Below are 72,089 nucleotides of genomic sequence, written 5' to 3' on the forward strand. Positions count from 1 at the left end.
TACTTGTGTAGTTTTGTGTGACTAAAAAAAAAGTTTATCTTCTTTGAACTCTTGAGTTATTGTTTGTATCTGATTCATTATTCAATTAATGTATCTTACTCATCATCGTTGAAAAACGTATAAAAACGATATTTTTATGCATCTAAAAAAACAATATTTGCATACCGTGTACAAAAAATATCAAGCCAAATCGCTTCAGAATAACGAACATGAGTACAATCAGCATAGGGGCAGAGACCTGTCAAGACGTTTAATTCTGCTGCCTGTAAATATCGTTGTACAAATATAAGAAAAATTACAGTCCGAGTTATTTTTTCTATAAAAGGAAGCATTCATACAATATAAGAGCTTTTATTTTTTTTACACACACACCAAAAAAAAATCAGGATTAAGAGCGTTGTTCTACCGATTAACTTCAAGATCATACGTTTCTGGTTACATTTTAAGTACAGAAGCAATGATTAATTTAGTCGATGGCGGCGCCTTTGTGAAAATAAACCATGTTAAATTTAAACATGATTTTTCTTTTAGTTTTGGCATGATTTTACCTCATCGATTCATCTGCTTCTACCACAGCGTGCCACAGTGAATCTTTGTTAGGGACATTTCAAGTCTCTGATTAATTGTTTCTCATTCTTTTATGTATAAATTAAGTAATTTGTAGCAAATTCGCAAACATAAACATCCACTAAACCCCCATACTAAACTACATGTTCTCTCTAAGTATCTTTAAAAATATCTGACCCTCTGACCCCGTTTACCTTAGCGACAGAGACGCGTCACGAGTGGATTAATCCATTTCATGAATGAATGTTAAACGCAGCATACGAAAAGTTTAATCAAAACATACACATTTTATTATAAAATATTCTCATGGGTAATATAAAATTTGGGAAAAGGTGTACAACTCATATAATATTGGTGCAATATATTGTAATCCCTACAATACTGCAATGGTCTTTCCCCAGTTTTAGCTTGCGGTAAATATGGCGTCTGGTTGCTTAGCGCTGTTCCGTTTAATCCTGACTTGATGATACTATTTGTTTCATAAACGTTACATTGTTGTTGTTTTGTTTATAAAGTGCAGTCTTTATTAAACATCATGTCGGATTCGGAAGAAGACAGTCAAGACCGACAGCTGAAAATTGTGATTATAGGAGACGGAGCCTCTGGAAAGGTGAGAGATTTTCAGATTTACATGATCTACTGTAGTATTGCAGCATCAACATGTTTCGGATTTAAAACGATTGTGATTTATCCAGTCATTGCTTCAGCTTGGGAGCCGGTGTTTCTCGAAGACAAATGTAGAAATACAAAATAAAGCAGGTTTCTTGTTGTGCCCTTGAATTTACACTTTTGGAAATTATATTCAAAACAATATTTACTAGTTGCATTTTAGTCGGGGATGGATTAGACTAGTCGCAGGAAATTTTATGTGCCATCGCTTAATGTGCATTCAATTTGATACGATTTATAAAGACAGCTTTTCTTAATGATATGAAGATTAACGTAATTTTTATCGAGCAACAGTTGGATCCCAGTACTGGCGAAATTCTTGCATTTCCATTACATAGGTCTAAAAACCGAGTAGGATTTCGTCTGCTGTGACTTTTTCTTTTTTCCTTCTCGAAAACAGACATACAGTACATTTTTTTACCCTCAAGACTTCATATATTGGTACATTTGCCTGCAAACAGAGTATTGCCTTTCCAAAACCAATTAGAAACTCCAAATTCATTTCCCTTTATAGACTGTGGTGTGAATAAACGGATTAAATGAAATTGCTCCTATTTGTTGTGGAGCAACAGATGATATTTTATGATATTTTGAGATGCTGCGCTTTGCTTTATGCAAGGCAGCAAGTAGCATCATCGGTATGTGACCCTTCCAGGTAATATAAACATCTCATAAGAGGAAAGTGCTGATACTGCAAACCTAAGGTTTTTAATGCCAAGAAAGTAGCCTTAATAACACCTGAATCGCTCAGTTCTACAAGAAGGGTGTGCTTGTTAAGATTAATTATCAATTCCGAAGTTTAATGTCTTAAATTGGAGACATTTTACATTTTAATGTATTTTTAAAAATATGTCCTTGTGATGGTCTGGGAAAATATTTGTCAGAGCAACTCTGATTCAGTCAAAAGCTTAATGTTGATAATCATCCTGTCCTCACAATGTCTAGTTCGGGGACAGTACATCACAAAGAGATAATATAACACTGCGTTTTAAATTCTTGGGTACTGGATATAAACAGTCATTACGTTGGGCAAAAACGGGAGGAGACACAGGGAGGTCTACATTTTTACCTTCTCGTATCTGTTTCATAGGATTAAGTCAAAATATTGTACGCCATAAACACATGAGATGGGCCGAATGGCTTCTTCTGGTTTGTAACCTTTCTACACATCTTCACGTGTGCGTTCAGCTCGCTTAGCCTTTTTTTCCCACGCAGCTGGTCCTTTAAACAACTTATTTTTCGCTCTTTCTCTCCTGTCAACAGTGTACCACGGATATTGAAAACGTAAATCAACCGTAACTAAATTGTAATACTGTACAATAGGGTTATATTGCTTAATTAAGGAAATTGCTTAAACTACATGTATTATTTCTATTACGTAATGCATTAAAGATTATGCTGTGCACCGGTAGATTAAATGACGTTCCAGACCAGATATTTCTGAGTTCGAATAGCGTGTTCTCCAATTTACGTTTTCCGTTTTCCGTCTTTAAATATTTTTTTATTTAATTTTTCAATACAAATGGGATTCAAGACTTGAAGAATTCAGGACAAGATTTCGGAATTTAAGACGTGGTTTGATACTTCATCATTGTTTACATGTACAGTGACCTCATCAGTCGGTCAAGCCTCAGAGTTTCGACTAACATCTCTCGGAAAGTGGTAGTTATTAGGTTCTTCAACACCCTTGCAAGCATTCTGTAACTTTCTGGAGGGTGGGAGGCGGTCACGATATTGAGATGGTATAATGATTGTGTTTTAAGCTACTCTAATCAGGCGTACACACACAAAAAAAGACTTGTGTAAAAAACGGAAGACCATATGGGGCCACGCGCTATACTACACAGACGACGCATTACGCAAGTTCCGCTCCTGCCGACGTAAATTGCAGGAGTGATAATAACGGGCGCGTGACAGGAGCACGCCTGTTTTTGCTTGAGTACAAAGTGATGTGAGTAAAAAAACGTGTAAAACGCGACAACTGTAGAACAAACTTCAGATTTTATGTACTTAGAAAAGCAGTTTTCACCCAGCAGCTACATTTTCTTCATTAGAGTTTATGGATTTTGTTCCTCTTGTATTATTTTTATTTTGTCAATTAAAATTTCAGAAATTAAACATAATACCATGTCAAGTTAACTTTGTCACTGAAAGATCCTGTTGTGATTTGAAACCATTTCTAGGGTAGAATTCTTTTAAAAAAATCCACCCTCTAATTTAATACATTTACAGTGTTCGAGATTAAACAGAAGTAATCACCATTCAGTGCATTTCTGCAAAGTAAAACATTTGTACAGAAGCTGCAGTAAATTATATATAAAACCAATATATTTCAACATTCTTTACGTTTTAGTAAAAAAAAAAACTTAATCGCAACCACGGTCTTGAGTTGGTCTCTTTACAATCCTGCCCTTCAAGTGTGATTTTGATTGACTTGTCTTGGTCTCTTAATATTGAAACAGAATAGCCTTATCCCACTGGTACAGAATGTTGTCAAGTTAAATTATCGTCATTTCTGTGTAGAACTTTAGAACTGTGCTGTTGCAGTGCTGTTGTTGGACATTCTATGACTGGATGTGAAATAATATAGATTATATTTAACCCCCTAATGTGTACAATATCAAGTTCTTTCCAAGAAGCTTTTGACAAAGTTTTGACTCGGTTCATTTTTTTCCATTTCTTTCTAAGCAGACAGTAAATTGAAGAAATGTAACGCATGTAGAGTATACAATTTTAGTATGACTGGATTTTCTCATAAATAATTTATCATAATCTCTAAACTGGCTTTCGCATACATAAATAGCACATACATTAATTCTTCCAGGAAAAAAAAAACTTCTCACTGGGTGAGAGATTGTGGGACATACAGATAAATATTTAATACACATTGATACTTGGAAAATATTTAGTGTAAAGTACAGTGTTGAACTGATTTCTGTTGCATGCCTACTCCCCAGTAAACACTGTAGTGTTTTTAGAAGACATTTGTGTCGGACACCATTAATCATTAATATGCTTAATGCTAATCAAACTTAAACAGAAATAAAACGAGAGATGTCATGGAAACTGCAAAATTGTTTTTCGGAATAACGGAATAATGGTATAATACAGGTTGCCTGTACCACATTGTGATGCTTTCTTTGTAAGCATCTGACAAAGCCCATTTGCTTATCATATGGTGTAAAGCCAGACCAATTGAAATTAAAGATGGTAAGAATATTTTTTGCTTAAGAACAGTGTTTATAGCAAAGAAAAGTGGTAGTCATGATAATCTTAAACAGTCTCCTTTTAAATGTATGTCTAAACTTTATATAATTGAGCAGAAATGTAGTCTGGTGAGTTAAAGTGCTTTTGGGGTTATTTAGTTCCTCTTTTTTTTAAACGGAAAAGTGAATTTAAAGTTATTTAGGCTTAAGATGAAATTGAATGGGCTTAGTATGAAGATTCATTTTTTTAAAAGCAAATTAGCAGTTGGATTTCCTTACAGAACATACAAGAGAAGCAGTTTTCACCAGATAAATCTTTGGCAGGGGCTTTTTTAAGTCTTTGGCAGGAGCTTCAGTAAGTTAATGACAATTGTAACACCTTGGAGAATTGCCAGGTGCCAGCTCTCAACTGTCTGCATGATTTACCTGCTTCTAAAAAAGTACACCTCCTGTTTGGATGTGTACTTTGACTGACATTTTGTCTGTGTTTTCTTTCATGAATTACTCACCAATTGCTATTGGATGAGTTTTTCTTGGACTCCTTCTCCTGTAATTCCCCCCTGTGGCTGTCAATTTGTAGACAGTAGGAAATATTTAAAAGTCTTTCCACTACCTGAAGTGGAACCTTTTTTTTTAAAAAAAAGTATCTCCATCTGCCTTTAATATGGATTTATATTTGCTTAGAGGACTAAGGACGATTTTGTGTTCATGATTTGTAGGTCTATCATCATATAGGATACTTCTAATTTATTTCTGCCCTGAAATATATATTTTTAAATTAAAATATGAGTGTAAACACTGGTTATAGGAACTGTAAGCAACTAGGAACAACTACTACACACCTAAACTTAGACATTTGTAAGTGTTATCACAATGTCCTCATTATTTTATATGATGAGTGCAAGAGCACTATATTTGCTATACAATATATTTGAGTACAAAGCCAATTGTGGTTCTAGTAGAATTGTGCACGTATTAAATTAATCTAGGTTATGCTGATTTTGAACAAAGTTGTCTTGTTGATGACATTTCCTTTAATTAAATGGAGTTTAATTTAATATAATACAACTTGTATATTCATAATCGTATAAGATTAATAAAATATGTAATGGAATAATTGTGATTTTTGTTTTTATTGTGATAATTTATTATTCCTGTAGTTATTTCACTTTGTTTGATATTTTGCTGCTAATTATTTGTTCTTTCTTAAAGGAATTGCAGTTATAAACAAAGATTTTAACCCCAAAACCCATGAGCAACGAGCTTTGATAAAAATAATTTTCTCCTTATGTACCCCATTCTTTTATTTATCTTGTTTATAGTATTCACAGATATAAAACACAACTTTCCCTAAATACTGAGAGCGATTTCCAGGATGTGCCATTTGACATCTTCATTGAAGTGTCTCGTGTAATCTTGTATTCTAAAAAATATCTCACGTACTGTCTGGCTTTCTGAAAAGTACCAAATATTTGTTTTGTTTTTTTAAGTTCATATCCAAACACTGAGTAGGATAAGCACAGGGCCCTTTTTAGCTTTAACCTTTTGACTTCTTTAAAAGAAGACCTCTGGATTATACTAGTGCTTCTTTCCAGGCTAGTTCAAATTATATGACAACAAAAGCCAAGCTACTGTAAAGCCAAAAGAGAAATGTCTTGCTTGGTTAAAGTGAGCATGTGGAGATTGCTTTTGCAGTTAGTGATTTTTTGGACTATTAAAGCTGAGTTTTCTATAGCCTGGTTACATTAGCTGTCAGCGGTTTCTCATACCAATGTGCATGCGCACTCTGTATTGATCCTTACACTTTCACTCGGATGGCCATAAGTTAAGTACTATCTTCGCTGATGATTAGACATCATGTCATAACAAGGCAAGTATTATGTGATTTGGTGGTCAACTTGTACCTTTCAAGAAACACAACTCCAAAATTTCTATTCACATACACAACTGTGTGTTTTACAGTACAGATATAATGCTGAGACTAGCACCATGCTATAGTTATGGCTAAATGTAAAAATATGTTTGAGTTTGCTTGCTAATTTATATTTCTGTGAAGATTAAGCTGTAAAGTTAGAATATTTTAGTGTATTATTTTTCTTCCCATTCATTAAATTGAATGACACTTGGCATGCTGAGGCTTTACAGCAATTTTCTAACTACAAAGAGATCTGTCATGGTAAAAATCTGTCCGTGTTTTGTGGCTGTAAATGACTGCATCCATCAAACTTTTTTGTTCTTTAATCTGGTAAATTAGGTGATTTAGGACTTTTGTAAATAATAGTTCAGTGCCTGTAGATTAAATATCACCTTAGAAGTAATTAAAATATCTCCAAATTATACTATATATTAAACAGCAATTTATTTTGTAGTTTTTGTAAAGATAATCTGTTTTGAAATGCACACGCATTTGTTCGTTTAAATAATTAGCTATAATATAATTAGTGAAATGGAAGAGAATTATATTTTCTGCTAGCAATAATCATACCTTCATTGTTTATGGTATATTCCATGTATTATTTAAATTTACACGCACTAGTATATAAAGTTAAGATAAATGTGGTCGTTCAGTACTTTTTTCAGAATATTTTAAATTAACTATCCAGTTTAATTTTATGTATTTTGCTGTGTGCTTCATTCTGTGTTTTAACTAAGAGATGTTATACTATATTCTTAAACAGTGATAGTACTGCAATGATTGGAAAAAAAACACTTGTGGTAATTGAATCTGTCAATTAAATATTAATTTGATGAAAGAAATGAAATAATGTCTAGTCTAGTTGGTCCGAAGGTGCAATTTCTTTTTTCACTAAAAAGATAGTTATTTACCATAGTTAACTAATTTAAGAACTTCAGCATTCTGGGAGAAAATCCTGAGTGTTTTTTAAATAAACTTTTATTATTTTAAGTAGTGTTGGTAAAAACAATTATGAGAATGTAGGACTATTTTAGTGCAATGAAACGACCTTTGTCTTGTATTTATTGTTATTTCTGCTTTTTACTGTGTTCTGGAATATACAAAAGAAATCTTGGGTTGAACTACAGTTCAACAACCGTTAAAATGAATTTTTTTCAACTGTGTGTTGCTGGTTTAGTACTTGAATGGCTTTAGGACTGTGCCACCCATCCATTTTCTTTACCAGCATTATGCAGCTCATGGTTGCAGGGGGAGTCAGAGCAGGGCAGGATATAGCTTGGAAAGGACTCCAGTCCATCGCAGGGCACTCATACACAAACACACACACACACACTCACGCCATACTCAGTTTTTATCGAAACCAATTAACCTACCAGTATGTCTTTGGACTGTGGGAGGAAACAAGAGCACTGAGAGGAAAACCACACGATCACGAGGGGAACCTACAAACACCATGTGTACAGCATTTCAGGAATTGAACCCAGGGCCCCAGCATTGCAAGGAAGCTGCACCACCATGCTGTACACGTATAATGTTATTTATTCCAATTATTCTGCCTACATCTTATAGCATCTTTCTCTGTGCAGATATACTGTAGATATGGTTGAGACAAACTATACTAATCCATCGTAGAGGCACAAATCTAGATTCAACATAAACATAACAACATAAAAAATAGGTTTATTTCTAGACATGTTGACTGTGATGTTCTTCATCATTTGCAAGTGGTCAGTAGTGTTTTTGTGTGTGATAAGCTGTGATATAATCATACTAATGATATGGCATACAGTACACTGGGAGAGATTTTGCACTTAGACCAAAATTCAAGTCAAAATTGAAGCATGAAGTTTTGAGTAATATTTCCCACATACAGTATAGGTGAGCTCTTTTGTGGTGCATAAAATCTTTTCAACATATTTGAAACTTTGTGCAGCAAATAAACACCAGGAATATTAAAAACACTTGAAGTTGACAACAAGGTCCATCCATCATACCATTACATTGCCACCGCTAAAACAATATTTCTTTAATCTGACCTCAGTAAACATTTTATTGTTTCTTCAGTATGAGAAAGAGAACGGGTATTCATCAGAAAATGTAATTTTTTGCCAAGTCCTATCTATATTCATGTGTAAAATGGTCTAATCCATTTAAGTTTACTAATTTTAGTGGTGCTTATATTAAATGCCTGGAGTTTGATGACCATAATCAAACATCTATTTGCATAAGACATCTTGACATGACCCCCAGTTGTGTTAACCACCATAATGAAGTAATTACTGTGTGGGAAACAAGATTCTCAGGTGGCCCCCTTTTGTCAAGGTTTTAAAAATAAGAGGAGGCAGTTTGTCCTTTGTAGCTTGTTTGGTTGCAGGTATCTAATTGATCTGAGAAACACGCCCAAACATTAACAGAAAGAAGCAGTGGAATTGCTATAGACAGCATTGCTGGGTAGCTTATTCTATACTCGCACAACACTTTTTTTATAAAGAAGTGTCTCCTGTTCTTAGTTTTAAAAGCACTTCCCCTTTACTTTACTTTACATTTGTGCTTTTAGTTCATGTTTCACTCGTTTATTCTGAATAGATCCATTGGGTTCACTTTTTTAATGCCTTTGAAAATTCTGAGCCCTTGAAGTGAGCCCCTTTATAGTCCTACTGCTCAAAACTAAAAAAAGACTGAGTTCTTTTAGTCTGTCAGAACAGAACATTCCTTTAAACCCAGAAGTGTAACTAGGCAGATTTAAGAGAAGTAGTGTCTTTTTTTGAATGTGGTGACCAAAATTGTACACAATATTGCAGTTGGGGTCTTATAAGTGCATTCTACAAAATTAATATAACATCTCTTGTTATATTTAACATCACTTCATTAACCCTTTACAATTTCTTGCATTAGGAATAATCTTTTCGCACACCCCAGCTTGCTCTCCATGAGACACACAGACAGAGAGAGAGCCTGGGGTCAGACCGCAGGGTCTGCCATTGTATGGCGCTCCTGGAGCAGTTGGGGTTAAGGGCCTTGCTCAGGAGCCCAACAGAGTAGGATTCCTCTGCCGGCTGTGGGATATTTCTATAGTTATATTAAAATGTTCACTTCTAATTATTTATCCCAAGATTCTGTTTGTGTTTTTATTGCATTTTCTGGAAGACATAGGCCTTAAATGATGTGTCTTGTTCATGAATTGCTTAGTCACACTTTGTTTCCCTTTTACATTTATAGTTTGTTTTTCTTTTTGCATATTTATCTACATTGAATGCCATCAGCCAGCTATTTACCGAATCTTTAATTCTAAATCTTGCTGAATTGCTTTTGCAGGTCCTCCTGTTTGATATCTGAAAACTTGACTAATTTGCTTCCTATACCAGTAGATCTTGATCTTCTGATATTATAAAATCAAACACTGTCTTAAAATCTAAATATGTGATTTTATAGTTTTCATTTGTGTCCGTTACTGCAGATTCTTGTTTAAAGAACTCTGGTAAGTTAGTAAAGCAAGACCTACCTTTTCCAAATCTGTGTTAACTTTTCTCGAATCATGTTACCATGCTGATTCGTAATAGTAGAAAGGGCTATTTGTATTTCCTTGGTTCAGTTTTGTCATCTTTTTTATAGATGGGTGCTACATTAGCAATTTATCAGTCAAAGGGTAATACTCGTGTTTTGAGTTAATATTGGAATCTCTTTTTACCTGAAATACAATGGACCTGTACCTGGAATTTTTTTATCTTAATTGCTTCAAGTAACACTTCTGCCTCTTCTATGCTAATATAATAATACAGATAAGGAACAAGTAATAGGTTTATTCCATGCTGAAAAGAGAAGAAAGAAAACACAATGTTTCGGCTGTAGAGCCTTCTTCGGGTGTAAGCCACCTGAAGTAATAATACAGATATGTGCTTTTCCTAAGACTGGAACTTAGTCAGTGCCGGAAATGAAATGTTCTTTTAAAGCATCAGCCATCTGCCTTTACATTTTCCTACCAGCTTTATCCAGTATAGGATCACAGGAGGAGCTGGAGCCTAAGCCGGCAAGCAGTGGGTGCAAGGCAGGCTGCATCCCGCACAGGAACTACAGTCCAACACAGGGCGCACACAGACAAAAACGCACACTCAGTTTTTACAGAGGTCAGTTAATCTACAAGCTTGTCTTTTGACTGGGAGGAAACAGGAGCACGGGGGGGGGGGGGGGGAAACGTATGCAAGATGGCACCAAACACTGCAAGGAAGGCAATGCTAACCACTCCCCACTGTGCCACCCACCTTTCAATATTTTACAATTAATAAAATTTATTTTGTATAGTGACTTTCACTGTACGTCATCACAAGGTGCTGTACAATAAATCAAACAAAGTAGACAGGTATATACATATTGCACATTATAGTCATTTAAACAGTTATAAACTAGAGTATAAAAATGAGTTTTAAGACGGGATTTGAAAGTAATGATTTTCATGGATGATCAGATATAGGCTGGGAGATGAGTCCGTAGTCCTGGAGTAATAGAACTGTAAGTATGGTCTCCCAGTGTTTGTAAGCTTGTATTGGGAACTAAAACAAGGTCAGAATCTAAAGAGCCCAAATTATATTTAGGTGTGTAGGTAACTGATGTAGTCAAACCATTCAAGCCCTAAAAAGGTGAACAGGGGTATTTGAATTTTGTCCTGAAATCCACAGGAAGGCAATGCAAGAAAGCTAAAATGGGTAATATCTGTTCAGGTATGTTAGTTTTGATTAAAGTTTGGAGAATTTTAAATGTTCAATTTGTTAAGAATGTGTTTGGATATATACCACTACATTATAATATTTAAGCTTCAAAAAGTGTGAATTAGCTTTTCTGCATCAGACTACAAGAGTTGTAGAAGGGAAAGCACAATGTTACAAAGAAGAAAAAAGACACCTTCACAACATGAACGTGAGCACTAAATGCAAGACTCGAGCCTTGCATTTAGTGCTCGAGCCTACCCCACGATTCGAACTACCCCAAGATTCCTCACTTGAGTGCTTGAACTGATTCTAGCAACATCAACAACAACATAATATGACATTGTGATTGAAGTTCATTAAACTTCATTTTCTTTTTTTTGTATTTTTTTTGCAATTTAGTAACCCATTTAAAACACTGTTTCTAGCTGTTTTTATTCACTTATTCTTTGGATTAAAATGGTTGTCTTGCAGATGGATGCATTTCATGTTGTAAAGTATCTACCAGCAATGTAGAAATATTTCCTCTCATTTGCACCGTGCCAATACATCACTGCAGTTACAAATGGTGAACCTGTGTGTTTGGACACTTGTAAACACTTGGACAGCTTAAAGAGGAGCGCAAAAATAGGTGTGGAGCTGTGATTGTTTCTACAGGTATATCACAAACGTATATCATCCTACGTACAGGCTAATCAGGACAGTGAGCATTTTCCTTGTCTTCATCTTTGCTATCTAGAAAATCTTTACTTCTTCAATCTGAAATGTTTTCGGTGAATGTTATAGAATTCAATCATATGTGTTTTTTTTTATTTCAGACGTCTCTGGCCACACGATTTGCACAAGAGGCTTTTGGGAAGCAGTATAAACAAACAATAGGATTGGACTTTTTTCTGAAAAGATTAAACATGCCAGGTGAGAATTCCTAAAAAAATACCTCAAACGTTTATTAGCATAGCATCTGTAATACTTGTGCTGACCAGCAGACAGATATTTTGAGAATTTTACTTAGACGTGTTTCTTGGGAATTCTCTATCTTAGGTTCTTACATACAGAGAAAGATGAAAGATCATTATGGTAGATGCAAAACCATGTGTCCTAGACAACTAGGAATGTAATAAAAAATGCCTATCACAGAGGATATAATAGAAAATGCCTTCATTTAAATGCATATCAAATAAATCTTAATACTTATTTTTACCGACAGTATATAATAACTTATTATTATAAGTTTATAATTTAATATTAGACTCAGAAATATTACTGCCGTAACATTTCTTCAAATATATAATTACCCTTTGTTCATCTTTAGAAGGTTGTTTTGTATCTTCAGATCCAGTCCAGTATTTGCTTGTCTTCTTTCCACTATGCCTCAGGCCTGGCACTGTTTTTCATTCTTTGCTTGTTCGATGAAATGATAAAGTTTGCTTTACTCTTACATCTGGTCATTAAGCTTAGAAACGTGGAAGTCAACAGCATTTGTATTTTCTTTTTTTCCCATTTTTCAAACTGGGTATTGTCACAGACCATGTAGCTGCAACTTCAAGCTTGGCAGTTGTACTGGCATAAATAACCCATTTAATTTACTACCAAAACTGGGTTCCTGCCTCAACCAAGATGAGAGCCTGAATACTGTTTTGATTTGCTCAGTGATGATATGTGACCTGTAGCTCCACTTGTTTATGAATTTGGCAGATGTTATTCAATTGAAATAAATTTTAAAAAAATAATTTGGTATTCTTGCATAAACTTATACAAATTTATACTTATGTCTACCTGTCTACCATTTTGTTTCCACGTTAATGTCAGCTTCTGTTTTGGGTACTACTACATTGAATTGAAATCAGATTTTGTCAAGAACCAAAGTTGCCTGTGATTTGCACCTTTGCAAATAGCCTCCAGTACCATGGGGTCATTAAGAGTTTGGCAAATTTGTTTGGTCAGGTAGCTCGAAACATAGGTATAATTTTAGAGTCTAAGGCTTTTGGGGCATTTTCAGGTGTGCAATTTGCTAGTTAACTGGGACTCAGGCCTTAGGGAAAACTAAAAACTAAAACATATTAGATTGTTGTACCAAATACACATCCTTCATGGGAAAAGGCTTGACATTTTGCACCCTCCCATATGTCTATGGAGTATTAGAATAGTAATAGCGTTGTATGATGTGATTGCCTTTCCAAAAGTGTTAATTAAGATAGCATGATAGCTCAAAATATCTTGTAAACGCAAGATTCAAATCATTTAAATAAAAATAATAAAGAAAACATAACCATGACCCATTTTTGTTTTCAAAATTTTTCAAGACAAAAAAGAAAACCAGTGAGGCTAGTCTGTATGAAAGTTGTAGTGTCACTTCTTTCACAGTTGCTGTCATTTAACTGAATGTTATAACTGACTTCATAATAAATCATTTGTCTGAATGGATGATTTACAAAATTAATAATGTAGATATTTTATCCAAGGAAAATAGTATTAGGTAGAGATTCCTTGCAGACCCTTCATCCAGCTTAGCTATGATGTATAGTCTAGATGTATTCACTGTGAAAATTTCCCTTCCTTTATAAATGTAAGTGAATGTCAAGTTGGTCCTCTTGTTGAATTCACTGTCAATCAGACAGTCTGCTCAGACAGTTTCTTAAGATGTAGTGTAAAATACTTCTTGGAGCCCTTTGGTTAGTGTCCAGTAAATAGTGTTCAGTGTGAAAGGATTTACTTTTTACCTCCTAGTGCATGATGGCCAAATCAATGTTTTTAGTTCTTTCTTGGCTGAACAGCACTTACAGCAAGCTTGTAGCTATGAGCCAAATATACTTTACAGGATCACTGCTGTGTCCCAATGGAGGTTAGAAATCTGACCAATATAAACTACATACTGTGTAGTCTTCTTTTTTTTCCAAAGGAAGAAAATATTTATTTTAATTTGGTTTTGTAGCTCTCCTACAAATTGGGAAGGATTATTTTGTATATAATTATATTTTTTTTAATTCACATTTTTCTTTGAGTTCTGTCTTTGTCAGAATATTGTACGTCACACAGAATATCTGGAATTACCTGTAGAATTTTGGTCGGTGGTTTAAAAGAATTTTAAAATATATGCTATTCTTTATAGCTATAATAAGGTGAGTTTCTTTTTCGTTGTTAGTGCATGTGTGTAGTAACTAATTGTGAATAACTGATAATTCACGCTTTTGGATTGAAAGAGAAGAATAATGTTTTGATTTTTTTTCTGTTGAAAATGTAAGCAAGATAAGATGTAGTATTGTACTTCACTAAATTTAGGATTTACGTAATTAGCCTAACGTGGATCACAGCTCTTTGTGACAGATTAGTTATGTTTTCACCCATACAGGCAAGCCAGTGATGTTTCAATCTCCAGATTTTAGAAGTAAGAGGCAGTGTACAGGATAGCAAGGTGCGGTCCTGAATGTACTGCAGTTATTGCAGAGAAGGCGCTCAAATTACAGTATATTATTAAAATAATTATATTATATTATTATTAAAATGTTAACTGAGTCAAATCAAATGCTTACACAGTTTTTATTTATATACTATGTTTAATATATACTATATACACATTACGGTTTCTTGAAGTATTTTCTAGAGTTGTTGCGGTTTGGTATTTAATTATGAAATTCTTGTGTTTTTAATGTTAGTTTCTTGGGAAATCCAAATATTTTCTGCTCGTAGTGGGCATATGAGGTCTGACAATGTTTTCTTTTTCTAGTTTAATATACTCACCTTAACAACATTACATTAAGAACAAAATAATACATTTGTTTTCCAAAGGTCTTGCAGGGTTTGACTTGATATTGCTTGGTGTTGGTGAAAGTACTGTGTTATGGATTGCTTTTTTCCCCCTCAGGGAACCTAAATGTTACCCTGCAAGTATGGGATATTGGAGGTCAAACAATAGGAGGGAAAATGCTGGACAAATACATCTATGGAGCTCAGGTATTGTAAAAAAACAAAAACAATCATTTTACAAATACAGCTGTATTAAAAATATTTTTAGTTTGTTCTCTTGCCAGTTGTTTTCTAAATCTGCTTTGCTTTGTACTGCTTGTATTTGCATTTTATTTAGATTTACTGTGAAATTAAAATATCTGTCTTCGGGGATTAAATTTCCCTCATTTATTTCCCTCATTTATACAAAATTCCCTCATCAGCTGCCAGGTTTTAATCACAAATATTTATGATAGATGTGTAAGTGCATATATTTTAACCATATCAGGAAGTAAAACAAAACAGGCCATACAAGGAGCTATGATGTAAGATAAGCTGCACATTTGGAGAGCATAGTATCTTGGTGATACATTGTAGTGTATTTTTTCTGATTGATCCAAGTGTTTCTGAATAAGTTTGAATGAATATGTATGAAACAAAACAAATTTAAGATAGCCAAGCTATATGCCAGAAATAATTAGCACCATTGTATAATAAATAATAAGGTGTAACTGGCTTCACATTTTCTGAAACTGTGTTGTGGGTTTTATCTTACCTGAACCATATATTAGCAAGGATACATGTCATCGTTCTGTTAAAGGTTTGCAGCTGGAGGACAGAAGTAGTCGACACTGCTAATAACATCCATTAAGTCTGTGTCCAGTTATTTTAGAGTTGGTCTGAGTATAATAGAAATGATTGTGTGGCTCTGTCTTTGTGCTTGTCCTGCTAAATGACTCAAGTGCTCGTTTGGCTGAATTAGGCTTTTTTAAACACTAGAAGACTGTGATACTGTAGGTAGGTGGCTTTGTGGTTTCATACACTCACAAAACATCTATGCAGATTAGTATTTTAAGGGGATTGCTTACCATAGCTCAAGATGTTCTAACTGATCAGTTTGAGTTTAGCGTGTAGCCCTTTACAAGTCATCAATGGAATACACAGGAATTATTGTGCTTGAAAGCATCCATTTGCATAACGGGCTTGAATAAGAATTTATGTAGCGAAAGAAGGTGAAAGCCTAGACTTTTAGTTTTCCCTTGAAATTTGCTTCTCATGCTACAGGCGCCACCTACTGTATAATCATAAAGTGTTATTTAATGAGCTTTTGGATAAAAACAACACAAAAAATCAGTTCTAGATAAATGGGCTTTTCTTCTATAAATATTATGTGCACATTCATTTTCATCTACACAAGCTATTACTTTTTCTACCCAGTCTGAGATATAAAAATATACAATTTATTGGTATTTTAACTATCTTCAACAGATTTGAGCAGCTGCTGAAAATATTGCTTCATTGTAATTGGTAGATAAGATTAAGATCTTAAGTTATTAGGAATAGAGAATTTTGGGTCATTAACTATAACTACTGACGAAAAAAATGTTCTTAATTTGCAATTGAAGTCATAAGTTGTGTGTGTTATCTCAGCACTTTACACACCTGACATTTACAAATTAATCCATTACTTGCTGGGTTTTCCTTTCCATAGGCCTACTGCAGAGTTCTGCACACTGTATTTTACTTTGTGTAATCCACTTTATTAGGTAAAAACATGTCTTGGGACAAGGAACAGAAAAATTCTGAATATCATTGTAACGAGATTGCAGGGGAATAATTTTTCTTCGTTCTATTATTCATAATAACCTTTCCCTACATTCCTGTTTTAGGCTTTATTGGAGATGTATATTTTTCTGCCGTTTATGCACATTTAATGCTTATGTTTTTAATTTGCAGGTGTGTTGAAATCTTGACATAAACTGAGCCATAATTAAATATCTTTGTTTTTCAGTTTTATTTTCAGTAACACAGTGTATGAGTGTTATATTATTTTTCATTTATTAATAACGTTTATTGAATGTAAATAGTATTGATTTTTTTTATTCACTATAGGGTGTGCTTCTTGTCTATGACATCACAAATTATCAGAGTTTTGAAAATTTGGAAGACTGGTTTGCTGTGGTTAAGAAGGTGAATGAAGAAGCAGAATGTCAGCCTGTAGTTTCTTTGGTGGGAAATAAAAGTAAGTTGGTTATAATTTTTCATGTAAACACATGTAGATTAAAAATAAGTCTTAGACCTAATGAAAAAAGACTAATGGACTTAATGAACCTACAGTACATAGACTGTGTGACCTTAGTGTATCTGCAAGTTCTAAAGACTCGATTGAATCTATGTTGCTGCTAAAAATGATAAAAATAGATACAGCCAATTAAAAGTCTTAATAAATTATAATACAGCTTCTTTAATTTTAACAAATTAAATATTACTTAATAATTATCTGTTATCTATTAGATTTGAATACCAAAATTGATATTCTTAACTTACACAAAACACAGGATGCTGAATTCTTTATAATGTTCTTGGTCTTTTCATTTCCACCTAATCTGATTTTTAAACAGGCTCCTGGAGTGTCAAACCAACATTCTCCTGGGATTTATTGTAAATAGAAATTAACCCAGGTTGCTTGGGAGCTCTGTGCGCTTTGATTTATGATCCTGTAGCAAGTCTCTGGGGCAGTGGTTATCTGTAGCTTCCACAGAGGGATAGGAATTATCAGGCACCAGTGTGCTTTTGATGGATGAATGATTTCTGCTCTGGAGACTCCATGATGTTAACCAGACCCATTTGGAAATAAAGACTAATAACGCTAAATTTTAAACATTCTTCTTGACAGATGGGGAGTTGCAGAAAAGAGTGCATCAGCTGTAATTAAAAATGTTGACTGTATGTTCTTTTTAGCTGTGATTGATTATGAATGGAGTGGTATCTCTGCACAGGAAATTCTGTTCCGTTACTTTGCAGAGTTGAAAGGTTAGGATTTAATGTACATATTAACTTGGATTCCCTGCTCCTGATGGTGATGCATTAGCTTCGCAATTTACAGTGAACTCTTGTACGTTTTGAACAGCAGTCTATATGGAACTACATTTAGAAACTCAGCACTGCTTAACATGCTCTATTCCTCCAAGGACAGAAACCCAAGAAACATTTGTGTGTTTTACTCCTACAGTTTGAAAAATACCACACAAATTGCCCTACAAGGAGTAATCAATTATGAGGTGACACTTTATAAATCCTTGAACCTTCACATAGACTTATTTTTCAGAGGCTATGAAAAGAAGTTAGTCTAGGTATCATATGGGAATTGCGTACACAGACATTTCTATTTTGGTTCCCTTCAGAGGAGTCACAAATGCTTTAATGTATTGAAGTACTTTTTTTTCGATTTAGAGCTTAATGCCTGGACAGGCAAGTAGAATGGAAAATATACAAACTGCCGAGGCTTTAAAAAATACGTCTGAAACTTTTTTAAATTGCAATGTAATTATTTGAATAATTTATATATATATTAACCTTACTGAATTACACCTTTTGATTTATTATTAATAAACTTGCTTCCCTGATTTATACCTGATATTATATTTTAACTAGTTCTTCATTAAGCCAAGTAGTTAATCTAGTTTAAAGAAGTATAACATTGCCATTATATTGTGTAAGCTGTCTTAATTGTCATTTAAAAATGAAATAAAAAGACAGCAAAACTTTTACATTAAAATTAAACTTAATACTCTGTCTTGACCTGTGGAACTGAAAAGGTGAAGCAATCAGTTGAGACAAAAGGATTTTGCAGCATGGGAGGTGGAATTTTAAAAAATAATTCACAGAATAACATTCCACTAGTTAAGAGTGTTTTATTTTAAAGAGTCCGTCCATCTATTTAGCTCATTTTTGGAATATTCGTAAATAGCAGTGGATACATTTAATTGACATTGTTTGTACTCTTATCAGTGACATTACACAGGGAAAGGACACTATATATATATAGTGATAATAGTTATAACACCAGGTCTCTATATTTAAGGTTGCACGACAAATTCATCACAAGCGTAGATGCGTTATAACCAGGGATACAAATTTGATCAAGCAGATGCCAGTGAGTTTATACATTGTGTTCTCAAGGGATATACTGTACATGGATGTTTCCATTGTGATAGAGTAAGTGGATCTTCCATTTAAATATTGTGCATCTTTTGCCAGTAGACAAAGTTAAATTAAATATTAAGTCTATATTAAATGTATATTAAGTCTTAAAGCAGAAAGGATTAAATATTGTAAGTTCACCTAGAGTAAAAAGACAATGGACTTAAGTGAGCTATTTAGCTCATTGATCTTCAACATGTTGAATTCCATTTATTTGGTTGAGGGTTGAGTGGGACTCTTTGGTCTTGAGTAAGTATTGAGTACGTTTTTTTTACTGATAAATGGCATAGACTTGTTAAAGAGGTAGCTTGGCAATGTCATATCACATCTAATATAAGACTTGAAACTACATTATTAGAATAACATAGAAAAGTTTATAAAAGAGAGGAGGTCATTCAGCCCATCTAGTTCATTCAGCTGCCAGTAGTTGAGTGATCCAAGGTTCTCATCCTGCCTTTTATTGAAAGGAGCCAGGACATCAGCTTCAGAAATGTGGTTGGATAAGTCAGACCAGGTCAGGCACAGGACTGCAAAGGGTTAAGAATTCGATGTAATACTGCTTGTAGAGAATACTGTTACCAAGTATGTGATTAAAAGAGAAGGGCTACTGCTTTGCAGCCCTGTGGTTTTTTTTTGCAGCCTTTTAAATTGTTAGATCTGGCATGTGAAACAACACATCTATTCTTTTCATTGAATCATTGGATAAGTGCACTTTTTAAGAAGGCAGGATGCAGTTTTACCATCCACGTGTATTCCAGACACTTCTGTAAAATAATGGCTGCTCTTGTAACAATTTAGAAAGGAAACCAATAAAACATTTTATTCAAACACACAAAACATACCCAGAACACACACATATACAAAAGAAACTTAGACCACACTATATGGAAGTAAAAATAAAAAGTTGTTTATGCAAAAAAATATTTAGATGGTTTTTCTAATCTCTTGACAGTTTCCTTTTGTAAATATAGTATATATGCTCAGGGTTTGTTTTTTAAAGAGTTAAAAACGTATTTATCAAAATGGATTTGAGCATAAACAAAATCTGTACAATAAATGAGCTTACCTCATTGGTCTTGTGACTGGGAATCCTGTCTTGTTTATAAACAGTGATTTCATGTTTTTGATAATGCTTACATTTTTATATTTAACTCCGACAACCAGTCAACTAATGATCTCTCTGTAATAGCTTTGATTTTGAGTTAAATATATATTGGATTATGTGCATAAAAATATTTTTAGTGAAAGTAGCTTTAGAAACGCTCTTTTATGAAGTACAAACATCACCATTACCTTCAATGTATCTGCTCTAATCTAAATGACTAACATCAAAATGTATTTTTTCTGTGCTTATTTCCTGATCATAATTCATTTATTGATTCAAGGAGTATTAGTTCACTTGTTTCAAGAAGAAAAACTTGAACAAAATCTTTTTTTTTTACAGACCTGTCTACAAAGCTAAACTAATCTGTTAAAAAAATAATAAACCCATCTTGCTATTCTGGTTTTTAGTAGTATGAAGAATGAGACTATACCTGATGTCTCCCAGTGACTCGGCATGCACAGAATGACTTGGCAGTTTCTTCAAGGAGCCTATAAGCCTTTGTGTAAAGAAGTTCTTAATTTTCAGTCTTCAAATTCTATCACTTGTCATTTAGACCATATTATACATGTTTGTATAGAGTGAAAACATTTGTGTAAAACCATACTTGATACTCGTGTGGATACAACACATCCAGTTCAGTTAATGTGGTTATCAGGAATATGTGCACTTTACACAAAACTGCTTCTTAATACACCAGTATTCCTAAATCGTGTGTGGATGTTTACCTTCATTACTACTTAATTTGTATTCTCCTACTGAAAGTACTGAAAGTACAGTACATATGTTATTTATCAGATAATTAGATTTAGTAGATAAGTTATTTTTTCACTGATATGTTTTCCCAATATATGCTTTTTTCATTTTTAATAATTATTTACTTGTTTAACAAAAGTCTGCAAGAGTTGTGTAGGTACTTTGAACTGATTTAAAGCAGACTTGTTTAATGTTCTCAACATCTGTTTAATAGTGTGGACAGTCTTAATTTACGTTTAGGCTCCCTCGTCTTGTGTTGAGTTTAAAGTAAAGGTCCCAGCTGACCTTGTCAGCTTTCCTTTAGTATATTATATTCTGAACACCTCAGTGACATTTATGTTTTTTTCAGGACCAAAATGATTTAGTTAATTGTTTTCAGCATCAAAATATCTTTAGCATTTTTTTTCATTAACTGTTATGAAGTTAAAATACTTTTTTATTGGCTAACATCATACTTTATCACACAGATACAAATAATCATACTTAGACTAATCAGTGATTAGTTTCTTCATGAACATAGATGAAAAAAGTTAATTGAAGCTTGAAGGGTACTTCACCTGAGCACAGGTCAGGTGAGCAATTTAGTATGAACTTTTTAAATAATTACATTAAGGTATTTATTCTTGCTAATTAATAACCAGCTGGAAAAACACTGTGTGGTACCCCTAAACATGAAGTACAGATACAGAAGTCTAGATTTACATGCAGGTTAGAAGACCCAAGTTTGTGTGCACACTTCTCATTTCCTGTGCTCATTCCAGTTTCTGTAGTAATGCATTTATAAAGTGCAGAATTTCTATACATCTACATAACTACATGAACTGCACCAATGGATCATTTAGTTTCAAAATTAAACGTCTGTAGCAATATAGATTGTATCAAGTAGTTAGTTTTCAGCTGAATAGCTTATCCTTTGTACATGAATATGGATAGGGTATCTGTTATGCTATATATACAGTAGGTTTCAGTGCTGTATGTGTAATTTGTTTGGAAGTGTGACTGAGAATGATAGAATCTTGTGGAGAATGAGACATCATATGTAGGTAGTGATGTAAGGCAAACCTGTAGAGCTGAATGCATTTCCCATAACGCGCTCTGTAGGTGAAGTGAGTTTACTATGAAAAGGGAAAAACTATTTTGCAGTAACTTAGAAATACAAACATGTATGTCTAGTGATTACATATCTGTTCTACTAGGTGCTCAAGTGTAACATTTAAAGTTATTGGTATGAAAGCAATAAGTGCAAAGTATGTCAGTCTCTTCTAGTAATTACGTGATCCCATATGTGATTAATGAGAGCCAGTCTGTGTTCCTGTTCTCTTCCCCGTGTGTGTATTTAAAGTAGTTTACATACTTTCAGAGATTGTGTTTAATTGATTGCTGATTCATACTCTTATTGATCTTATATGTACACACTCTGATACATTATTTTTTCTAATAAATAAGCTTTGTTTGCCAGGAGTAACAGTAAAAATACTGCATTACAAATGTTTGTGTATTGGTGTGTGAAAAATAGGTGCAAATATTTTTTTTTTATTTCTCTGAGACAACTACATTGAACTCAAGATGCTGACGGGCAATACCTATGTAGCAAGATTAATTTTTATTTCCCTTATAACCCAAGCCATTGTCTTCTAACCAAAATCTGATATCTTGTCCTATTGCTACACTGATTAGCCTTCTTCTGTAAGTGTTGCATGGCTGAATATCCTTTGTTTAACTATTGAACTATTGCAACAATTCTTTGGACCAGTCAGCTTTGAAAACTGTAGTGCATTTCATACTCCATTTTGACTGATCCTGCATTTCACTTAAGCATTTTTAGTCACTGAGGGCCCAAGATTCCTGTCCTTAGTCATTCATCTGCTTCCAAGGATAACTTCTAGTCCTGGCTTCTGCACTGTGTTGGAAATAGTGATTGCTCAGCCCCCCTTAGTTTTCTGAAAACGTTAATCAAACATCTCTAAACCCTTGTTTGGTCTATCCTAAAAGGGTTCAGTTCTCTTAACCTAACCTCATAAGTCACCCCCTTTTGTCGAGAGATTTGTCTTGCTGCTTTTTGTTCTGGATTTGTACCAGTGCTAACCCCTATGTAGAAAAAGACTTTTTGCCAAATATCTGAAGTCAAAATTGCAGACTATTTTTCGTGATCTTTCTTAAAAAAAAAAGTACTTATCCTCCCTTGTTTTACATGGACATGACTGTACAGAAAAAAAATCTATATATGCATTTCTCCTTAATGTGTGAGCTTTATGAAAGACTTTATTTTTAAAATCACTGAAATCTCATAATGTGTTTTGCCACCAACATTGTTCTTAGTGTTTACCCACTTGGCAAAGTTGAGCAGAATATTTAAGGAGCCTTGTAAATTTGCCATAAATCCTGTCTGTTCAGTGTAGGCTGCACATTTCTTAATGGAGAGATGCTAATAATCCAGGGTAAAGCTGAATGTGCTTCTGTTTTTGGTTTAGTTGAAAAATGTTGTTTCTGGCTCTGTCCTTCATACTTAGGTCTTCTTATAACAAACTAAAAGCTTTTAATTGCACCTTTGGGAATAGTTAGGCTACAATAGACATATGGTGGACAAAAGCCGAGTCTAGTAAGAGCAGTACTACTATAAACAGGAGATGTGCACGTCAGCAATGTCGGCAGTGCACAGGGAGATGCTTACCACAGACTATTATGGATAATTGTCTTATCCCACATTGCTGTGTTGTAGAACTCCTTTATTAACAGTTATCAGTGAAAACAAATGTACCAAATGCACCACTGCCCGCAATATGCTTATGTCAATCACATAGAGCTATATACAAACATAAATACATAAAATCAATTTGCATACCCTATATTTTCTTGATACATTTTGAGTTTTTTTTACTCCTGAATCAGCTCATTGTAATAGACATTTGTATGTTATCCTAACTTATTTAAACACACCTTCTTTGGAATATGTACCTTATTTTAGTAATTACTGTAATAACATTTTGGAAGTTAGAAATATGCATTTTGTATTTCTGTGTGTCTTTTTGTCTATATACAGCATTTTGTGTTTTTACACTATCAAAAATACAAAAAGAATTAATTAGAATTATATAATTAGATCTATAATTAGGATTTTGATAAAATTCAAGGTGGAATAAACAACTTAAAGATGACATGCTTTAAGTCAGTTTGGGTTTAATTTTTTATGCTGTTATACTATTAATTGTGATCTGCTTAGGCAAACAATGTCATAATAGCAGGAGGTTTTCTTTCTTTCCTTGTCAAGGACAAAAATGTTTGTCCATGATTTCTTGGTTTTTATTGTTGTACAGATGACAACAAGAAAAACTGGTATAATTTCAGGTTGTGGAAAGGTTTATGTAAAAAAAGCAAAACTGTTTGTGAGGTGATTGCAATGTTCAGATCCATATTGTTATTAAGAACTCATGATTTGTACTCCAGTGCAAGCAGCCCTTGGTTCATTGACATGAGTACTTTCTGTGGCTGATCTTTGTGGTTGACCTAACAAAAGGTTAAGTATTAATACAAAATGTTCGCAGCCAAGTAACAACAAAAACAACATGTTCACAGTACAATTTATTTGATTATGCATTTACTGTAATATTGAATGTCTTCATTCATTTAGCCATCTATAAGACAAATATTATTGCACGTCGTGGATAATGCGTCTTTTTAAGGCTACTTGTGTGGCATGTCACAGATCATTAACTGCCCATAACCACCTGATTTGACGCTGTCTGGAAGCATCCTTGCGGTCATACAGTCTTTTATTCCTCTATCACAACAGAACATTGATGTGCAGGAATGACTTTTCTAAGCTGAAAGAACAAAAAGGTACATACTGTAGGAAGAAGGCTACCTTCATGCTATGGTTTTGAGACAGGATAGGAACGGTGATACATATACTGTACATGTGTTGGTCAGAAACGCAAGACAAAATGAAGAACCGAAGGAAGCGTGCTGCTTGGCTCGTTTTATTTCATTTTGATCCTCGGCTTACCAATTACTTTTAGTTTCATGACATGTAACCATTGCATTTAACATTGCCATTGCTGAGCAGAAATGAATGAAAATAATATAATGTGAATGCGTCTTCATGCGTCTGCATTTTATTGCAAAAAGAAAGGCATGTATGACGCCTGATACATTATGTTAGATTACTTTTCAATAAAATGAGATGAAGGATTAGAGAATGTTGAATTTATGTATTAGGTAATGTTTTTGAAAGATCCTAAATTGTTTTTATTTTGTGTATATTGTTCTAATAACAATTTGCAATGGGAAAGAATATGACTTGCTTAATTAATTATACAGCATCATAATAAAATATAGAAAGAGCCACAATTTACTCTTTGCTTATCTTATATTCAGTAAATGTTTGTTTCTATTCCATATATAAAATTAAACATTATTTCTACAAAATACTAGGCCATTTGAATGGAGGCATATGAGATGAAGCGAAACTCATCATTTGTCATTCATCATTCTTCTCGTGTTAGTAAAACGTTCTAGGAACCATATTTTTAAAACATTTCCAAACAATTAAAACCTTTTCACCTTAAAACAGCACAGATAAGTTTAGAATTAAAACAGCATTCTTCAGTAGACTAATTAAAGAGCTAATAAAACATTTTTTTTAGTTTTGTAGCATTTGGTGTTTGTCAGGTGTCAAAACAGGTGGTCCAGTTAACACAAAGTAAATATTTTATGAATATGCCCTAGATGTTTTATGGAGACCTTTTTGTAAAAACATTGATAATTATATATTGGTACGTTTTTGGACCTTTATATATTTGTTATATTAATACATACTGTACATATATATATACAGTATATATGTTTATAATCACGAATGACTGCTGAACAACAAAATCTTTTAGTCTTTTATTTTATATAAAGGACTAAAGGACTTTATAATATTTAGTTTAATTCCTTGTGGCTTTTGCCTGCTGTATGTTTTACATTAAGGTGGATGTGTTAATTATGACTTCTTAAAATTCATTTCTTCAAATATTTCTCATGTTTCAAATGTATATTCCAGCTCATTCTGGTTATTTTGAAGAGTTTGTTAGAATTAATATCAGAAAATGTTTTTGCAGTGCCATCCCTGAAATTTGTAATCTAACAATGTCAGCTCACTTACACTGTACAGTTCCATCCTTACCCAGCCTGTATTTAACTTTTACAGGAAAAGTCTTGATGCTTTCCAGCATCAAATTATGGTTCTGAATTCTAATGATTCCTTTGTGCATTCAGAATCTAGATTTGTGTCATAGAGCACAATGTAGAACTGGGTGCTGAAAGGATGAGCTATGATCAATGAACTGTTGACAGAACACTTCTGCCTTGAAGAAAACTGAGTCCCTTGACGTTTTTTCCATGTCAGGCCACCCTGTTTCTTCAAAGCACAAAGAAAGCTCTGTAATGATATCTTTGCAGTTGAGAGGCTTCTCTTGCTGCTTATGCCATCAAATCACATCTTATTACTGTCTACATGTACAATGTTGCTAAGAAGTACCTTTAGAAACATATTTTAAGTGATAACTGGTAGTTTAGTAAAATGGAGGCGTACTGATCTGTGCACACTGAGCTTAGAAATGAATATGAAAATAACTGCTTAGTTATGTAATAAAATGGTTCTTCACACATGTGTTATATCTCAGTGTAATATGAAAATGGTGAAACTAGGCCTTTTCTACATTTCTATCAGTGTTCAACTCAAGTTTTATTAAAACAAAACTGTCAGAAATTGTTAGTTTTTTGTAAATAGATTTGCCATGAACGATAGTAGGAGTGAAATGTACTAAAGGAAGTATGAGTTTAGAAGTTACTGGTGCCTTCTAGGTCTGCCGTCTTGAAAGTTTGGTACTCCTGATTTTCTTTACTACACACTCGACGAAGATATGGTTAATGTAAATGTTTTATTTGTATAAATTGTCACATATGTGCAAAAAAAAGTACAATAATTTTAAAAGCCAGAAAACTACTTGTAATCAGCAAGATTAGACACTATTTGATATTACTTCACCCTGTTTGCTCTTGGCCGCTTGTCATAATTGTAGAATACCAAAGCTTTTAAAATTAACCACTTTTAATCCTTAAACTCTAAATGAAAGCATAAATAAAAATATTACTGACCACAAAGTTTTGATGTGTAATAAAACTCAAATGAAATGATGTAATACCTAATGGTTTTGGACTTATTGATATTGTTCACATAGGTATTACTGACTCATATATTTTTTTTTTACCTATTTTATACCAGTGCGATATACAATTAAGGTTTTCTAAGAGAGTTCCCTTAGAAATTAATTGACCCAGGTTAAAAGTTCAAATTTGCCCTGTGTTGTGCACTTTAGCAACATTTTTATCTTTAAAGGAACAAGTAATAGGTTTATTCCATGCTGGGAAAAAAAGAAGAAAGAGAACACAACGTTTCAGCCGTGTAGCCTTCTTCAGGTGTCAATTATATAGTATAATTTGTATCTTTATACTATAGTTTTTTCTTAGCCTAGGTAGATATTTTACAGTGAAAGCTGTGCTGAAGACACAAGAAAACTCTTCCCAGCTAAAGTGCAATTAAAACTCAAATTTCTTGACCTATTTTTAATTAAAAGTAAGAGTGTTTTTAAAATAAATTATATTTAATGCTAAGGTAGTTTTCAATGGTGGTACAATTCCACTACAATATTTTGAGTAGAAATGTATTTCTTTTGGATAAGAGTAGCATTAGTAATCACTCCCAAATATATTAAAAGAAGCAGAAGTAAATTAATGTGTATTTAGCTAAAGTGGCAATTCAGAGATGTTTAAAGATTAATGACAGTAGACAAAGCCTGTTTACAAACATATAATTGTATTGATGTACAGTATAACTGTTCTTAGTAGTGCATTATTTTTCATATTGTGGAATTTCCTAGTTTATCTACTGCAGGTGAAATAAGCGGATCAATGCAGACATTGTTATAAAAAGTAATAATTATCATAATGAACAGAAGGCACCTCGAAACCTGGGTAGATCACCACAGTTTAAAATACTTTTACAAAATTTTAAATTTACCATCTAAATGTTGGGGAAACATTGAAGGTCTGTGTAGTCTAATGCAGACAACATATGCAGCCTTTAGTTACAAATGCTCCATGTTTTGGATAACTGCTATGTAAACACAGCATCTTGATCTATTGAGACTTTTTTGATATTTTGTATGCTAACTTAATGAAATAAATCAAAGCTGAGGTTAGCATCAACAGATATCTCTCAGTACCTATTTATCAAACTACTTTGTTGAGAACTTGTGGTCATATTCTTCTTATTCTTCTGTTATGGATGTGTTCTAGAGATCATATCAGCTATTACTATAATTTGTCCATGTTGTCATCCCAATATTTAAAATTTATTTTTATTTAAATTATTGAAGTATTTTCTAGTGGTATTGCTGTCTGGTATTATATTGTGAAATTTCTGTGTGTAAAATTTAAATACTTAGGGAATACAAATGTTACCTGTTAGTGTTGGGTAAATTAGATTGTTATATTCTAAAGATAACAACGCCGAAGAGAATTTAATTTTAATCTGCAATAAATATCTAAAAACTGCATTAATGGCTAGTATTATTAATATCTATATTATGCTTATTACCCAATATAGATATTATATCTGAAGAGGTTTGAATAGGGAGCAGTGTCAGCATGCAGTCTGCAGTGTAATGTCTGGAAGGACCAATCCACTCTATAAAGAGTAGAAAGAAAAACAATGTTTCTGCTGCAAAACATCAAAGGTGTGAAGGAACAGGAATATCACGCAATAAAGGGTGTTTATGGTGAACAAAAGAAGACAGTATGTAGGAATATGCATGAGTGGTAAAAATTTGTATTCAAAGAAAAGGAAATCTGGGAGTCATAATCCAAGGGAAGTGTGAAAGGCTGTAATCTATAGGAGAAATGTGAGTTTGGGGAAGATGTAAGTCTGTTATAGTGGAACATTTATCCAGGGGTCACCTGGCATGTCTAAACCGCCCAGTGATTTCATGGTTGGCATTATAGTCCCAATGTTCCAGTCTGCTCCCAAATGTTTGATCATATTCATCTAGCCAATAAGTGGCTTGAACCAGAGAATGTAGAAGTCTGTCCAAGTTATGGAAAGACATTTTGTTTTGGATTGCAATTTGTTTAACTTGCCAGCCACACAACAGTGCAGCCAATTGGATCCAAGGATGCTATTGAATGGATGGCAGTTCTGGAAGCACACCACACAACCGAAGACCTTGCTTTTGATGCTAGGAGCAGCTTTGTAGGAAATATGGAATGCTAGGTGGTTTCCCACAGAAGAGAGAAAAAAAATCATAAGAAAGGTAGCAGATGAGAAGAGACCAGTAGTCCTCCTTGTACATAGTTCCTTCTATTCCAGGAATATATCTGTTTCCTCTTCACTGGAATGATCTGAGAACAGCAGTCTCTTTAGTAATATAGAGACCAAAATTGTAGACAGTATGCTAATTGAGGTTATACTTGTGCAAGGTACCTTGCTTTAAGGGGCGGTGCGGAGGCTCTGTGGCTAACGATCTGCGCCTGTGACTGAAAGGTTGCCAGTTTGTATCCCGTGGCTGGCAGAGGAATCCTACTCCATTGGGCCCCTGAGGAAGGCCCTTAACCTAACTGCTCCAGGGACGCCATATAAATGGCTGACCCTCCGCTCTGACCCCAAGCTTCTCTCCCTGTCTGTGTGTCTCATGGAGAGCAAGTTGGGGTATATGCGAAAAGACAAATTCTTAATACAATAAATTGTATGTGGCCAATAAAGTGATCTTATCTTAGCTTATTTTATCTAATCTTATGCTTTTAACTATCATTATGCTTGCCTTCTTTTTGATTCTCCTAATTTTCTAGAAGATGGAAATCATTTTTCTACATAAATATTACTTATTCATAAGTAGTGTCCTCAAGCTTTGTAGTTTCTATCTCCTAAGTGTTCTTTCACAGAAAACACAGCCATGTCTTGCTATAATTTGCATCCATAAGGACCAAGGACAATACCTTAAATCTCTGAACTCATCTTAAGTCTGTCTATTATGTGAAACGTTTTGGGTGGCAGTCATACCTCACCTCCCATCCTTGGCAGGTGGGGTGTAAGACCCTGTTAATGGAGTAATTTAGGCTTAAGGAACCCAAAGCAGTTTCAAAGTACCCAGAGAATGTGGAGCCCCTTATAAAGAATTCTTACAGGACATTATCACAGGGACCAGTTAAAAGACCCACACTGAGACACTGTTGCAATCAGGAGGTAGAGGTGATTAGAGCCCCAGTAGAAGGGTGATGCAGAATTGACTGACAGGGTCTTTGTGATTTAAAAATCTTATATATAAAAAGAATGGAACTTAGACCACCTTAGTTACTCATAAACACAGGATTTCTGGTGTACCCAGCCCATTCTTACTTGCTTTGTGAACATTTAGGAGATGATAAAACACCAGCTAGTTGTTTTTTACCTTGCGTTTGTCTCTGTTTTTGACCCATCATTTACGCCAATATTGTTGCCCTGGGTGTGCATGAGGAGGTCAGGTAATACTGTTTAAATCTAAACCTATGTTTTTGTCCTCCTTGTAACAGAAGTAGTACAGGTGTACTTGATTTTACACCACTTAACACCACTTTACATTTTATACAAACTACCCCAAAACATATTGAACATCACAATAAGATCACTTTATTGACCATATACAATATCTTGTATTAAGAATTTACTTTTTCACATGCCCCAACATGCTCTCCATGAGACAGGGAGAGAAGCTTGGGGTCAGAGCACAGGGTCAGCCATTTATAAGGCACCTCTGGAGCAGTTGGGGTTAAGGGCCTTGCTCAGGGGTCCAACGGAGTAGGATTCCTCTGCCAGCAGCGGGATACGAACCGACAACCTTCCAGCCATAGGTGCAGATCCTTAGCCACAGAGCCACCACACTGCCCATAAGACCCCTCATAATAAGACTCTTGCTGGAATCATTGATCATGTACCTCTGGATGTCCCCTTCCCATGTTCTTATCCCCAAAAGTGATGGAATGTGTTAACTTTGTAATAACTTCTCTAAGTAGAACAAAGTCGGCACAAGAGGCAAGGCTGATCACTTTTTAGGGGGTTGTATCGTGTGTTGACTTTTGGGTTGCTCTGCACTCCTGTGACATTCTAAACATTGATGGACGTGCTGTTAATGACTCATATGGCTTATGCTTCAAACAGAATTAAATAATGTGGTCTTAAGTGCAGATTGGGTCACATATCTGCAGTATTTTCAATGATCAACGATAGCTTCTATTGATCAATGATAGCTTAGCACAAGTGGGACTGCATGTAAGAGTAGACCAGGTTACATTTATGCCACACTGCATGGAATTCACAAAAAATAGATATTACAGATGTCACTACCACAAAATGTACTTCATGTGAGTTTTTACATATATAAACATATGAACTTTACATTTCTTTGTATAGCTTTATATTTGAAAGATACGAACTGCATTACCTTTGAAAAGGGTATTGTGATAGTACAGTATGCACCATTTTAAATTCAGGTTGCAAAAACTGTTAACCTGATGGATCACAACACAGGTCACGTCCATCTAGAAAGTTTAATTATAGTAATTTGTGTAAAAAAACAGAATGTAGTGTGCTGTTTCACGATTGCATCAGTTTCTCTCACAGCATTATGTAATACTTCAAGACTAAAATGTGAATGACTAAAGTAAACTTCTTGGTGGAGTTAAGTCTATGAAAATTTAAGCTGAATTCAAGCTTTTAGTTTTTTATGAGTTCTAACATGAGTGTCATTAGAAAACAACAGATCATAGAATATACTGTATACAATTAAATAACATCTTTAGTTGGTCAATTGACAGTTAATGACAGGCTCTGTAGATGTTCTGTTTTTTTACAGCTGTTTACAATACTTTATATTTGTACTGTATATCTTAATAATTAGTTGCTAGTTACAATGGAGATATACGGTATATGTCGTGATTATGAACATTGTAAAGTTGTAATTAATTTTGAACATGCTTACTAATGGCATTTAAGTTTTTAAAATTGTACTAAGCTTTTTAATAGTCATTTTGGATTTATTTAGGCTGTTGACCTTTAGAGTCCAAACCATTAAAATCATCACACGTTTGTGTTGTAGAATCAGAGGGCAGATCTCTTTTTGCTGGCAGGGTACACTTCCTTTCAAGCTTCCATATAGCTTTTTAGTGCTGCTCTTTTAGTATAAATAAAATATGCCTCTGCAAAATGGCAAATAACAAATGATGTCATCATTTTAGGGAACTGGAGCTACAAAATACAGTACATGACACTCAGTAAAATAAACACATGCTCTGGATCAAATTAATGCATGTCATTTGTCTATAAGTAATAATCTGTCACGCTATCTATCTGTGGATAGGCATAAACAGTTTATTTTGTGTTTAGAGTAACTTCCTGGCGGTAGTTAAAGTGACATACAGTTTGTCTGAAATGAGGGAAAACAGATCAGCCCTTCAGATTTTTTTCCCTGATAACCAAAAAATTACTGCATTAACAAAAAAGTGCTCTGAAAAGGATTACTTCTTCCGTTTTAAACTAACTTCACTAACAGTGTGGCTAGTGACAAGGCCACTAAAATCTGATTAGTCGGGTTTTTAAAATCACTGTTTTACATGTCTTGATTTAGAAAGCTTTTTTTCTGAAGGTTCTGACATTCTAATAAATATTTAATAAATCAACATGCATAGCTGCTGTTGTCAAAAATCTATATTTTGTGGATCACTTTTTATTTTTTAGATTCATATATCAATGTAAAGGTTTTCTGCACATTAGTGAATGAACATCTGACATCTTTGTGTCTTATGGAACAGTGGTTATAACTATGGCTGAAATACATTATTTTCCAAGGCTTTATAAGTGTTAGGTTTTTTGTGTGTACAAAATTAAATGCAAGAACTGTACCCTGGTAATCGTAGAACCCTTTCATTTGTCCATTCTTCCTTGTTATATGTATGATTTAATTGACATTTGGCTATGTATTTTGAGTTTACATTATTTTGAACACTATTTGACGCTTAAATTATCCAGATAATGGCAATAAAGTATATTTTTGCAATGAGTTTTACAGAATACTTTCTTTTTGCTTTGAATGTATAGTAACTAATAGTTTATTTACATTATATTTCAAGAAATGTAATTTCTGTACACTGGTTTACCCTACAGCGCTTGTCAAATATCTCACAGACAAAAAACAGCCTGCCAAGAATTGATATCCATAAACAGATCTTTACAAGAACCCTCAAGACTTAGTGTTCTCAGTAAACATCGTTCATTTCTTTTGTCAGCATTAACAAGGTCTGTAGGGGTCCAACATAAATTCTGGGTTCATAGTTACCTGAAGATCGCATCACATACTACAAATAGTATAATTTACTAGTATTATAATTTACTAGACTGATATCATAACTGAATCAGTGCAGAATGAAAGTCTTAATTTAACATTTTTTGTTGAGCTTAGAACCTCAACACATTGTTTTACTCTATTTTAATTTGATTTGTGGACAGAATGTTTGTTCCATAATGATAATCCGAAACTGCATTTAATTACATTTATATGCAGACATTTGTCTATTGGAAAAATAATATATTTAGTATTTTTGTTTACTTCTTTTTTGTTTAGTTAATATGGATCCAAATGGTAAAACTTTTAAAAAGATATATAGACCTTTTATGTTCAAAGCACTAATTAAAACTTTAACTTTATCCTAACCTGACTTTTTTTCTCATTTTGGATTGTATTTTATATTGTACACAGTTGTTTTTTTTTCTGTTTTATATGATGTATCTAAACAAAAGAAAAGAGAAGGCATACAGTAGAGAATAAGGATTGGGGGCTATTTAATTCCTTTAAAACTCTCCAAAATGTTTGAGTTACTGTCTTTTTTTTATTTCTGCTTTAAATTGTATGGTTTACTTTATTTTACTCAGAGGTTTCAGTGCACATCACAAATCATAAAACAGTGTTAATGCTACAAAATCTTCACATGACAAGTGATTGATAACTCAGACCAAGTGTCCAGGATCTAAAGGATTTGTAAAGTTTACTTATAGTAGCCCACTGGGTACCTCAGCACTTCATTATTGGAATTAATATGGTATTGTCTTGTGGACTTGGTGTTTATAACTAGTGGGGGATGTTTATTTAAAACTGTTCTTTTTTAACTGCCGAGATTATTTTAAAATGAGAAATAGTCCCTTTTTCTTGTTTTTGTTACTAATTACATTTTTTATAAGAACTGGTTATAAAAAAACAGTGTATTGGTTTTTAGGAATTAGCATTTTGAGTTTTATCATTCTTTTCAATTATATGAAGACAATGATCAAAGTCAGTGATTTTAATCAGATGTGCCTCTATGTGGTTAACTGTGAAAAAGTTGTCATTTTATGAGGAATAACTGAAAGTAGAACCAAATTCAAGACTAAAGGTAAGTAAATTTAACATACAAATTTTGAGAGCTTTGACTACAATCTGAATGAAAAAACTACGATGCAGTACAGTAGCAATTAGTATGCTGTAAACTGTTATTTCCATTAGATATAGTGTATGTTAGCTTGAAGAAAAAATAAAAGAGAAACTATAACTCTCTGCCCCCTTTGGGCCCACATGAATCCCAGTGTGAGACTATTTCCTTAGAAGAAAAGGGATATTGAGTGCTTGATACATTACATTGGACTGCACAGTTAAAATTATGAACAGTAATAGACATACTGGATTTTATGTATAAACCAAGAAAGACAGATTTGCTGTGCATGTATACCTATGTACATTTCTTTTGCTGTTTTAATAAAAGGGTCAACAGGGAAAAGATTACGTTTGGATTAGATCTTTTTTATTGGAGGGACATAAGACAATACCTTCCAGACTTAAAATTTCAAAGTAAAATCACCTTTAACGCATAAAAGCAAGAATCCTATGTTTCTCAGTGGTTTAGCACAGCTTCTCTCCCTTTCTTCGAGTGCCACTTGTGTAAAATCTTCAGTGTGCAGTTTGGCAATTTAGATTAAAATAAACCAAGGTCTGAAGCTGAACGATAATGTTGACCCTATTGTATAAACTGCTAAAATGCACTTCATTGTTTTTACAGTTGATTTGGAGCACATGCGAACTGTTAAAGCTGACAAGCACCAACGGTTTTGCCAAGAAAATGGCCTCATCAGTCAGTTTGTCTCTGCCAAGACCGGGGATTCTGTAAGTAAAATATTGAAGACTTTGTTTCCGTCCTTTACTCCTTTGCTCCATCTAGAGTCTCTTTCTGACATGTTATGTTTCCCCCATTTGGCAGTGTGATGTGGTGTTTAGTGCAATGTTTATGAACTTCAGGAGACTTACTTCACCACGTCCAACACTCTTTAACCCAAACACATGATAACAAACTGTAAAAAATGAGATATCCCAGTTTTACAGAGCATTGCCTGCTTTTTAAAATTATTTTCTTAAACATCATCAGAAAACACCATGCAGTGACAAAATTAATGTAAAGTACACTTGAAATAAATTTGAATTTAGACTTAATTAATTTAGAATTCAAGTTATATGCAACTGTCTTTTTTCATGATATGTTGTCACTGTAGATCTTCACCTCGCTGTTTCAGCAGATCACAATCAGCCATTCCCCCCTTGTAGACACTTTTATTTACATTTCCCTCTTTTAAGAATTAGGCGAAAGTGACATATGATGTCGTGAGTATTAATTGTTTTAGCAACTACAGAACTCTGTTCTATTGGCCCCTCTTTAGGTGGTTAAAATATTTACATTGACCCCAAATGTGACGTCTGATATTATGATGGGAACAGTTGGTTTTGCCCCTATAACTTGAATAGCTAGGAACAGAAGAATTGCTGTCATTTCCTTTAGAAAATTCTGCTTAAAAAAGTAGAAACCTGAATACGTGATTTAAAAACTAAAATAAAAAGAACAAAAAAACATTTATGTGAGAACTGATACCCAGTATTTTCTTTTTTCCCTCTCCTATCCCTGTCACTTCGAGGTCTTCCTGTGCTTTCAGCGCCTGGCTGCTGACATTCTCGGTATAAAACTGAATAAAGCAGAAATGGAACAGTCACAGGTGAGAACAAAGTTGGATTAAATGATTTTAGGAAGTATGATGATTTTAAATATAGAAAAGCATTTAAAGATAACGTTCTTTGTATTCCATCACTAAATGATCTAATACTCTCACAAAGCTTTGGTATCCCTTGTATGTCTGATATTTCCTGTGATGCTTATTCTTCATTACAGCTGTGGACACTCATTAATGTAGATCCAAGAAGTTAATGATGTTGAAAAATACAAGAAGTTAATGATATTGAAAAATGTGGAGGCTGTAGCCTTATTCTTTATATTTGAATGCCACAAATGGCCACCTATCAGATATGCAATCTAGAGAGTTGTAGGTCGAAGTGATAAGATTAAGAAAGCTCCTAAAAAGCTATTAATTCTTCCTATGATATGACTCAGTGGAGACACACTGACTGTGGAAAGCGTAGGAGGGGAGGCAAAGGGTAGGCCATCTCCTATGACCCTGTGCAAGTCTTTGGAGGAGTGTTGAATGTAAGGATGACTAATTAACTCATTGTGGTATATAGTTCTGGGGTTGTCAACAAGCAACAATAAATACAGGGATCACTTTTTGGTCTGTCAGAATCAGCTAAGTGCCTTAATCAAAACACCAAAATAAGATTTCTTTCACTGTCTGACCATGGAGAATATCTGAATTTGTGCTTTAAGTGCCTCATACAAACTCATGTAAGAATTATGTTAAAATCTATAAAGTGACCACCGTGTTATTTTGTTCTTTACTAAAGAATACAAATAATCTAAAATTAAAATAAGATGTAATGTATAAAGTTAAATTGTAGCTTTGATGTCAATTAGTTAATTCTGTGCTTTTGGTATTTCTTCTTTTTTTATTTCGCAGTCTTACTGTTGTTGTCCATGGACACTCAGTAAGCCAATACTAAATGTAATCGACAGTAATGTAAAACCAATCAACAAAATTAGGACACTTTGCCAAAATTAATTTAAAAATAAACAGTGGATTTGTGCATCATTCATATATTTAAATCTAAATGTAAAATTTAAAAATTACGTTGTTTACAATAACACAATGTAAAATAGTGTTTAATTAAATGTGAGTAATTGAATATATTTTTAAAATATTCTGATTCATTTGATGTTTTCATAACAAGAAATAGCCATTTATTTGTTATCTGGACTTTCTTACATAGGTTCAGCGACATGTCTAAATGTTCCAACATTTGCCCTAGAGCCATATGTGCACACTCCTCTCATCCCTCAGGACTAAGAATTTAGTAGGTGTTTGAATTGTTTTTTGTTAGTGTTTTCTTCCGTAACAGTTTCTTGGAGCTTTCCACATTCATAATAAGTTAGTGTAAACTTAAAATATGAGTGTTATAAGCCCAAGACAGGCAAAACTGTGTATAATCTAAGCAAGTATATTTTTATTGGTCTACATTGTTTATGCAGTGCAGAGGCCATTCTTTTTAATCACAGCACTTCAGCATACTGACTTCATTATACTTCGCTAAGTGTGACGTGTTTAGCTCATGAGATTTTCAACAAACACTGCGAGAGCAGTTAATTGCCTGCCAGTTGCCAGAAGTCCTTCTTGATCTCTAATGTACAGGGTTGATGGAGAGGCCAAGACCTGGGAGTCCAAATAAGTCTTATTAACACTGGTTGGTTTTGAGAGCTTTACATGGGAGTCAGTGGCCTTTGCATAGATAACATCAGCATGGGAACCCATTTAATCATGCTCTGTGTTTATTAGATAAGATACTCTGAAGTTGATCAATTAGAAACTCAACATAACACATCATCAGCTAATAAATCTCAAAGGCATTTTGTTTTAAGCAGGCTTCGGTCTGAAGGTACACCTGGAGATCCAGTCTAGTTCATGCCGTTGTCTGTCATTCTTTTATACACGAATTGCCACCACGCACATGTTTAAAATGACATCAACCAAGTCAAAGTACAAGTCAGTCAGTCATTTTTTTTGTTACAGTTTAAAAATGCTTAACTCAACTGTTCTTTTTCCCTTTTCATGTATTGTATAAAGCCAATTTCAACCCCTGACACCCCTTATTAATTTGTTATACTGCAGAAAATGAGGAAGTTGTTTATTATCTCAATGTTTTCTGCAAAACTGTATGTGCAGAGGTATGAAAAAGTTAAAAAGGACATTTTCTGTTTGCAGCTATATTTTATCATTTGCTAATTTAGTTCTCAATGGATCCATGTTCAAAAAGAAAAACTAACCATTGCTTTAACTGCTCTTCATGAATGTAAATGGGTGTTGTAGCTCTCTGCTATATTTCAAGGAACTACTTAATTTATAGTAGGCATGTCCTTTTTGCCACGTATCAGGTTTGCATTATAATTAAGCATCTGTGGCACACTGTATTAATTAAATGTCACAGCTGCTCATTTCAAACTAAAGACAGCTTAATTTTAAGATGTATCATAGTTTAATAATTCATAATATTTTCCTCATGTAATGTAAATGATACCTTCATTTTCTTTTTGTTTAAGAACATTTTAATTGTTTTTCCTTTCTCATGACTTATGTTGCTATCATTGTCTTCTATTTTTTTCCATTTAACCTATGTTTGTGGTATTTATTCTTTCCTTGGGCTGGTTTGTTGACAGGGTATTGTGAGGGCAGAGCTGGTGAACTACTCACAGGAGGAGGTCCTAGTTACAAGTTCTGAGAAATGTCAAAGTAAAGTCTGTTCCATACAATAGTTAAAGTAGGTGCTTCATGTGACAAATAGATATATTGTGTTACATATATCTATTGTTGCATAGTTTTGGTAGAAGGTACTGAATGTAGAAGGAAACATAGAGGCCCTTGTCCAAAAGCCCCAAAATGATAACTGTTTTAGACTTTAGGGTATATATTTCCCCATTTTAATTTATGATGTCAATCTAACAAGGTGTATGGGATTTATTTTGGATTTCTCATATTTATTCACACAAATAACACATTGAAATCACAGTGACTTTCATTAATCTTTCTGCTTATACACTTGAAAGGTATTGTTGAATAGCAAACATACAAAACTTATTTTTCAGATTTTAACATTACATTGCGTTGGCAACTTGTCGTGTTTTAAATGAATCATCTTGAAATATTGTTAATTTTTATGCAAAGACTGGTCACTGATACCAAAGTGAAAGAATAAGTGACAGAGTAAGTCTAGACTTTATATTTAGTTAATAGAACAGGATGCTTACAGTTGTCTTTTCTTTGTCCTTTTTTTTATTGTCACCTTTGGCCTAAATATTATACTACTACTTCTCTTTTCCAGTCTACGAAAGAAAAATAGAATTTCTCTAGTCAGGCCCCATTCTACTACTTTTAAACCTTGAATTTCGAAGGTGACGCTTCAATGTCTGAAACTGATTTAATGACTTGGGGTCAGAGCTAAACGATTGGTGGGTGGTTTAGCTGCTCATAGTCATTAATTATGAATGGTGGAAAAGAAGAGTTATTTAAAGGTCCATTGTTATGAAGTCCGAGTTGTTCTACTCAGTTCAGTGCAGAAATTCTTGGTTAATTGAGATCTCTAATACTTACACTAAGTGGACACTTCTTTGGGTAAATGTGGATGCCGGGGGTAAATGTCTTTTCACAAGTGAAAGGCAGCATATGAAAGTTGGGTTAATAGTCAAAAAAAGACTTCATAGGACCTAATTTCCAGCTTCTTCCATTATCACTTTGAACTCAACTGATCTCTTTGGAGAGCTGAAAATATGTGGGCTCTTACACTTTAAGCACCAACCGTTCATTAATGAATTTCAGCAGCATTTTGAACCACCTCGGCCAGCAAGCTGATATCAGTGTCATTTTAGTGACTAACGTTTTTATGAGAACCAGGAATTGTGGAGGAATTGTGGAGGAATAAGCTTTCAAATGAATCTCAAACAACATTTCTATACTTTACTTTACATACCTTATTTTAAGAATTAATTCCCCTATAAATGTCATAGCATAGCACTTATGTAAAAAGTTATAGTAGACAGTGGGATATATGCACTGACAAGCAAATATTTGTTCTTAATAAAAAAAAAAAAGAGTTACATACTAACTTGTTTTTCCTTCTCTCTGAAATCAGCGAGTAGTGAAGGCAGATATTGTGAATTACAGTCAGGAGCCTGTGGCACGGACTGTGAATCCTCCTCGGAGTTCCATGTGTGCAGTGCAGTGAACCAGCCACAACCCCTTCTCCAGCACTGGTGACTCCCCACAGGCCTGTTGTTCTCCAGGAACTCGAACTCCATAGTGATCATATCTGCGGCACAGCAAGAGGTTTCACAAACTGACTACACCAGTGTGCGCTGCAAAGCAGCAGGCAACTTTACTGACTGGCCATGGTCCAGCTCCTGGACCACACATGATAGAAAAAATAAAGAAAAATTCGACCTTACCATTATTTCAAATAGTTGACTTTTTTTCAACAGGCCTTAGACACATACACACCGTTTTCTATATTTCAAAACAGAAAATAATATAAAGAATTTAAATCAGTGTTTCCTTTCACTGTGTTTATGCTTCTCAAAGAGAATGTATGTACATATTTTTATTATTATGTATACAGTCCATAATTTATAAAAGTTCCTATTGGCATATAAAACCAATGGACATCTTGCAGAAACATTGTTCTCATTCCAGTCATATATAATCTTGTTTTCTGAAAAATCACTATTTTCTAGAATGAAATACTGTATTTAGGGTGTTTATCAATAAACAAAAAGCTAATAAATTATTTATTTTATTTTTAACATTTCCTTATTTTATCAACATGACCGTAATGAAATTCTTGCTCTTACTTGAATAGAATAACTCACAGTGAGGAAGAATTTATGAGGAGTCCGAGAAACTATGGCATGTACTGTATGCAACAATTAAAACGATAAATGTGTACAATATAGCGAATCTCAAAACCTTCTTATCCCGTTTTTTGTGAATTTATGATGCTCGCTTTTTTAATGAGTTAACCTTAATAAATTTACATTAACATTTGTGGAATATAAGATACAATAGTAGTTCAGGTGGGTAGCTGCGTCAGCATGCGTAGGCTGCAAAGGAACAAGTAATAGGTTTGTTCCATGCTGAAAAAAAGAAGAAAGAAAACACTTTTCAGCTGTGGAGCCTTCTTCAGGTGTGGAAGGATTTACCTGAAGAAGGCTCCACAGCCAAAATGTTGCGTTTTCTTTCTTCTTTTTTTTCAGCATGGAATAAACCTATTGTTCCTTATAAGATACAATATTCTTTTTGCAAATTCAAAGACTATTCAAATAATTAAGCGGTCTTTAATAATGAATGCTTTAAGATTTTGTAAACAAAGACCTGAACCTCTCTGTATGTTTTGTTATTTTCTGTATATCATGATGTATACGACAGTGTTACCTGTTTTAAATAAAAAAACCCTCACATTTCATTTTATTTTTTATTTGGTTTTTAACCTGTTGGTGAAGTGGAACCTTCAGTTTCACAGACATTACTACCTGAGAAATTTCAGTTCCCAATAAGTTTCAGATAATGTGAAACACCCACAGCTTGTAGCCAAATATTTGAAAATAACGTAAAAATATTGTAAATTGTTATTTATATTTTTAGAGTGGGACAAATGTACCGCTACATCTTCATCTAGAAACGGTAAGATGTCAGAGAAGGAGATGTATAATTTAAAAATACACAGAACATGACACAAGACAAAGGCAATGTAAGTTTTAGTAGAAGACATTTTCTTTTTATTAACAAAGGCACTAATCCATCAGGTGCTTACTAATATGTATTATGTAGAATTTTCTTGTCTTTTTATTTACTAATAATTAAAAACAAGGATATTTTTTAACATGGAATTACACACAGTACCTTGATGAGACCTTTTTGAAAACAATATTCTAAAATTGTTGCTTTTCATTTTATTTTAAAATATATTTCTAGATATTTTTATGATTGGCAAAGAAAACTTAATACTAAAACATCCTTAATATTTACTGTATATTGTGGTTTTATGTTTCATATATATCTTAAGGACCAACAAAATATATTTACACTAAAGGGTATAACGTCATATACTGTATAGACAAGCAATTAACTGTTTGGATTACTTGCTTAATCCACAGTGTTTGCATTATCTCTAAAATATGTTTATATGTAATTTGCTACTGAAAAATTCCCGTGTTGCAATATTGATCCTGTATTTTTTTGATACAACTGAAGTTGAATTTGTGAAATTCAGTACTTTACTTTATGAATCCAATGACTTCCTCCTGTTCAATGTCTACTTGTGTTTTTCAGATACATATTTCAGTTGTAATCTGAATGTATTTGTTACATACTCTTTACATTTACCAAGCATGTTTGTGATATGAATATAATTTTATGTTCATAAATGTAAAATGTGAAATAAGATAAAATACTTTTGAATTCAATTTTAATTTGTGTGTTGTATGAAAAGATGAAGCTGGGATTATAAAGGATTATTCAATTAAATCATTCAGTGATTTGGATGAAAATAACTGATTTTGGTATCTGTTCATTGTTTTTATTAATCATGACATTTGCCATGACATAAAGTCATTGTTTTTTGTCTAAGGGATTTGTACTGTTTTAAATTATATCACTTTATATACACTATACTTCTGTATTAGAATTTCTGTTGGGAAATGTTCCATGGAAGGCTTTTGTAAGATTACAAGGTTAAAAAAAATCTTTAACACTGCTGAAGGTTAGAGATATATTTCATATTTAGTTATTCCTCTCTGAGACAGAAAGGATTACAGTTCTAGGACTTTTGTCTAATTTTTCAGTGTAGAGTTGTGACCTTTGACATGCAAGGCTGTCATATATCTAGAATGTCACTAGAAACCACTTAGCAGTCCCCAAGTGTGAAAAGTGAAATGTAAACTTAATACTTCAGCCATGCAAGTTCAGCCAGAGGCAACGCTGCTAAAGAAGGAAAGTGTACCATAGTCGCCAAATATATATATAAAGATTTTGTAGAAGACTTATTAATTTATGATACCATATAAATTATGAAAAACTATGAATTTGTGTTTTGTATTCTGGAACTTGGTCACTAATGTGTTTTATTTAGATACCTTCACCCTGGTTTTCACTAATTTACTTTTGCATATCAACCCAAAGATGTTTCTCTACCGTTTTATATAGGCCATATTTTTTAGTTTTCACCGTCGTACACATGTTTCTTATGACTTGACATTGACGCAAGTAAAGAACATTTTAAGTTTTAATTTCCAAGTTTTTCAGTTATGCAAATAGGAACTAAAGATGTTAAAAAGTAGAAAATCCATTTGAATGCCCTGTAAGCAAAGCCATTAAAAAGAAAAAGATGACATGAAATTCATACTGTAAAGTAGAAACTTTTGTTATGTCGACCAGATAGGCTTAAAGTTCACAAAATAGTTTCTATGCTGGTGAAATAAGCCCAAGGGAAATAAGAGGGGTGGAGAAGAGGAAAAAAGATGATGTATGTGTTTGAAATTTAAGCGTAACAGGTGTAATTACACCCTTAGCAGGTTCCTATAGACAAAGTGTCTTAAGGCTACAAGCAAGAGCTGAATAAGCAACTCTCTATTGTATGTTAATCTGCATTAAAAGAGTTCTCAAAAACACTCAAGACAGATGATACAAATTCCATTATGTGCTGTTGTATGCTGTATTAATTAATCACTTAGTCTGTGTAGCCTTTTGTCAGCTCTACAAAACTGTAAGAGAGTATGATTTCAGGTTTAAATGTTGTTGGAGAATCTCACCTTGTGGTGTTTAAAAGATTTAAGAGATTAGGGGGAACATCAGAAGGAATAATTTTAAAAAATTTCCTTTTGTGAGGTCTCACAAAAAGGTATTTTTCCTTAACTATTTGTTTGGACTTTTAATGTTTATGAATGATTATATAAAATATTCTGTGGTATTTAAGATCCTTTGGCCTGATTCCAGGGTGTGCATATTATGTTTTGTTTGAGTTTCTATGGAAGAATACCCCTTTCTTTTGGATTTTTATTTTTTTGTCCTAAGATGTCATTGTGGCTGACAGCTGGGAATTTCTTTTGGCTTTGCTATTGTTTAGACAGGTGTTTTGGGACAGAAAACAACTTAAACTGATTTCCACTTACACTCTCAAAACGGCAAAAACACCAAATCATTTTGAGCAGAAAGAAATATACATTTCATATACATTTTTAAAAGATTGATTCTGTTGAGATTTTAAAGAGTGATTAAACAGGAACAATAATGCTTTACATTTTTCAAATATTTTCTTAACCAAAGTTAGATTTTAGTACTTTTAGCAAATTAGCACTTTGAGAAGCCAGATTTAAAGGCCCTATATAAAATAAAGTTTATTCTTATTATTATTATAATTGGATTCTGTTGTTTTGTCTGGATGTTCAGTTATAAAAAAAACTATTTATTGTAATACAGTACAGGGCTGGGAATAACCAAATATTAGTCAAAACCTGTATGGTACAGCTCTAAGAATAATAATCAGGCCCAAACTTAAGGAAACCAAATGAGTTCTTATTAACAGTAACTTAAACAACTATAGCAACACACACTTTATACAGATATACACAATCGGTGTTTTCTAGATTCTTACTTAGTACAGACCTAGAGAATTCCATAATTCTGTACCTGTGATTGGAATATACCTCCAACTAAACACCTTAACAGACTAAAAACTGAGAGAAAAACTTTGTCTTAGGAAAACTGGATCCTACCCATGACTAAATTTCCCCCTTTAAACCACCGATACGTATAAATGAGTGGAAACCAATTTCCCTGTTCTAACAATGCATCACTAAAATAGCCTTAAGATACCACAATATAGGAAATGAGTTTCAAGCAGCAAACTCTTTAGTAAAGCTTAACATCTGCCACTTCTCAGCATTTGGATTACCTGGACAGAATGTGGTGCCTTGTCTGGTTAGAGAAACAATCTCTCTAAGATCCTGTTCTCTCAGTTCTTCTTTTTTTTCCCCTTAATCTTCTCCTTCCTTCTTATGGGGGATAGACTGATAATCTCCATAGGAGTGAGCCATCATGTTGAATATGTATTCTCTAATATGGAGGTCATATTGATTTACATTTAAATTAAAAAAAAACTAGTAAATAATTAGGAGCAGCTTTTGATCATATGTTTTCTTTCATGTTCCAAAACTTCTAAGGCAATCCAATTGGACAGTATAAATGTTGTCGCATCAGTCACGATATTTACTTTTGCTTTGTATTCATTATGGATACTTTATTTTGATCAAATTATTTTAAAGCGCTTGGATTGTTTTTGATAGATTTTTCAGATGTTTTGACTTCTGGTATATCATTTAAATTCAAGAGCTTGCAGATAGGTAGACATTAAAGATGTGTTGGAGAAAGGTGCCAATATTTTTTCTCCTGCTTTATCATGCTTCAGAATATTAGATCAATATAGGAACTCCTTCTTCAAGGCTCTCTGAGTAATAAATATTTAAAAGCATTAACTATGATCACCTTTTCCCTTTGTGTTGCTGACATTCAGATTTTTTTAATTTTAAAATTTTAAATCTTCTATGGAAAGCACTTATTCCTTTACATTTACATTCCCATACAGTTGGTCTTGATGTCTTCATTTCACATTGTAAGATTTCATTAGAATGAATAGTTCACTGTAGCATAGAGCCCTACAGTTTAATTCTATTCATCCACATCTATATGGACCTGTGCTTGAATGCCCTTTTTGATATACAGTAGGGCCACACCTCCCCCTGTTCCAGTAGTCTCCATCAACAATTCAATGTTGCTGGAGAGCCAGATCCTATCCCGGTAATCAAGAGTTTTAAGGCAGGATACACCCTGTACTCGATACCAGTCCATCACAGGGAACACATAAACACAAACATGCACACACTCACACCAGGGCCAGTTTATAAACCAGCATGTTTTTGGGCTGTCCATATACTAAGGTTTCAGTGGCTCCAAGTGGAGCATAATCACATGCAAATGCAGTACCATAGCTTCTTATCTTTTGAATTTTATTACTAATACTTCTGGCATTTATAATTAAACACAATTACTTGGTCATTTGATATTTAATTTTTAACTTGTTTTCTACTCCCTATGAATGCATCTTGCAGATTTTTTGGGGGGGGGATTCTTATTTAAACGATTCTGTATTGTTCTGTGTATCATTTTGTCAGGCCAAGTGCTTCAATTTTCATTTAGATGTAATGTAGTATGTCATGGCTGTTCAGGTACAAGATTCAGATGATGTAAAAATGATTCTAGTAGACAAGGAAGCTCACGCCTTCATAAGTACACCATGTTCATGTCCATGTTTTGTAAATGTTCAGTTTGAATGAGAATGGAATCTCCAACAACCACCACTTCTTTTTTATGTGGTTTTGGTGATGCAAGCATGGATTGAAGGTGTTGTGACTGGTATCTGGACTTCAATATCTGTGGCAGTGCTGTCATCTGAGCTGTTACCTGGTGTTGGAGGGGAGCAAATTTTATGATGTGATTTAAAAGCAGGTTGTCTGTGTAGACTAATTTCTTTTTGCTGTAGCTCTTTGTTTGGGCTCTCTTAGTCCCTCACCTTGAAAACAAGAATATATTTAAAATGCATTTGTATATGTATGTATCTTTGTATATAAATAATAAAAAATAATCTGACAAGATCGCAAGTTTTAATCTGACTTGAAATGTCTTTAAGCTTTTTTTTAACCAATTCTGTCAATATGATGACGGTTCCCTGCAATGTAGTTTGAGATAAGTCCGTATTGCACCACATTTACCACTCATGGATTGTAGTAAAAATACAGTACCACAATCATTCTTGTATAATATAAATTTATTTCCTTTATTGTGTTGTAAAATAATAAAAAAATGTACAGACAGAACAGTTACCACTTACATTTCACATTAGTGCTATGTTGACAGCTTTCACTTCAGCTTTCAAAATATTCATTGGTTAGAAAGCACTGTGATAAGCCATCACGTTTACATATAAAATGCATATCATCATATTAACATTTTATAACAGAACATTATCTCCTACAATGTGAAATTCAATAATACTCGATTATTTAGCTGCAAAAAAAGTTAGGAGAGAGATACTTTCTCATGTGGCCCATACTAAAGGCACATACCTACAATACTAGTCTTATTTTGGTGTAACTGTTAGTACATTTCTCTATGAATATATATTTTGTACAATTTTTTAAGTATAATGGGAACCTTCTAGAAATTGAAAGGAAAATAATTGATATACTAAAGTAGTATTTCGCTCAGGAATTCACTATTTTGCTTAAGACGTCAACTACATGCCTCAGGCAGCAAAAGGACCACGTTTTCTATTAAACAGTATTAGCATAGAAAAGGTAGAGTTGTTTTGGGTACTGGAGGCACTCAAGATGAATAAATCCCAATGGTCCAATGTTATCTCACCAATTGTACTGAAGGAAACGAGATGTTATTCAGAAGCCATTGACACAACTCTTCCACCAGTTGCCCACAACAGGGGTAGTACCCATGGACTGTTAACTGTGAACTGTTAATGTAGTGCCCATCTATAAGAAGGGTGAGAAAACTCAAGTAATTATAGACCAAGAAGTCTGACTTCTATTACATGTAAGGTTATGGAAACAACTTTTAGAACTAAACCTAAGACTACCTTATATGGAAACTGGTTATTAGGGAATAATTAGCATGCATTTAGAAAAGGCTTGCCTAAACAGCTTGTTAGAGTTCTTTCAACAAGCAACAGCAGTAATGGATGCACACAAAGAATATGGTATAATCTATTTTGACTTTTAGAAGGCTTTTGATAATGATCTTCATGAAAAATTAACTCTCAGATTACGGGTGGTATGCATTCGGGAAAACGAAGTGTTTGGATTGAGAAATAGGAGTAAAAACTCAACTAAGGGTGATGCAATTCTTGAAATACCATAGGGTTCTGTACTAGGACTACTGATTACTGACCACTGATCAGAATGGTGGTATAATCAATAAACTAATCAAGTTTGTAGATGATACCAAATAAGGAAATACTGTAGAAGCAACAAATAATAATAATAATTTTTCTGGACATTCCACTCAAAGCACTTTACAGGTAATGGGGACTCCCTTCCACCACCACCAATGTGCAGCATCCACCTGGATAATGCGATGGCAGCCATAGTGCGCCAGAACGCTAACCACACATCAGCTATCAGTGGGGAGGAGAGCAGAGTAATGTAGCCAATTCATAGAGGGGGATTATAAGGAGGCCATGATTGGTAAGGGCCAATGGGAAATTTGGCCAGGACGCCGGGGTTACACCCCTACTCTTTTCGAGAAACACCCTGGGATTTTTAATGACCACAGAGAGTCAGGACCTCGGTTTTACGTCTCATCCTAAAGACGGCACCTGTTTACAGTATATTGTCCCCGTCACTATACTGGGGCATTAGGACCCACATGGACTGCAGGGTGAGCACCCCCTCCTGGCCCCACTAACACCTCTTCCAGCAGCAACCTTAGTTTTTCCCAGGAGGTCTCCCATCCAGGTACTGACCAGGCTCACACCTGCTTAGCTTCAGTGGGTTACTAGTTGTGAGTAGCAGGGTGATATGGCTGCTGGCTGAACTTCAAAAAGATTCTGATAAAATTCAAGACTGGGCAAACATCTGGCATATGGAGTTTAAAAATACAAGCACAGGCTATTGCATGCAGGCAGCACAATTATAAACTATAAAAAAATTGGATACATTGAATAACTACATCTGAAAAAGACTTGGGTGTTTACATTTACAAAATATTTACATCTTCTAGACTACAGAGAAGCAGTTAAAAGGATACTTGAAGCTAAACAGGTGTGTGTCTGGCAGATAACTGGATGGGAGACCTCCTGAGACAGCTAAGGTTGCTGCTGGAAGAGGTGTAAGTGGGACCATTAAGGGGCGTCCACTCTTCATCCTATGTGGGCACAAATGCCCCTCTTAAATGATGGGGACACTGTTCTGAGCGCACTCTTTCAGATGTGACGTAAAAGCAATGTCTTGACTCTCTGGGGTCATTAAAAATCCCACAGCGTTTCTCAAAAAAAGAGTAGGTGTGTTACCCCAGCATCCTGGCCAAATTTCTCCCACCCACCAATGATGGACTCCAAATAATCCACATCTGTCAAATAGCTTTATCACTGTGCTCTCCTCCCCACTGATAGCTGACATGTGTTGAAAGTACTGGTGCTCTTTGGCTGCCGTCACATCATCCAGGTGGGGGCTACACATCAGTGATGGTGAAGGGGAGTCCCCTTTTCCATTAAAGCACTTTGAGTGGAGTGTCAAGAAAAACACTAAATAAGTGTCATAATAATAATAATAGTAATAATAATAATAATAATAATAATAATAATAATAATAATAATCAATCATCATCATCATCATCATCATCATCATCATCATCATCATCATCATCATCATCATCATCATCATAAATGTTAGGATATATTTAATTAAAACCCCAAAATCTAAATTGATAAATGTTATATAAAAATTGTATAATATACTAGAAAGGCCTCATTTAGAATATTGTATGAATTCAGTCACCACTTTATAGAAAAAATATTAGTGCTCTGGAATCCATGGAGGAGCAAGCAAATGCATTCTAGGACTTCAGGGAATGATCAGGTGAAGGAGATCAACCTTTTTAGTCTTGAACAGATGAGGGTCGATGAGAGGACATGATATAAATATTCAATGGTGTTGCTAATCCCAACCCAGCAGACTTGTTTGGAATGAACACTGAAACGAAAAACAGGAAACACAAAAGGAAACTACATAGAACTAAAAGGTAAAACCAAAGACTTATGGCAGTCTGAAAAACCATTCCCTGGCTTCTTTCAAGAGAAGGCTGAATGAGATCCTTGGGTCAATTAACTACTAACCACCAAAAAGTTTGGACACCTCTTGTTTGTAAAACAATAAAAATAACATATGTGCTTATTATTTCAATCCACTTTTTGTAAATTTATTTGTTATTTATATGCAATTTTACATATGTTTTAGAACAGAAAATGGTGTTGGCATTACATTTCTTACATTAAAAAAACCTGTTCAAATACTCACAATATTGTGATTCATATTATTAAACGGACAGATTCTTTAACCATTTCAATAAGCACTGCATTGCAAAGCTTTTATGTAAAGTTCTTTTAATTTTTAAATAAAATAGCTTTACACAACATTGTGTATTTTTAAATATATAAATAAATACATAATTCAGATGTAGTTAGTTCAGATTAAGTAGTTAATACTATACCTTTATACAGAAGTGTCTGTGCAGGAAGCAAAATACAAAGGAGGAATCCTTGCTAATGCATACATGTTATAGCTATGAAAATCAGTTTATAATTGTGAGTTAGGAAACAGCTTTCTGAGTTGTTTTTTAGCACATAAACTTTGTTTGTGTTTCCTAATATGGAATGGTGTGATAACTGTTAGGGATTTACTAAAAGTAGTTACATAGTAAAAAAAGCACATGCTCTATCTGAACCAGTGGAGCTTGAAGGAAACTGCTGTGTCGTTTCACTGTCAGTTTTAGTGAACCACAGGATTCCAGACAAGAATATTTAGAAATCCACATACTGTAGGTCTGCTGTACTTTCCATTAACAGTACTTTATCCTTTCTTTTCAAAGAGGCTTTCTAGTTGTTGCAGTGTTACTCTTTCAGTACATTTCTGTATCTCCAACTAGTATTGCTTAAATATTCTATCTTTTTAGGTAATCAGGCACTGTGATTGCTTGAATATTAAAATTGCATTACATTGTAAAACTGCTGAAGTTATTCTATGAGGGTTGACCTATTAAAGGTTGTCAAAGCAATAAAGAAATGCAGAATGTAGAAATTCACTGCAACATTTTTGGCAAGTTCAGAATATGAACTACTGTAGTTATTTGTGAGTAATGAGGAGTGAAGGTGACAGTCCTGAATCACAATGCTGGCACTCAATAGTACACAACAGTTTCTGCTTCTACAATGATAAACAAATTACATCACTGGCTTCTGTAGGTTCTGTTTCATTTGGAAGTAATTATTGCTAATAGCAGTAAGAAATGTCTTAAACGTGAGTTAGACACTGTGCTTCGTTAATACTTCTTATGGAATCTCTCAAATTGGAACACTAGTATAATTTTGGCGTATTGTCCAATGCAAAAATTATATATATTATTTGACCACACTGACAAAAACAGAAACATAATTACTATATTTAATTTTTTTTTGCCCTGAATATATATACCTCAAAGCTTCATATTACTTTATTATCTCATTTCTCATTTCATAAGAACTGTAGTTGAGCTGAGAACATTCAGTTTCAAACAAAATTTATGTCTGGTCTCAACATGCCTGAAAAGGGTTTTACTATACTCCTCAACAGAATAAATTATTTGTGACCCTGTCCATCACATGGGTAATTAAATGACAGCAGGCTGATGAGGGAGGAATTAACATTCTTGGGTGTAATTGAGAAGCTTCCACTTTGCTTGCACTATTCTGTGGCTTGTATACTAATCCGACAGCTTGACAAAAGTGACCAGCTCATTTTGCTTCTGGAACACAGGTGATCTCAGGTGCACCGCGGAGTGTTCCTGGCGGTAACTGTTGCCAGCCACTGCCTGCATTGTTGTGTGGTGTACTGTAATAGCCTGGGGTTTTCCTTTGTACACCTAATACTGAAACTTCTCTTCACAGTAAAATCTCAAAGCAGGTGACCATTAAAGATGTGAAGTCGCACATACGTATGTAGTCCCACAAACGAACGCAATATGTTGCATCATATGAATGGAAAGGTTGTTTCAGTTGAAAACCAAGGAGAAGTTAATTTAGAATGATACAGATTCAAGATTTTTTGGGGAAAATAAACCCTGATGCTACCAGGGGGAATTGTGATAATTAAACATTTTTGGAAATACTTCTTTGTACAGTATGTACCATTGTAGAAATGAGTATGTACTATGTCAAATTCAGTAACTGTCAAAAAGCAATATGTTGAAATTATTCTGATTTCCTAGTTCTAAAGGAAACTTCATTTTGTAAGATAATACACATTGATTCACACAAGAAAAGGAAAGGGATTTAATATCTTGTTAAAGGAGTTGCATTGTAAAAGGCTATTCTTCCATGTCTCATCCTCTTTCACACATAATTTACATAATTTACACAGCGAGTGCCCTACTTTAAGACCATCAAATCTTTTATGACCAGAACAGGATTTGCAAAAGATTATAAGGAAAAAAATACCAAAATATTCTTTGTGTGGATTTTCATGAGAACAAATAACAGTTTGTGTTCAGGTTGGATTTCCTGTAGTTAGGACTGTATTAAATCTGTTTAGTAACAATGTCTGATGTGTTCCGTTATTTGTAATATAATGTTCTGTAATTCTGTTATGTCTTGTGAAAAGAAAAGTATGTGGAACATTTATGGTATATAGTGAAAGGGAAAGTTGATTTTTAAAAATATTTCTTATACACTTTATTTTAAATAAGATGCAAAGTAAGTACGTTTCTGAGAACTGGACCTCCAGCAGAAGAACTGTCAGCATAGTGAAGCACTATCTGTTGAAAACATTGAGCAATTACAGTCAAATTTGACTAAAGACAGGCAAAACTTCCACTTTGCTTGCACTGTTCTGTGGCATATATTCTACAGTATACTATATGCTGTATGCTATATACTATATATACTAACAGTTCTCTATTCTAACATACCACAAAAATAACAAGGTGCAAGTTCAGGAGACCCCTTGAGAGAAAGAAAGCTGCACATTGGATTGTACTCTAACATAATCTCTTTATTTCATCACATCCTGAAACGCTTTGGTGGTGACAGTGGCTTGAATTGTGGCATGAATTTAAAATGTAACAGAGACATTTTTCGAGTTCAGTGAATGGCTATTTTCCTTTCTCACTTGAAACAAAACCCATTAAAGACAAAACATTGAAAGTACTGTATCAATGTACTGTATTAAGAAAAAAAACTACTAATTTTTCTAGGGAGGAAAAATCACAACAGAAGCCAGTGCTTTGTGAAGTATGTGCTCATTTCTCACCTGCAGCTATTGTTATTTAATATGCAGGAACCTTCCCTCACTATTTTATTAAAAGCAGCTATTCTTTAACATTCCTTAAGAGGGCTGTGTATGATACTGAACACATTGCTTCTGGGTAAACCACTTTCAGACATGCAAATGATTAATGAAAATATCTTTTATACTTAAATAATAGCATCTCTTCATTACAGAAGAGGTAGCATATCATATATTTGATAAAGATCTTCTCTATTAAACTGGTATACAATCTTTTTATTAAGAAGCCTGTAATTAAAAAATACCTAGGCACTTATCCACTTCCCAGGATCTATAATCTGAAAAGAGTGACAAGTTTAGACAATTGATGGCAGCTAAGGTAAAGCTGAATTATGTCAAATAGTAAAACATTGACCATCACCAGTTTAAAATGTAATTTATGAATACACCCAGTTAAAATACAGTAACATAGATGTGATTAAGTATTTTCTATTCTTTTCAGCTGTCTTACAAAACAAGATATTGCACCAGACTTTGCAAAGCTTTATAGAAAAAGATGTTAGAGTGAATGCGAAGTTTTGGACCAAACAGAAGCAAAAATGCTATTTTTGAAGGGACTTCATTAAAAACTCTGGAACAGCAGTTGGTACTCTTGGAAAAGTGGTTTTGCAAAAAATATTGAGGTAGGTATTAAATGTTTCATTATGCAAGGACGTAAATGCATTACTTTTCTGTATGTATAGATCTGCCATAAAACAATTTCCCAAATGAGTATTTATACAGTATACCCGGAATAATTAACTGAAGAAATGTGGATTGGGGCTTTTCCACTATTTATAAAAAATGCTTATTTCTAGAAAAGCTTATGCGTTAAGATATCAATAAACAAATTCTTCATCAGATAGACAGTTTAAGCAGAAAAATGTTAAGTTGTTTATTTGTTTTGCCCCCCTTTAGATGACTTCCTAATACATTCCTGTGACATATTTGTAAAGTGAAAATAAGTATCTGTTTTAAGAATCCGAGGTATTTAGCAAACTACAAAAATACATTCTCCCTCCCCTGGTGCTACGGTTAGGAGAACTTGTTCAAATAAATTATTTTAAACATTGGAGAATTTTTACAACTGCATCATTGGCCTTTAGCCCTACCCTTTGAGGTATCCTTGCCCTCTTTACACCCCTGTCCCAGACGTTGAGTTCAAGCTTGGGTCATGTCGCTAGCCAACAGCAGAGCACCACTGGCAGGGCACCACCAGGGATAGAGTTAGGATTAGTTCACCAGGGCCCTCTTGGGCCTCAGAGAAACAGCCACTCCTTTGAAACAAACAATCTTGCGTCCTCTGAGTTTTAGCTTGCAATGTATCATATGGTACAGTCTTTCCTTAGATAAAATATTGTAAACTACAGGTAATAAAATAGAAACGAATTCTTCATTATTACATAAACAATAAAAAAGTACAAGAACGAAGTAAACCTGAATTTTCTGGGTACCTGAAAGCTTTTAATATGCTCAGTGGGAATGTCAATCAAGGACCTTGTAGCATGTTGGAAGATGAATGTCTTGATGGATGGGTGGGTTAAATGAAGATATTTACTTATCCTCATTCTCACCAAGCAGTACAGGAGTCACTGCTGTGACTCAAGACATAAGAGAAATAGGTAAAATTATAAAGGAGAGGAATTATTTCAGCCCATCTACCTTTTTAGGTTACTAACTAGGTAATAACTAAGGTTTTAGTTATTACTGTTAATTCTGCAGAAGTTCATTGCTTTGACTTTGTCAATGCTTTTGAGCACCTGAACCTGGTCCCCTCTTAGTCTTCTCTCTTAAGATGTAAAAGATTCAATTATTTTAACCTATTGGTGTTTGACATTCTTTTGTGGTCAGGAATGTATCTGATTCCTCTTCTCTGGACTGATTCTAATGCAACCATAATTTTTCCAGCATGATCACGAAAATTGTAATTGATATTCTAGATGATGTCTTACTAGTGAATTGTACAATTTTAACATTATGTACATTAATTTGAATTTCTACACATTTACCTTCATATCCTAACATTCTGTTTGCCTTTTTGTTATTGTTTCCCAACACTCAAAATGTAAATTATGTATCAATATAAACACGTCTTTTTCATAGATACTGTATCTTCTTCAAACTCCATGATTCCCAGCTATTTAATCTTAATGTAACACGACATGTGTTCACATTAGATTTCATAAGGTATTTTCCAAATCTTGAATATTATCTAAATCCTTTAACATTTCCTATTCAGCTTCTACATGATCTATTTATCCTCCCAATTTTGGATCATCTGAGATCTCCACTAGCTTACTCACTGTACTGGAATCTAGATTATTTATTTAAATTAGGAAGATCCTTATCCCTGTCATACTCCACATGACCTAATTCACTCCTATAGATTTTAAAACTTTAAAAAAAGACCTCTTGAAAACTTTAATAGTTACAGAAGACCAAGAGTACCTATTGAAATCCATGTTGATTGTCCCCTAGAATCCTACTACCATGCAGAAGATCCTCTAGTTTATTTCTTAATATTGTCTCCACAAGCTTATATGGGCTTTAAAACTTATTGGTTCATAATGAATTAGTTATATTTTGTCATCCCTTTTGTGCTAAATTAGCTATATCCCAGTGAACAGATATTACCCCAGTCTTCAGTGAATCTAAAAAAATTGTTATCCCAAATTTTGTATAAAATACAAAGTGATATCCATCCATTTTCTAACAGCTTCTTCCAATGCATGGTCGTGGGGGAGTTGGAGTCTATCCAAGCAAAAAAAAAGGTTTCAAGGCGGGGTACACCCTGGATGGAATGCCAGACAGACACAAAAAAAGACACACCCACTCACCCCAGGGAAAATACTTCCAGAAGCAAATTAATCGACAAGTATGCTTTTGGACTATGGGAGGAAACCGCAGCACCCCAAGGAAACCCAAGTGAACAAGAGGAGGACATACAAACTCCACACAGATAGCACTCCAGCTCTGTAATTGTACCTAGGGCTCCAAGGCAGCAATGCTAACCACTGCGCCACCACATTGCCCTACTGTATATAGAGATACTATTTATAAAAGATAAAACACAAGAAATCTCTATAAAATATGCAGGATAAATTTGAAAAAATGAAAATAAAAACCTTAACCCTTGTGTTGCTCAGTGTTTAAAAATGGTTCTGTTCTGGCTATTTCAGTTTTTATTACAAAGAAAGTAAAAAATGGGATCACTTCTGTGTGTCCTAAATAATCTTTAAAAAACAGTGATTGTATGTTGTCAAATTCTCATTAAAGAAAATCTAAAAGATTTGTATACTTTCCGAGTGTATTATGTCATCCATACTCGCTTTCACATAAAACAAAATACATAAATGTTCTACTGTCAGGACAATGCCTTTTGTGTCTTAGGTTTAAGGCCTTCCAAGTTTTAGGCTTAATGCCAGAGATTATTAATTTGAAACACTGTCCAAGGGAATAGTAATAAAAAGTATTTGAATGCTTTTATATAATAAATAATGAAAAAGTATTTTAAACATAAAAACATCCTGTGGCATACTGGCACAAACAATAATTATTATAGTCCTGCCATTAAGTTTGTGAACGGTTTATGTCTCATAGCCAGAAATGAATGTTCTTGATTTAATATTTCCTTCACTTGAAATCTGTACTGATGTTTAGGGATTATATTTTAAAGGCTAAAAAACGAAGTACAGAATGATTCATATTTTATTACTATGGCATGAAAGACAGCAGAAATTCTATCATTCTGAGGAGAAAAAACGATATAAGCTTGTTTCACTTCCTGTCGCTTCACTTTTTAGTATCTTCTTCACTCTGCTCTATATGTGTACTTCATATTGCATTTATGAAATTCCAGCACTAATTCCAAAATATGGCAGCTGGTTACAATGTAAGTGTGAGAGTCCATCCTTGGAAATGTGGCATCAGAAAAGCATTTGTTAAGAATATAGGAGGACTCTGTTAGATCCAGAACATCACATGGTGAGACCCTGGGACAAGCACTGAAGGACAGAATGTAATATAAGCATGCCAGTCACCTTAAATGACCCCAGTTGGTGATGTGACTAGATAGGAGAGATTCAAGGTGCTAGTTCGACAGCTTATTGGATGAGCTAGCTGACCTTGATTGATTGGGGCACAATGGAGAGGGAAAGGAAGATAAAAATGAATTTGTTGCTGGACAGAATATCAAGCTTAAAATGTTAAATACAAACATTTTCAGATCTGAAGCTATAGCAGTATATTGAAGAACACAACGAACTGAACCTGGTTAGTTAGAAAATTTGCTTCGATATTCTTTATACTTTTTAACTTTATAAGTTCATCTACATTGTTTCAAAACCCAGCTTATTAGTAAGGCTTTTTTAGGTGTTACAGTTTAGAAAGAGCATTAAACTGTTTGTGAATTTGCAGGCAGTTACAAACACTATTCATAGTAACGGACTTTTCATTGTAAGAACATAATATAGAGTACAAACTAGAAGAGAGTATTGGGTCCATCTAATCTGTTTGGTAGTGAACACTTTGTGTGAGCCTCTTTCTGGGCATTGAATATTCGAGTCAAATCCCCTCAAAGTCTTCACTAAATAAACATGAAATAAATGGTCTTTTACTGGGCCTTAAGTACAGGAATCACAATGCTCAGTTTTGCACAAGACTACAGCCAAGGCACCATCTTCAACAATGTAGCAGGATAGCATATTTCAGATTCACTAGAACTTCACTTGATTTCAGACAGAGAAGTTACGTCACTTTTTAAACACAGCAACCTAAATGGGAGAACCATGTTTTAACAGAACGTGCACTCAAACCAGACCACCGCCCTCAATGTAATATTGAAACCACCTGCAAAACAGAATGCAGTGTATTTGAAATGTGATATTTTAAAAAAGTTCTGCAGATGTTAAAAATGAAAGCAATAATTTAAGGCATGTTAATAGAGATACAATGCCTTGCAAAAGTATTCAGACCCTTGTACATTTGTTTACATTTAGTTGTTTTAAAGCAGGCAGTCATAACAAATTGAAGAAGTAATTAATATTTGTTATGTACTGTACTCAGCTTACTCCACACATTGAAAAAAAAGAAGGAAATAGATAATTTTTATTACAAAAAGAAACATTATGATTGGATAAGCTCAATCCCTTTATATTGGAAAGGCTAAATTAATTTAGGTGTACAACAATAGCTTAAGGAGCCGCACAATTAGTTGAGTGGCCTCTTTTTGTGTCCAGTAAAAGTGTTTTTCATGATTTCAAAATAAAGACACCTGTTTCTGTGAAGTTCCTTGGTCAGGTAGTGAATTTAAGCAAAGAGTCAACCATGAAAACTACAAAGGTTTCAAAGCAAGACAGGGATAAAGTCATTGAAAAGCACAGATCAGGAGCAGGGTACACAAAATATCAAAATCTCTGCACAGCACAGTGGCACAGTGAACTTAATCAATAAGAAATGGAAGTATCTTTGTAACACCCAGAAACTGCCTAGAGAATGTTGTCCCTCCAAACTGAGAAGCTGAGCAAGGAGGAAGCTGGTGGATACCACTGTGAAGCCGCAACAACTTTGAAAGGCTACAACGTTTTATGGCTGAGACGGGAAAAAATGTGCATGAGTCAATAGTATCCAAGTCTTACATTTGGCAAAGACCCAACGCACCACATCTCTATATCTCTTCAGATGTGAGGGTACAGTATGTTTTTCCTGAGCAGGGACTGGAATGCTTGTCAGGATTAAAGGAAACATGGAGCAAAGTTCAGGCAAATACTAGGGGAAAAACCTTGTTCAGTCTGCTGAACAATGGAAAGCTACAATGGAGTTGTTTAAAAACCAGGAAAGTGAACGAATCCTATTGGGAATCTGCATAAAGACTTGAACCCTGCTGTCCATAAGCGATCCCCAAGCAGCTTAAGAGAGCTTGAGCAACTCTGACAAGAGAATAGGTAAAAAGCTTTGGCTGTAATTACTGTTAAAGGTGTTTCCACTTATCTTACCATTAGAAGTCTTCAATTCGTGAATTCAGATTTTTGAAGAATAAAAAAGTTTAAAAACTGTGTATGCATCATTTTGTAATTTCATAAAATGGAACACCATAGGAATGTTCGCAATACTTTTGCAAGTCACTGTAGATACATGTAGGAAAATATGACTGATTCCAGGATACCAATGTTTGCCATTTCAGAAGCCTGTGAAAATTCGTAATTTAGATATAAAAGCATACTATGTAATAACATCGAGGGTTAAAAAGCTTACTGCATTTTCATATTCAATTTCAAGTTTGTAATTTTTAAGAACTAAGTTCAGTAAAAGTATTTTGTGCCAGAATCTCAAATTAAAAAAAAGCATAAGTAGATTTTGTGTTAAGTATATAGAATGGTTGTTATTTAATGTTTGGCTTCTTCAGTTTATTTGGTTGTATTTCTTCTCACTGCTTTACATTTTAGTACATTTTGTGGCCAATGACATATAATCATCAAAATACTTTAATTAATCATGTACAATGTTATCTAGCAGACGTAAAATGAAGATATATGGTTTTATAAAACAGGAAAGCAGACATTTACATTTCAGTGTGCCATTAAAAATTTGTGTTTCTTGAATAACCATAATAAATAGTGTGGCTGATATATTTTTCAGTCCAACAAGAGCCCTTCAATTTTGGTGTTTTTGGAATTCATTAAGTAAATTAGCAGGTGTTTCCTCCTTAAAATGTCTTAGTATACAACTAATGAGTTGATTTAAGTATGTTGAAATTATTAGGTCATTAAGAAGGGAAACACAAAAAGTTGAACATACAAAGAAATTAAGTGTGTATGTGCAAGCCATTAAAACATGTTGAGTTAGTATAAGCCACATCAAAATTACATGGTTGTTCTAAATGGTGTGTTTTGTGGGGCTAATCATATCATTAGTGATTAAAAGCTTGTGAAAGACGACAAAGTTGAATATAATGATGTTTTTTCTTTAAAATACACCTTAGCATCTTGAGACAATTAACCTTTAATAATGTTAAACTTATGTATAAAACAGATTAAGACTGATTAATGTTCCTCATGAAAACACGTACAATGGGAAAGTAGTAATGCAAAAATCATCATTTTACTGGTTTCTTAGTAAAATATTGACTTTGAGGAAAACTGATTTCAGATGTTTTTTTCTTACTGTAAATTTCATTAGATGGTGTTAAATTTCTGAGAATATCTGGTTGTTGAATACATGTAGAAACTTGTTGTATTTGGGTAACTGTGTATGTCAGTGGAAATCCTTTGGCAGCAGTGTGTCGAAGGTTATATAAACTTGCTCCATTCAGACACAAAATGGTTCCTCTTTCTCTAGTTTTGTTTGAGAATGATTCCCTCCTGACAAATCAGAGAAGTCCAGTCACTTTTTGATTTGCATCTTGTGAAGGTGTGTGTTTTTTATTACCTTTAAATTATATAATTTTATTGCCAGTGCAGTCAGAAACCCAATCTTAAGATAATTTCCAAGATTGCCTTTTTGTCTATATTTCAGATATACCGTATACAGTATGCCTCATCTAGTTCTATACTGAAAGGACAAATTAAACAGAATTTTTATGTGTTTGGAAACCCAGGTCCTGTAGTGATTTACAGTAGAATTGATAAGAAAAACTGTCCAGATATTTAAGGTACTGAGAAATTAAGCTTGACTTATTTTTATCAGAAAATAGACAGATAACTTCTTATTAATGCTCCCTACTGTACACGTACAGTCTATATTCTTGTATCTTTACAAGGAAATCGGCTACATGTGTCACATACAGTACACAATGTGAACTGTATTGCTTCATCACTACAGTTACATTTCTGCTATGTTTTCCAATGGTAAGTGAAAGGAAATTGAAAAGAACACCAAACTACTCCATGATAAAGGTTTGCACTTTACCTGAGAAAAACTGTTAATTATTCATAGTCCTCCCTACTGGAGCATGAAAAAAGATAAAGCATGACCTGCTCAGCTTAGAAAACATGATCCAGCTTTTTTGAGTCCGGTGAATATGACAAGGTGTCTTCTGACACCTTATCTAACAAACACTGATCTGTCATCATTATAAGTGGACCTTGATGCACCACACTTAAGAACACTGTTAAAAATTTTATGTTCCACAAGCAATTAAGCAGACCCAATCATCTTTTCAATTATTGAATAAATTTTGGAAACCCAATTATTTATTTAGGAGGGTTTGCAGATAGTTTTACTTTATTGAGTGGGGAAGATGGAACTCCCAAACCTTTGCAAAATTATTTTTCACTTACTTTATCACTTAATTTATTCTGATGCAATGCAATGTGTGAAACTGGTGACCTGCTTGTACGGACATTACAATTGAATGTAATTTGAAACATTACTGCTATAATACAAAAAAATATTGTATTGTATTGTAAAAGTCTTCTACCAGTCATAGCCTTTGGATAATTATGAGAATTTTTGCACATGTTGTGTTTTATGTTAGGAAATTGACTAAACCAATAAGGTTGATTAAAGGTGATTAAAAGAAATGCCAAATGTAGCGTAGACAAAATTTGCAGACCATGGTATGCAGTATTCCTTTGCATAGATATACTGTAGACAATCAGACAATAAATAGAAGAAATAAAACACTATGATGGTCTTATTTTAATATCTGTGTTACAACGCTCATCAGCCCATTTAATGCTGAAGTCTTACACAGTCTTACAAAACAATATTTTTAAGGTGGATTGTCATATTTTGAAGTTTGATTATATATACAATGAACTGTATGTGTATCAAGAGAAACAGGAAGAACAAAATAATGAAAGAACACAATAATTCAGTAATCAGACAGGAATACAATGCAGAAAAGAGCAGATAAGCTATACTGTGTTTGTTTTTTTTTCTCAGGGACAGTTTAAACCTAGGTAGATTAAAAAGAATAAGCTAATTAAAAAAAGCAAAATGGTAATTAATATTGTTTAGTGTACATAGTACTGAGAGGAATTCTCAACAGCCAGAACTCTAGATGTTTAGGTAATGTAGTCCTTATTTATGTATAGTTCATTAAAAATAAATGAATCTGTTAACTAATATATGATAAGGTGCCAACATTTTTAGGGAGACATAAATTAGAAGGTTCAGTAGTTGGAAACTCCAGCTCTAAAGGAAATTCTGGGCCAGTCTGAGAAGCAGCTTTATGAATTTGTGCCTTTTAGCTCTAGTCCCCTGAAGTTCATCATCGTTAACCAAGAAAGTGAATTACATCATTTTAACATAATGTTTTTTATTAGGTATCATGTTTTTAAATGGTCTTTAGTCCGTGGTACTGTATAGCCTTCAGTGCAACGCTGATCAGTCTGCTCCATAATACCCGGATAAAAAAAGACCTTCTGTGCAGATAGTGGTATCATCTACATACAACATTTGGAGTGATGATCAGTACAACTAAATATTTGATGAGTTAATAAATATTTACACCAAAGGCTTGCTCTCAAAACCTTGCTTGGGGAACACCCTAACCCTTTCCCTTTGTGCTCTGTCTTTTGCCATGCTATTCATAGAATGATGGCCAGGCAGATAGAGTTCTACACACACTGTGCAGTGTTTTCACCTGAAAGAGCCAGGGAAGAAAGACTTAATGAGAAACTAGACTAGAAGACAATCACATAAAATTGACATTAAATTAATGTAGCTTGGGTGAAAACTGCACTAAAGTGCAAGAGTACATTTAAAAAAAACATTATTAATGTTATGGATACATGCACTTACATATCAAAATTATATTTTTATTATGATGAACAGGATATATTTATATCAAAATATATTTTTTTGTATTTTTTAATTTTATATCAAAATTAAGAGCAGAATTTGCTCTTAGTTTTTATAACATTACAAAGATGTTAACCAAGCTGATGAAAAAACAAGAACAGAAAGCAAATACAAAATTAATGTGGTTTCCTCTTAAACATAATTTGGGATTTTAAAGGATATTAAAATACTTACAGCCTACATTCACTAAGTTCTTTGAAATTATTGATTTGTTATTTAATCTTTTCAAATACAGTCTCTGTGTCTTGAGGTATTATACTCAGGCTGACACAATTGACCTGGACTGTACATCTGTCTTAGTGTCCTGGGGTTTACACAGATCCATTCTGCACCCACATTGGAACACTGCTGAAGCATACATGAAACTGTTTCAATAATAGAACAAGCAGAGGATTATAATACATTGAAAAGTGGAAAGAAACCAAAAAACAAAGTGTTCTGGCTGTTGAGCCTTCTTCAGGGATTTTTTTCTTTCTGCTTTTCGGTGTGGAATAACCCCTACCTTTCCCTATTTTGGGCTTGCCTACCAATCCAGCTCCCCACTAAAACCTATTTCCTTATTGAAGAATGATGTGGCAACATTTCAGACTGCTGAAACATTTCAATCTGTTCGTATGCAGCACTGTCGGGAACATGTTTTCTTAACCTAAAAAAAATACTGCTTTAAAATGAATTAATATGGGAAGAGATTGCCTAATTGAATAGATCATGTTTGTCCCAATAAGTGTTGTTCTATTTTTTTATAAATCTAACTCTTTCTTTTAGCTTTTGTATTTTTGAGAGAGATTACCTTTCATGTAACCTTCTGATATAAACAATGTTGATTTATTGGCCACTAAAGATCAGATAATACAATGTGCATTATTTTGCCCACCTGGTCCTGTTTATATGGTAAGTATTCACTGAGGGCTGGGCTTCCAGGGCTTTCGGGGCTGCTCTGCTGATCCCGAACTGTAAACAGTGCCAACATGTTAAGAAAGGCTTGGAAAAGGTCTGCATGCAAAATATATAGAGGAATGAAAACAAATCAGTTTCTTTTGTATAAAAGTCAAGGTGTTAAGTTTTTTTAAATCCATAATGGAATGTATGGCATTTGGGTAGACAAGCTGAGCACCTTGTTAGAGCCCAGGAAATCACAGATGACTCATAAGCACAACATACATTTTTGCCAGTTGTAACCTTGTAGAAGGAAAGTAGGAGATACATCCCAGACCTATTTGCAGTAATTTTAAATAACACTCTGGTCAGGAGGCTTGGTCCTTGATTTCAGTAACAACACATATAATTTAACATTATACTGTATATATGATGGTGATGACCAGCTGGATAATGAAAACAATTTGCTTTCATAATTTTCAGGAAAACAGAGAATCCTAAGCTCTACTTCAGTTTGATTCTGTAAAGTTAGGTACTGGGTATGTTTTACAATTAAAGAAGAAATAAAAATATAATTCACTGAAGATTAAAGTGCAATTTATTCTTTACAGTTTACTATGATCTATGATTGTGATTTGTAAAGCATAAACTAAGGTTAGTTTATTCTGTAGATGGAAATTCTGAGACTTGCAATATATAAAGCACTACTACTAAATAATGTATCATTTAAACAACAACAAGTGGTTGGATTTTAGTGTAAATATACATATAATAACTTTATTTTCATTACTTATTTTTCTGTGGCTTAGTTTTCACCCAGGAACTAAGCAAGGAAATGGTCAGCATGGTTTTAATAGAATTTAATAAACCACCAGAAGCCACAACATAAATACAACTACTTGTATCAAACCACGCTGCAGACGTTTCTTCTCAGCATCATATTTATTTAAGCCTACAGTTGGCTCACGACTCATCTGGCTTCCCCAGCTTGTTTGAAAATCCATTCACACCTGAGCATTAAATTACTGACACTAGGATTACTAGTAATGTTTGGATAGGTTCCCATTTTGGAAACCTATAAACCTCAGAAGTAAAAGTAGAAGTGGGAAGTAAAAAAAGAAAGTTTGGAGCTTGACATGGAAATTTAAAGAAACTCTGTCTCTCTCTGTCATCTGTTAGTGATGTCTGTTGCTGTGTCTGTTGGGAGCTTGTGGGTACACACCAGGAGGTGAGTGTCTGGGAGTAGGCCAACCTTTTTCTCTCCCTTTCTTTTGTTTTTCTCTATTTCTTTATTTTCTACAGTGTAGGTGTTTTTACTGGTTTTTTGTCACTAGAAAGCATGTACATAGTACATAATACAGGATGTACATAATACTTTGGGTGAAGTTTATGTCAGCAGACTTGGCTGCTATGGCCGGGTCAAGGGGAACCAAACACTTTGTGGGTTTGACAAAGAGACAGGGGCTAAGAAGTGGGTTCATCCCCTTGTACCAGGGTGAAGAAATGTGTTAATGAGATTGAGAAGGTGGACGGCTGTTGTAATCTGCAGTCTTCTTTAAGAATTGTGCTTTTAAAAACACAAGTTATTCTAAACAATTTGGTGCAAACTGGAATTGGTGTTGCTCTGATCACTGTTCTACCACTTGCAGCACTAGCAAGAAAAATAATTGTGCCCAACGTTCCTCCATTCTTGCCCAATGCGCTGTTGGTGAGAGAACTTAGCAAACATGCATGTTACCCTTGTTTTATAATAATAATAATAATAATAATAATAATAATAATAATAATAATAATAATAATAATAATAATAATAATAATAATAATAATACCTTACACTTAGATTGAGCTTTTCTGGACACTGCACTCAAAGTGCTTTACAGGTAATGGGGACTCCCCTCCAACACCACCAATGTACAGCATCCACCTGGATGATGCAACGGCAGCCATAGTGCGCCAGAATGCTCACCACATATCAGCTATTAGTGGGGAGGAGAGCAGAGGGATGAAGCCAATTCATAGATGGGGATTATTAGGAGGCCATGATTGGTAAAGGCCAATGGGAAATTTGGCCAGGACGCTGGGGTTACACCCCTACTCTTTTCGAGAAACGCCCTGGGATTTTTAATGACCACAGAGAGTCAGGATCTCAGTTTTACGCCTCATCTGAAGGACGGCGCCTGCTTACAGTATAGCGTCCCCGTCACTATACTGGGACATAAGTACCCACCCAGACTGCAAAGACATTTTTTAAATGTGGATGGGAGAGACTTAGATATGGCTTAGATATGTAAGCAGTATGAGGGAGAACACAGCACTGCTGGGGAGCACTCAACAGAAGAGCAAGTTACAGAGTTGTCTGTACAAGGAATTGAGCAGCCTGGGTCTTCATTTGAGGGGCAAAAAAGAGAGGAAAGAGAATCTCAGGTGATAAATCGAGAAGGCAGCAGGGTAGTAGGTTCAGTAGGTGCAATCTATTCTGACAGAGGATGTCTTTTCAGCCATCTGAGATGGCTCCTGTACTGGAGAAGGTGGTGAACAGGGAGTTTCATTAAGCTTGGAAATGCAGGTAAAGACTGAAGTGCAGAGGAAGATACAGGATGATATAGAATCAGGGGAAATAGCCTCTCAACAGAAAGAAGGAAATCACTGGGCTTTTTCAGGGCAAGAAGAGAAGAATGTGAGACAGAAGCAAACAGGAGAGTTTAAGCTGATGAGTACTGTGCAAGTTGTGAAATGAGGTAACTTTTCAGGACATCTAAAGACAAGTGAAAGTTCTTATTTAGGAGAGAGTGGTGCAAAGACTAGTGTAACTGAGGACAGCTCAATAAGTGAACAGAACGGTGTTAATTGACTGGCAGTCAGCAGATGAAAGGAGGATAGAATGCAGAGAGTATCTGTGCGTATCTGGACATGGTACATGAAAGACTGGCAGGGTATTAGTGTAGCTAACTATTTTTCTGATCTTCGGTTATTTATGAGTTCTGCTCTGCAGGTCATGTGCAATACTAAGACTTTGGGCATGTTAAAGAAAGAACATTAGGAGTTGAAAACTCTTGTAAGGTACAATGAAAATGTTTTAATGCTTATTTGTGTTTTTTTCTTTTTTCAAATTACAGTTCTGTACAGTATGTGTTTTTTCTTGGTTAGTGTATGTTTGTGTGGTCCTTTCTATATCTCATTACTAAACAGCATTACTGAACAGTGTTTTAACAGGCTGAGGATATTGTGAACTTGGCTGACAATTTTAACTGCATTGAAATTAAAAGTTGGCTAGAATCAGTTAATAACCTCACCTTAGGTCAGCCAGGGAGCTGCTGTAGTTACTGTATTTTTCACAATTTAAATGGTGGATGTTTAAGCGGAATATCTTCTCATCTGCTAGACAATACACTTAGGTTTAAATTTCTCCTCGTCTGGTTTCCTTAGTCAGGTTGGATACATTTTATTGCTATTTACATTAATTAGATTTTGTGACTGGCTGCTATATTTACCCAGTTGGTTTTTCTGACCACAGCATGGTCGTTTTTAATTTTATTGTTCCCTCACCTTAAGGTTCTAAGTCATACTGGCATTTTAAAACAAGACTGTTAAATTCTGTACATGTTTTGAAATGTTTTAAAATTTTCTGGGAAAAGTGGACTAGGCAAAATCATACTTTTCCTTCACTGAGGCTGTGGTGGGATGTGGTTAAGATGCAAGTGAGATGCTTTTGTCAACAGTACACTGGACATGTTACTCAGAGTAAAAGTATACAGTACTTATGAGACAGCTAAAAGAGGACATTACTTAGATCTGTGCAGCAGGTCAATTTTGATTGGTTGTTTGAGAACTTGTAGACTCGGATGCAATTGGGAGACTTGTCAAGTGGCCCTGATGTGATAAAAATTATAAACTGTCTCTCGAATGGATGCTCCTACTCAGCTTTTCTTTGGATCAGATGAGAAGGAGGCTCCAAGATCTACTACTTGAAGACTCGGATTAGACAGGAAGTGAGTGTGCCACGGGTGATCTTTGAGGCATGCTAAAGCTTTCTATGCTGACCTGTGCACATCAGAGTCAGGTACAAAGGCTCCTTCAGGGACTGTCTTGGATGCAAGAAGAGAAGAAAGATCAGCTTGAAGAAGATCTGGAGCGAAGGATTTACAGTGGTTCTGGACAATGGCAAAGCTACAGGAATCAATGAACTGCAGTGGAATTTTATTTAGCGCTCTGGGACATATTTACAATTTTGATCACTGCTGTTACACTTGGGTGGGGGAGAAGGTGGGAAGGGGTGTTGGTGTAATTGTTGATAATGAAGTATGTTTTTTAATTTAATGGAAATAAAAGTTTTTTTTTAACTCATCTCTAACTATCTATTGTATTTGTAAGACTGGATATGGATATTACACAGCCAAAAGGAAAGAGCCCCCAAACATTCCTCAGCTTAAACTAACAAGCTGGAGTTTTGCTTTACAGACAATAGAGACTCAATGGCCTTTGAACTTGGGAGGAGCAAAGAAATGAACACCTGTGTTCCTGTCTTGAAAATGCAAGTATACTTTTCACTTAGCGTCTTGTTCACTACAACCTGAGTAGCGAAAGAAAAGGACTATATTTAAGGAAATGCTTAAAAGACTTTGTGCAGCTTTGTTTGTCATCCTGGTCAGAGGTGAAAGCTCAGTACAAAGGCGTGTCAAAAGTTAAGTGCAGGATGCCACCACACCATGTACTGTGTTAAAAAATCATGAATGTGTGCATTGTACCAAGAGTTCTTATTTACCATTAGGGTAAAAAAACCCAACAGATTGTGTATTATGTATAAAAATCAAATGTCGAACTTGTGTTTACATCTGTATGATTACTGGGCCAAAATATCCACATACATTACAGTATAGTACAATAAAAAAAATGTATTTTTTGTTCAAATGAACTTTTCAGCAATTTAAGACTCATATATTAAGGTGTGTTTTAGTTCCAAGTTACTTCCAAGTTACTGTAGATTTCGCCCACATTTAATGAAATAACTCAATTAAATAATTTCATAAGTCAGAGAGTCAAAGAGGAATCCTAAACTAATCTCAAAACCAATTTTTACTCTCTCGTACAATATTGCACCCTTTCTAATTAAGATTTCTGGCAAGCAACAGGCAAAAGACACAGTACACCCTGGCTGGGACACCGGTCCAGCACAGGGCAACTAGACACAAGCACATTCCCAGCAATTTTCCTAGAAGCTAATTAACCTATCATTATGTTTTTGGACAGTGGAAGAAAAGCACAGCTCCTGGAGAATGCAAACACTGGGAAAACATACAAACTCCACGCAGATAGGGCCCCTGGTCAAGAACTGAACTGAGGCCCCCAGTGCTAAGAAGCAGCAATGCTAATCACTGCACCACCATGCTGTCCATGGGATTTTCCAAAAGTATCAAATTACACATCCAATAAATAAAGTGCCTTCCTTGCATTCTCACATTGGTCAGATATTCAATGCCTGTTGGCATGGGCTACATACACTGCAGGATCAACCAATGCAGTGGCGGGGTTAAGGTTAGGTCATCAGCATACAGCAATGGCGACAAACAGTAACATATAATGTAGGACCTTCTGTATAAATATTAACTGTCTTAAAGAAATGAGGTGATTTTAAACCTATGTTCAAGACGTTCGAAAACAGTTTATCATTAGCCTAATTTTGTTAGGAATTTCATTCTGTGCCATCTCCCATCCTGGTGCTGGAAGGCCGGTATAACTGGGTTTTCATATCAGTACAGTGCAGGTTTTAATGATCACGTAGTTACTGGATTGATTGTGCTCATTTTTACTAGACCCTGTAGGTACCATGGCTCTCTAGGACCAGAACTGCACAGGAAACCAACACATAAAGCAGTGTGCAAAAATATGTCATCAGCAAAACAGAAGTACAGAATTATGCATAGTGCCTTTTGACAATCGTAGTTACGTTATTTGATTTTTGGTCAAATTGAAATATATTTCCACAGACTGCACATGATTATGCACAGGTACAGTAGGTATACAGAATACTGCTGTTTTTTAGATGATAGGTTTTCTAATTAACAGGACACTGCATGAGTGCAGCAAATAGGTCTTCATCAGTGTGTGATTGGTCATCTATAGTATTTTTTATAATGAATGTACATTCATTCATTATGAAAGACTGTAGATGAACAACACAGATTATACTAACCAACAGAATAAGGTCAGGCATTACATAACAGGATAAAGTTAAATTTCCTCATTACAATTCAAGAACTCCAATTTAAAATACAATGCTGGATTAATGATGGAAGCCAGAACTGTAGGTTGTTGAGTTGTTAGAGTTTTCAGTATTGTTGTGCTGTTGTATTCTACAGTGGAATTGTGTCAATGGCCATGGTCAGTCATGCATGGATCATTTGTTCTGTTTTAAAAAAAAGTGAAAGAGCTTTTGGCCATAGTTTTGAAATAACAGGCATAATAAACTGTTGTGTTTCAACTAAATTTTCTTTCATATTTAAAAACACTGGCTGGAACACGTGACTGCATATAGTACTTAAATGTGACTTAATAAATATGCAATGCTCTGTGAGACCCCTTGTTCATTCACTGCAGTTCCCACACCCATACTATTTCATTCTCGTTCCTAAATGAGCATATACAGTACATTAACATCAGGATTTTGCTGTTTTTCAGTTATTCTAAGAGACGCAGGAATTATTTGCTATTGGTTTTTCCATTCATGTTTACCTAATGAAAATGTAAATTCATAGTAATGCCTTTCAGGTTTGTATGTGTTTGAGGCGGATTGGATGGAAACAAAGTTGTGAAGAAAGAGTAACTGTTTTAGTGCGAGATTACTTGCGATTTCATGAATGGCTGCTGCCTTGTCCCTCTCACATGCCTCCGAAGTGTACCTAAAGCAGCAGCTCTATAATTTCTAATGTCCTGATTAGTTAATACTCACGAATGAATAAAATAAATCACGTTTTGTTTAAGCAAGGAAGTTAAGGTGATTAGGGATTAATTGTATAACATTCATTTTGAATTCTGGCTTTCAGATCCCACAATGTTCCTTTCACCCTTACAAAAACATTCAACGGTCTCATTCCTAATGAAAGTCAGGTCTGAGAAATATAAAAGTGCAGCTGATCATTCTCTCTACGCCCTTTAAGAAATAAATGACATTTTAATGATTTGTTAATTAATTATAAGGGAACTATGTAATTGTGTCTATCCAGTACTGGTTTGAAAAAGTTTGAAAACACCAACTGCTCTTACAAGAGCAAACTTAAACTATTTTATCACCATCAATACGAATATTAAAATGTTTATTTAAAAGCTAATGAACGTAATCAATTAAATAATATGCTTATTTAGGTTACAGTATATAATAATATGGTTAATAATATTGCTCTAAAATTAATTTGTATTTAAAATATTTAAGAGAAACAATTTAGGATAAAAATGAAGCTCAAAAAACAACAATTTAAAATATTTAAGATTTAGGCACCATATAAGGTCGATAAACAACAGCTTAAAGGACTCGGGATAGCAAAATTAAAAGAGAAGACACTGAAAAATGATACACTAATCTCACATTAAACTCAGACATTTTGTCTCTCCATATCTGCTTTTTATTTTGTTTTGTTTTTGGCATTACAATGAAGTTGCAACTGTAGAGGTATTGTATCTTATATTTGTTGATTATTGTCTTACTCGTCTGAAAACAAATTCTTACTACTACCCTCACCTGGGGCCACTTGCAGTTCCAAGGATTCTTACATTGTGGTGACACATTCCATCAATCATATCACCATATCAACCATATCACCATGGTTACATCATCATCATCATCATCATAATAATAATAATAATAATAATAATAATAATAATAATAATAATAATAAACTTTATTTTATATACTGTAGCGCCTTTAAAGGTGGCTTCTCAAAGCGCTTTACAGGATGACAATAACAATAAATAAGAAGACTACAACAATAAATAAGAAGATTTCACAAGATAAGACAGAATTACAATTACAACAATACAACAATAACAATAGAGGAGACTGTGGCAGGTGATACTAAGAAGAGCAGAGGGGTAAAGAATGGAACCAGTTAAGTAAAGGCTTTTCTGAAGAAGAAGGTTTTGAGTCTGGATTTGAAGGAGTTTAGAGAAGGTGACTCTTTGATATCCTTGGGCAAAGAGTTCCAGAGCTTTCATTTTGTGTTTTCATTACTGTTTGTGTTTTTTACCATGTAGAACACTGAGACACATTTATTGCATTTAGGTCCAGATACATTTGAATTACTGCTCTCCTTCAGTTGCAATTGCAAAAACACTACTTTCAGTAACTATTTGGTTCAGACTCAGGA

General features: G+C 34.3%; 1 protein-coding gene across 3 annotated transcripts; it reads left to right on the forward strand.

Moving 5' to 3' along the window:
• Positions 1–968: 968 nt before the first annotated feature.
• On the forward strand, positions 969–46,638 carry rab28 (RAB28, member RAS oncogene family). Of its 3 annotated transcripts, none has more exons than XM_088628433.1 (8): positions 969–1,177; positions 11,876–11,972; positions 14,920–15,008; positions 16,893–17,022; positions 34,999–35,102; positions 35,903–35,980; positions 38,584–38,684; positions 40,053–46,638. In XM_088628433.1, exons 1-7 carry the CDS (start codon positions 1,103–1,105, stop codon positions 38,677–38,679), a joined length of 669 nt encoding a protein of 222 aa, XP_088484559.1. In that variant the 5' UTR covers positions 969–1,102; the 3' UTR covers positions 38,680–38,684; positions 40,053–46,638. The 3 variants fall into 3 exon arrangements, with proteins under 3 accessions (XP_088484559.1, XP_088484574.1, XP_088484565.1); XM_088628448.1 differs by having other exon boundaries at positions 38,584–38,656; XM_088628439.1 differs by lacking the exon at positions 38,584–38,684.
• The last annotated feature ends 25,451 nt before the right edge of the window (positions 46,639–72,089 follow it).

The sequence above is a fragment of the Lepisosteus platostomus genome, chromosome 1, assembly GCF_059453375.1.
Source record: "Lepisosteus platostomus isolate fLepPlt1 chromosome 1, fLepPlt1.hap1, whole genome shotgun sequence".
Taxonomy (NCBI): domain Eukaryota; kingdom Metazoa; phylum Chordata; class Actinopteri; order Semionotiformes; family Lepisosteidae; genus Lepisosteus; species Lepisosteus platostomus.

Coding starts and splice junctions, on each gene's coding strand:
- rab28 (XM_088628448.1), top strand. CDS start 1,103: ATGTCGGATTCGGAAGAAGACAGTCAAGACCGACAGCTGAAAATTGTG. Junction 15,009..16,892: donor AATACATCTATGGAGCTCAG/GTATTGTAAAAA, acceptor TATTCACTATAG/GGTGTGCTTCTTGTCTATGA. Junction 38,657..40,052: donor AAGTTCTGAGAAATGTCAAA/GTAAAGTCTGTT, acceptor CTCTGAAATCAG/CGAGTAGTGAAGGCAGATAT.